The sequence below is a fragment of the Eupeodes corollae genome, chromosome 2 (assembly GCF_945859685.1).
Source record: "Eupeodes corollae chromosome 2, idEupCoro1.1, whole genome shotgun sequence".
NCBI lineage: Eukaryota > Metazoa > Arthropoda > Insecta > Diptera > Syrphidae > Eupeodes > Eupeodes corollae.
This window is the reverse complement of record NC_079148.1, coordinates 85,982,787-86,043,734: the sequence shown is the minus strand read 5'-3', so window position 1 is coordinate 86,043,734 and position 60,948 is coordinate 85,982,787. Positions and strand designations below refer to the sequence as shown.

At 32.5% G+C, this 60,948-nt stretch overlaps 1 protein-coding gene across 2 annotated transcripts; it reads right to left on the bottom strand.

Moving 5' to 3' along the window:
- Positions 1-1,677: 1,677 nt before the first annotated feature.
- Positions 1,678-26,117, bottom strand: LOC129944283 (zinc finger matrin-type protein CG9776). Of its 2 annotated transcripts, XM_056053623.1 has the most exons (10): positions 25,978-26,117; positions 25,587-25,893; positions 24,729-25,463; positions 16,277-16,464; positions 11,954-12,279; positions 6,482-6,656; positions 6,246-6,413; positions 5,998-6,191; positions 5,180-5,941; positions 1,678-3,029 (listed from the first exon to the last, which is right to left on the bottom strand). In XM_056053623.1, the coding sequence occupies exons 2-10, from the start codon at positions 25,708-25,710 to the stop codon at positions 1,814-1,816; spliced, it is 3,888 nt and encodes a 1,295-aa protein (XP_055909598.1). In that variant the 5' UTR covers positions 25,711-25,893; positions 25,978-26,117; the 3' UTR covers positions 1,678-1,813. The 2 variants fall into 2 exon arrangements, with proteins under 2 accessions (XP_055909598.1, XP_055909597.1); XM_056053622.1 differs by having other exon boundaries at positions 25,587-26,089.
- Positions 26,118-60,948: the final 34,831 nt, after the last annotated feature.

Sequence of the window (60,948 nt, the reverse complement as noted above, 5' to 3'; positions counted from 1 at the left end):
CTTTGTTATTTTAATAAATAACATGCTTCTTCTATGCTTTCGGTTTTTAAAAAGAGTCTAGGCTTCCTAGCTAACCTGAGGACTACCCATTTTCATATTTTAGAGAATCCAGCAAACCTCCTATCCCGTTGATGGTTCTCTAAGTCACCAACACGTGAATCCCAGTCCCCATTGCACGCTTCTGAATCTAGCGCGGATTGATCTCCTTTTGAAAAGTGGAAATTTTGCGTCTCAGAAACTCAACTCAACCTAAGATTCTTAACCAACATTTCCACCTAACCGCCTCCGTATCTACAACGATCATTATCCGATAGTAAGGTTTCCCTCCTTTTTGTTGCATATTTTAGGGATACCCGGTTTCGGGTAATTTGAAATTCTAGGGCTAGGAAACAAATGTTAAGGTGAGAAAACAACGTTAGATAATAAAAAAACAATTTTTGTTCGGTCTTATCCCTACTTTTTTGTATTTTGATTTTTGAGCCATAGGATTTGGGGTGGGTGCGAGGTTGGGTATATGCAAAGGGCTTTTTGCATTTTAACACTGAATTCAATGATATTTTCTTTAAATTTATGAATAATTTGAAAATAAAATATAAAAAAAATTAATGAAATTCCAAAAAAATCATGTATTGCAACACTAAAACCACGTTTGCGTGTTTTATGTAAAAAAAATGAACTTTAAAAATTAATTTATAAAAAGAAAACCGCGTGTGAAAATTCCTAGAATATAATATCTACACACCTAAGAATCGTGCACTAAAATCCTATCGTCAAATAAGCTACACTACAAAAAAGGTATTTAGTATTTTTTTATATATTTAATCTTTAAAATTTAATACGCAAGTTTTATGTTACATTTTATTTTTGGAATTTTGTTATTAACCAAAAACTTAATGGCAGAGATGCAAACAACCTATAAAAGAGTTTATCACTATTGAAATTGAAGCATTGAAAACATTTTTTTTTTTATTAAAATATGATAATGGTATCACTTCACTTCAATTTAGATGAGTGAAAATTATGACATGATTTGTCATTTAACCCTTTTTGAAACTTTAAAAAATATTTTTTCTTTTTCAAAAGTATGCATCAGAAAACTTCAAACTCAATAACAGCTTAAATTAAAAACAAATATTAATAGTTACCTGAAGCCAAAAAAATAGTTCAGTACTTCATAACTCGTCAGTTACAAAATATTATTTACAACAGTGTTATATAATTCAAGCCACTTACGAAATTTTGCAAATTGAAACTCAACCAAAACCACTATCCCCAAAACTATATCGTATATGTGTTGTGCCAAACAGACTTGTGTATGTATGAACAAACGCAATACAAAAAATTATGTCAAAAAAGCTAAGCAGTTGACGCAGCCATCGCCATCATCCCTCATATATGGACAATGGACATAGCTTTTTACTTCCCTTTTCCCATATTCTACAACAAAGAGATTATTTTGCCTGGTGAATAAATTTTCTTCCTTACTCTGCTAACTGCTTATGGGAATGAAAATAATATGTTCCTCTCGCTCCCGCTAATCTCTTCACTTCGCGATACCAACGCTTAATAATGCGGAATGCGGTCGCCCTAAAATGTTCTACCCATGAGAGTACTATGGTTTTTATAGACAAAGATACTATAGAATGCTATTTGTTCGAATCTCAAAATAAGCATGAATATTTATTTAGGAAATTATTATTCTTTATTTCTCTAAATAATGTGAACTGAAAAAAACATTGTTTGCGGCTTTAATTTAGTACACATTTATGTTCTGCATTCAGGAATTATTAAATAACACCTACATGGATTTTCTTTAAATACACATTGCTGCCATATCATCAGCGTCGATTCCAAGCATTGCTAAGTCGTCTAGTTCTTCTTGACGACGATTCTTTTCACTATCCGTTGGTGATAGTGGTTGATCTATTGATTCCACATTGGTTTCTTTTGTATTTACGTCTGTAAATGGAGGTAGTATAATAGAAGGTTCAGAGCATTTATTTTGAACATTATCTATCTCAGTTGATGTTTTGTCAGCAATCTCAGTACTTAATACCACTACCGGTGGTGGTGGAGGTGGTGGAATTGCGGATATACAAACCGCCATTGGTTCTTCAATAATATCTGGTGATGATTTTTCTACAGAGTTTTCATCACCGTTAAGTAACGAAGCTGCAACCGATGAAGTCGGTTTATTAAACTGCAAAGGTTCATTCATACTCATTTGTGATGCTTCATCCATTCCAACAAGAGAAGTTTCTTCAACAGTCATCATGTGAATGCCCTCTTTTAACAAATCTGATTGCTGCATTACTGGTTCATCTGTAATAATTTGTGTTTCACCAGCAGGTTTTCCTGAAGTTGAGTCATCAGGTTTCTTCTCCCCAGGAAAAATAATATTGAGAGCTTCCTCAAAATCTTTAGGAAGGGGTCCTTTTCGTGGTATAGGCGCATCACTTATTGGTTTCGGAACAAATTCACTTTCTGTTTCATCAATTCCAGGTGGCAGAATGTCTTTTTCTTCTTCAGCGTATTGTTGTGGCGGCGGTGGAGGTGGAGCCCCCATTAAACTTACAAACTGAACTGGGTCTGGCATTAAATCTTCATACTCACTCATAAGAGAAGGCTCGAACCCAGCATGAGCGTAGGAGTCTTGCATCATAGGCACTTGTCCCACTGTAGAACTAAACTCAATTGGTTGAACACTTTCATCTTCTTCTTTCTTTTCATTTTCCGAATATTCGGTGTTTTCAGAGTTTTGTGACTGTTTTTTGAAAACTGGCATACGACCAATAAATGGAAGTTTTTTACTAGGCGCTGCAGATTTTGATGATGATTTTTTGCGATCTTCTTTCTCTTCACCTATTTTTGATTTGCCTTTCTTTACATTATTTACATCAGCTATGGGTACACGTGGCCGGAACTCAGGTTGGCGGACAATTGCTTTTTCTATGCGATGACTGCTACCTGAACGCGATCTTGAACGTGATGATGATATGCGGCGGCGAGCTCGGCCATGAGATCGACTCCTATTAAGTAAGGTTAAGAAGATTTTATAATAAAAACATTTATTTAAAAGAAGTGTTAAGATATAGTGATCATGAATTTCAATTTTTTACAATATTTTGTACGACATTATAAGTACAGTGGACGTCCAATATAACGAATGCCCGATATAGCGAATTTGCGATATAACGAACGCTTTTGAAATTTACACTAACATCTCTAAATAACGAACGATGATAAAAATTTGCTATCCGATATAACGAACGCGTATATATATATTGCCTTAAAATGATTTTTTTTCTTGCCATTGTGATCTGTGCATATATTTTTATGTCAACACATAAGTTTATTCGCGTACATATGTATATGTGTGTGCGCCAAAGGTTCAAAACTATAACAAGCTTTCTGTTTTTCGTCTTCGCATCGCCTACTAAAAAATTTTTGTGAGAATTCTTATTTTTTGGTTTGTCTATCGCTATGCAGTTTTGAATTTTATGTACGGTCTTACACAATGTTAGCAGTTAAATAGTGTTTTTGTTGTTTAAAGTTTCGTATGGTTTTGTGTGCAAAATATTAAAATGAATACAAAATCTCAACGTACTCGGCTTTCATTAAAGGACAAAGTCAAAATTATTGATGAGTGCAACAAAGGCGTTTTACTTAAGGAAATTTCAATAAAATTCCGTGTGCCAAAGTTATTAATAAAATTATTAAATCAACCACTTACTTAAATTTTTTTGAATGGAAAAGTCGATCGATATAACGAACGCTCTCGATATAGAGAATGACCTCGAACATTATATCATTCGTTATACTGGACGTCCACTGTATCATTAAAATGTATTAAATAACATATATTTTTACTTGATAAAGTTTTACAATTTTAATAGATAATCGAAAGATTTGTGAAATTAGCCCATAAACTTTATTCTCCAATAACTTCAAAAGGAGCAAATTGTTCAATAAGCAGAAAAAAATTCGTAAGAATTTTAAAATAAAAGTATTATAGGTTCTCAGCAAGCGTACCCGAGCGGGTACCCCCGTAAGTAATTTCTGGTGAAGTTACGGAAAACGAATCTTTCTGTAGATTGTCTTGCATTACAAATCTTGATCAAAAACTGCCACAACTGATGGTTTATTATAAAGATAGCACAATACTTTATTCTTGTTCAAAAAATGTATTTTCAGTATGAAAAATTAGCTGTTTTTTACCATTTTTATGCTGTTAACAAATTGCGGCTCTATTGGTTTTCTCACAAATCACAAAAAAGATGATTTATTATGCACATAATATTTTGTATAGATTAGCTAGCCAACGACACAAAACATTCCATAATTTTCAAACCCTGATTAGCACTCATCCTCAGATTACTCATAATGCAAGCAAGAATTCATCCTAAAGGACTAGTTTATGGTTGGTTTGTGTGCAAAAAAAAAAACGTAAGAAAATTTTATTAACAAACGTATTCAGTGCCATCACCATTTCCATCGGAATCTTTTACCAGTCTCGAAAAAAACTATGCAAGGCGTAGTAAGAAACTCATACAATCTTACATTACAAACGGATTTCGTGATAAGGTTTTTTTAGAATTTGCAAAAAAAAATTTTTAAAAAATTGTTTAAACTAATGCAAGCTTTATACTGGTATAATTTTGTTCAGTATCTTTAGGATAAACTGATGACCATTCCTGGAAGTGGAATTTCAAACGATGTAAAGGTTAAGTATGTTAGGGTTATAGTTATATCGCTTATCATTTTTAAAGCCCTTTTTTTTGGATTCTATCTATCACCATTCTATGTGAGTTACATTCAAGCTTTGAACGAATGAAGGCTTTGTAAATTTCAGCTAGATCAGAAAGGATGACAAATTGTTTGCACCGTTCGTCGGTAAAATCCTAAGCACTTAGCAGCATGTCGAATATGTGACTATTCCAAAAGGGGTGATCTGTGATACACATACCAAGTACTGAGAGTGGATTAGTTTCTTAGATTCAAATGGCACTCATGGAATGAGTTTTTGAAGCATTAAATTTTACGCGGTTAGTATTTCCCACCGGACAAAACTGTCGAGATTGAAATTTAATGAGCTTAACATAAGCTGCATTTGAAGTCCAACATCCCAAGGTGGTATTGTAATGAAAAGAAGAACATTGTAAAAAGGAGATTAACTGACCTCTTTCTTGCCTGCGAACGACTTCTACGTCTTCTTCCGTATCCTCTTGGAGAAAATCTGCTACGACTGGAACTTCTTCGTCCTCGACTCCTACTTCGGCGAAGGCCACCTCCACGACTATGACTTCTTCTAATTCGTCTTCCACGACCTGCACTAGCACTACGGCTTCGCCTCGAAGGACGGCTTCTACTGCGACGGCGATGTCCGCTGACCACTTCGTTGTCTTTTCCCTTATTGTTCCTATCGTCCTCCCGTTTATTGGGACTACGTATACGTTCTCTATGTTCGTTGGAACTTTTCTTTTCATTTGCTTTTATAATTTGCACAACCGGCAGTTGGACAACTTCCTCTTTCTTCTTTTCAATTTCTGGAGGTTTATTTTTTAATTTGCCTTTTAACTGCTCAAGAAGTTTTTTCTCACTATCACTAATAACAGATTGGACAATATTCCATTGCGATATTAAGTCATCTTTTTTACTTTTTTCCGTCTCGGTTATAACTGCTTGAATAGGCTCACTTATTTTAGGAGGCGGTGGTGGTGCAAGTCCTTGAATTTCTAATTCATCTTTTTCTTTTTGAAGGTTTCGCATCTGTACTCGAATAGATGGCGCTGCAGTTCCTAAGCTAGGCTGCGATTCGAGTTGTTTCTTTTTAGCATTTTTAACTTCTGTTTCGGATGAAGAATCATTACTTGAAGAGGATGATACGGCCTTCTTTCGTTTTTTTGAGCGTTTCTTTTTTTTCTTGTCTTTTTTTTCAGAGCTATAATGGAAAATGTAATTTTTTTACTTCAATTTTAGATATAAGATACAACTTACTTCTTCTTCTTCCGTTTTTTTGAGCTTTTCTCTTTATCTTCTCCGTGTTTGGATTTAGTTTTTACTTCTTTAGCTTCTACATTAGTTGTGGTTATAAGCGGAGTGGGTGGCAATGCACTTTTCTTTTCAAGTAGTTGTCTTTGTCTTTCGGCCAGCCAATCAACTTCATAGTGGGGATTTTTGTCCAAAAAAGCCTGTAAATCAACATACTATAGTTATGCCAATAAATATTTAGTAAATCGGTATACGTTGTATTTATTTGAGTGAGTTTTTGATTTGAGATGAAGAGAAGCACAATGTAGGTCACCCATCCAAATTGAGCAAATTTTGCAATACCAGGAAGTTGCCGGTACAAAAAAAGTTAACCCACGAATTGGTGTACGCTTTATTGGAGCTCCTTCAAATGATGGATATTCCTATTACAAAATAAGAAAACAAAACGATATTAACTTCTTGTTGAAAAGATGTTTAGATAGAACTTTACGTCGGTAGTCATAGTGTTATGCCATGGCGTTTCCATGGTTTCTACCTTATCCGCATGATCTTTCGAATGTAAATGTGTCAGGTAATCTTTCGCTGTTTTTGGAAATGAATCACAAATTTTACACCAGTGCATTTCAGGATCGTAGAACACGTAGTTGATTTTTTTTTCATCCAACCTATAAAATAAAATGAAAATTATTATGTATTATATTATATTTTGTTACATTATTATTATTGTATCTTGTTAAGTATTGTGTACGTAATGTGTTGATAACCTTTTCGTTCAATTTCATGTCAAAAGAAAGATAATATTAGATTTACATTTAAAAGTAGACGAAAAAGGAAAATAGAACCACTTAATAAGTCTGCTTCAAAGCACAATTTTTCATTATCAATCTTGTGTTATTGAGAGAGGGTGCAATATGAGAATTGCTTAAGAAGATACTGCTCGGAATGCTTTTAAAAGTTACTAATGTACATTAGACCAAAAATACTTTCTATTTATTTCAGGTTGGATTCAATTAAAAAATATAGTTTTGATATAAAAATCGTAATCGGCATAATTATTACTATACATTGAAGTCTTTTGTTGAACCAAGGAGCATTTTAATATTTTTTGAAGTCAGTTTTAATGTACATATATATACATAAGTAACTCGTTTTCTATGTAATTGTTAGATTTAATAATTTGGTTTATTTTGCATTTAATTTGATCATAACATTAAAAATCAAGGCATAAAGATTGGGAAAATTGGGTTAAATTGCTTATTCACTGTTAACGAAAACAAGATCAAGAGACCGAGATTCATTTTATAACATATTTAAGCTCAAATTAAGTTTCAGGTATTTTCCTGGAACCCGTCGAAATAGCACAAAAAAAAAAAAAACATGTTCGAAAAATGGATTTGTTGCGTAGTCAGGAAGGTAAATCAGTGTGAAAAATAACATAGCAAATAGTTGCTCAAAAGAACTTAAGAAACATTAAGGACCTAAAGATAGGTCATGAAAAAAGAATAGCAAAAAAAGTCCTGAAGTATGTTAAAAACTTGTCTCTTCAATACCTTGACGCATTGAGGAAGCCATTTAATGGAAAGGATACGCAACAAAGTACCAAATATTAAGTGTCATACTGTGTAAGGTGTTAAATTATGGAGTTGCTTTAGTTTTTAATATTTATTTACTGTTTAATGGCTTAAATTGTTATTATGCTTTAAAATTAAAACCTGCTTAAATGTCATATAAAACGACGGCCGATCTTTTCACCGCAAAGACCTATCCATTGAGGTAAAGAGTGTTTTCTCTCATTTCCTTGATTAAATACTTTAATTTGTATTAATTCTGTTATCGCAATTCAAAATTAAAGATCGTTTCTCTAAACAAATTAAATTCAATCAGGATGAGCCCGAAGTATACTCGCTCTCTGTGGAACCGATTAGGTATTCTTGACGAATGTGTGCTATCCGATCTCCCTGATCCCATTCTCTTCCATACAAAAATAAAAACCTCAAGTAATAATTTCAGTGAATTCCCAGATCTTCTAGCAAAATCCATATATACAAATCCACGTTTTTGTACATATTACATCAAAAGACGAACAACATATTAGACATTTTTTGACAACAAAACAAACAAACGACACAATTAGCAGTATGAGAAAATCTCGCAACTAAGGCCGGTTCAATTTTGATTTTTTCGAAACCGAAATTGGGTGAATTTAGCAATACACATATTCTAAAAAGTCTCCGAACAGCAGCTTTTGTTTTGTTGATTCGAGATAATAATATTTAAAAACAGATTTTTGAAAATCACAATCACATTTTTTTGTATTAATTTGGTAAAAAGGTAAAGGTGGAAAATAACTTTTTTTTAGTATTACCACTTTAGTTTTTTTACATTTATTATTGTATTATTTCAAAAAAAAAAAAAACACTAAAATTAGGCTGCTGTACGGAGACTTTTTGGACTAAGTGTATGTTCCAAACTCGATACGTCGTAGACAATTTAAATTATTTGGGCACACAATGAAATAGGGAAACGTGCTGCTCCTTGTGAAATATTTAAGTTTCACCCTCACGATGATAAAAACTGCACTCCCATTCTCTGTGCCAATTATTCAGGACCTTACCTTGCCTTCTCAAAAACCTGTTTAAAGTAAAGAAACACTTGAAATTAAAACAAAAAATAAGTCGATCTTAGCTGAAGCTAGACGCATCTAAAAAAAAAGGAACCAAATTCGTTCCACCTACTTCTCTTTTAACGAACAAAATATAACAGCCAAAGGAAATCCAACACAACAAATAAACCTCATCAAATCAAAACTCAAAAATAACTCAAAATACATATAATCAAGATCCTATTAAAATTACAAATGAGGATTACTCTTCTTTGACTCAAATACACAATCCAAAAAAAAGCTTAAACGCTAACATTGATAGCATAATGATCTCATAAGGCTCACTCAAGAGCGCATCTGCAAAACATTCCGTGCGACGGCGACGACAACTTCAATTCAGCAACAACAACTACATCAATTCTGTTTCCAATTCTGCCTCTTTAACCCAAACAGATTTGTCTATGAATATTGATAATGAATATAAAACCTCTTAAAAAGAACATTGAGCACCCAACAGCCGGCGCTTCTACCGATGAAGGAAGCCCTCACCAGGATGGGGGGGGGGCTCCCATCACCTATGAGGCCGCGGGAATTCTTTAACATGAGGTGTAAATTTGGCTTCTGTCTACACATTAAATCTTGCAGCTACTAAGACAGACTCCGCATAAATTCATCAGCATTTGCAGTTGAAATCGATCTGAAATTTAAGTTAACTATCGTTTCACAATACATTCCAATGGAACAAATATTCGAATATAAACCTCAATAATCTTAATAGGTGATTTTAATGCTTGGGGTCCCTCTTGGGGTTCTCCCACTATAAATATCAGTAGAAAAGTAGTCGAAAACTCCATAGCTAATACTGGGGTTATAATTCCAAATCACGAACGTCCCACGCAATTTTCCACACTTGGGAAATTTTCTCATGTCGATCTTAATCTCGTATCTCTACACCTCAGCCCAAACATTTCTTGAAAGGTCTCCGATGACTTGTTTGGTAGCGACCATTTAAACTTTCTAGAAAGTCATCTTCTGACCTCATATGTTGCTGTAAGGAAAACGCCCAGTTCCGAAAAGCACCCAAGATCGATAAAGGTCCTTGTTTTAGTAAATTTACTTCTGAAGTTAACAATGTGGGTCGATATCAAATGCCTTCCTGTCCCATAGAAATAAATAAATATTTTGCGAGTGTTGGGAAAAATCCTAAGTTGATTCTATTTTTCAACCAAATGACTTAAGGGAAAAGTATGAATCACTTAACGTAACGTATAGTCTCACACGTTTCACCTTCAGCAAAATCTATCGAATGTTCTATAAATATGTTAGAAATTGAAAGCAACATCTGTTCTGCAAAAGTGTTAAACTCCAGGGCTTGAAAGAATCTCGTATATAATGCTTAAAAACTTTCCATTTGATCTCAAATCAGATTTGTTGTCATTATACAACAGTATATCTGATAAAGGGATAATCCCCCAAACATGGAAAGTTATAACTATCGTTCCCATACCAAAACCAAACAAAGAATACTCTAAACTATCAGGATACCGACCAATGCTCCTTTTCCCTTCTACCTCAAAGAGTTTAGAAAAAAATTATTTTAAACGTATATTTTAATTCCTAGAAAAAAACAACATAAAGAACCAAAAACAATTAGCTTTCAAAAGAAACGCGATTAATTCTGACATTTACTAAGCTAGCGCTTACATAGTCAAGAAACACACTCAACGGATTCAGAATTTTTAGAGTGCGCCAACGACTAGATATCAATTTAAACAAATCTTATACATTTAAGAAAATAATTTACAACTGATTTAGAGATAATTTAAAAGATATAACTTGGGTTTGACAGGTCTGACATAAGATCACTAGGAATGAAAGGGAGTATTTTCTCAGCAGATCATTTATATTAGTTGAAAGGCCTTTTTGTTAGTTCTAGTCACCACATATAGAATCGTGTTATAATAAAAGTATGCTAGGTACCAACACAAGGCTGTTTACACGTGCGGACTTCTAAGGCGCTTGTTATTCTTAAAACCGAGACAAATCTCAAAATATAATTAACTCCCTTTGTTACTACCCATGAGTGCTCCTGCAAATTACTTAAGACTATTGGTTAGTATTGTACGTGATTATTCATATTAATTGATTATGATTGGCGTATTGGCGACCTTCAGTCTAAAGCCGAATTGGAACGGCTTATTTAAGAAAGCACTTTTCATGACAACAATTACTCTTGGAGGATTTGGCAATTCCTCGCAACCTGTAAAAAGAAGACATCTGGGATGACAATCCAACGCACTAACTATCACGCCATGGGTACTACGATATTCTCAACTATTGCTCAAAATAAAGAAAGAGCAAATTTCCAAGCAGAAAGGATGAACAGCGTTTGAAAGCGTTTCCGATCTGCGGCTCACTGCATTCAAATATGGTTACAACAGACGTCTATGCTTTTTGGTGTTTTTGATTGAAATATGTTCCTTTCGACTCCCAGATTAAGAATGGCAGTCGTCTAGGTGGCCGTATTTATAAGACAGACGTCGCTGAAATGTGTTTTTTGTATGGTGTTTGAGCTTTTGGGAAATTACTATAGATGTGTCACATTTAAAAGTCTTCGGCTTTTGAGTGAGTTCGAATATGTATATGAAAGTCGCAAAGTAAACCAGATTTTCTAACACAAATGTTCGATACCATATATAGCTTTTGGTTATCAGAGTATAAATATATAAAAGAAATATATGCCTGTATCCGACTGAACAGCTAAGGATCGCGAATTATTATTAAGTTTTTATAAATATTATGTTGATGGAAACTACTTCTAACTAGCATATGCTTCAACCACATCATAACCAATAAGTCGGGGATGCTTTATATCATTATATTAATTGTTTAAAATAATTCATTGAAATATATATACTATATATGCAAAATAAAAAGGTAAACTTCTAAAAATTAAATTGTAACCTTTGCATTATTAATTAAATTGTAGAGGTAGTTTATTGAAATGCATTGTGGCCAAAAAATAACGGATTTTTAGTGACCTTCGGTTTTTAGAGGTCTATCGAGACAGTATTGAAAGGCATTGAGTCACAGTCGTCAAGATATACTTTTGATGCATATTTTCTTGGAAACGCTAACAATACGTGCTATTAATCGATTATTTTACCTTTACTACGACTACATGTAACTTTAATATCAATTGGTTTGCTTTCAAGCCAAAAGTTTGCCATCAGCTTTCGGTCCAGTAGATTAAAGATTGTCGAAACTTTTAAGCTTCATTATTATAAACGTAATATTTGTTTTTGAGGTAAAATAATCCTCAAACTTAAAATATACTATTCATTTATTTTTTGTACTTACTTCTTAGGTTCCTCTTTTACTTTCTTATCTTTTGGAACAGTTTTTCCATCTCTTTTGTGTTTCATACTCTCGATAGCCTTGCTCTTCAAACGTTCCGGTGAACTATTGTCCTCAGATTCCGAGCTGGATGAAGAGGAAGATGATGACGACGAATTAGAAGAATTAGAGCTATCATCTGATGATGACGAAGATGAAGACCGTTTTTTCTTTGAGTGTTTTTTTGGCGATTCAAGTGCATCTTCCTTAGAAAGATTCTCTTCTCCGATTATTCCAGTCAACATATCAATTACATTTTCAATTGTGCTTAATTTCTTCTGGATTTGACTCTAAATAAATGGGAAAGAAAATTGTAATTAGCAAAAGTAATAAATAGAAATATTTTATTTTTAAATTGTATTTATTTTGTTCGCTTGGACAGAGGTGATTTGGTTGGGCAACAACGTTTGTGTAAGAAGGTGATCCTTTTAAGGCTGCTTGACTGCTAGTCTACCAATGTCATCATTGTAACCAGAACCCGAAGAGATAGTCGTCTTTTCCATGTGATGGTTATTACAAACATTACAATTTACAATAATATTTTCAATACTACAGACTATAATACATTGTATGGTAGCTAAAAGCGATAAAAATCGTCAATTAAATAAGTAGCAACATAGAAATATCACTCTTTGCGTACTTTTTTAATTGGCAATGTACAGAAAAGTATTTCTAGCTTAAAAATATGTGGACGATTGCAGCAACTAACACCATTTCTTGCTCCTCATCATAGCGCACCTTCTTCTGTAGGCGGTCACATAGTCAAATGTTTTCATGTGAACGCACTCGGATAAGACACAAATATTTAAATTTGAATCCTGAGAATACATTCGGCATTGAAGGATATTGGTTTGTGAACAGGCTTAGCAATATTATTTTCTTTTTTTAATTTTTTTTTTATTTTTTTGGTCTTAATAGACCACATTTAATTGGGTAGGCTGTGAAAAATATTTAATATATATTTATGTTTGCTTAGGTCCTAAAATTCTATAAATATTTTCGAATATTGATACAAAGGAATAATGTTGAAGAATTATAATTTACATTTTTTAGGGAAATTAAAAAATAATACTGTTGCAGATGTCAAATTACTAAAACTGAAAAAAAACTAAAATAATCCGTTTTCAATATAAACTCCATTCCGTAACCAAAATCAATAAAGGGTACCAGCCGCAAAAAAAACTCAAATTCAGTTTTCTTTGGCAAGACTTAGAAACAATCAGTCTGTGAAAAAACAACATTTTCAATGTTGTTATTATTTTTCATGTTTGTAATAAAATTTAATATTATTATTATAATAATATCTGCCTATAACTATGTTGTTAGATAATATTCATTATACTTTATAGCTGAAAACTGTAATATATCCAATTTTATTTAGATTTCGAAAGCTTGTCATTTAAAATTTCATAAATACACTTATTTTTTCTAAACGAAAAATGTATTATATTTCTTGGTTTAAATTTACACTGGCACTCATTCCAATAGACCCGAAGTCTTCACTGATACATCATCGTACTTTTTTTTTTCACTACAATTTAAATTCAAACTTTTGATGAGCGCACGCACTTTATGTTCTCTATCCCTCAAACGGTTGAGCGTGTGAACATTTGTCATTGCAGCTACTGAAAGGGATATAATCACGCCAAAACTATTCACACAATGTTTAAACAACCTAAATGAAGATAGGTATAAACAAATTTAAAACTTACTGTCTCTCATTACGAAGTGATCCCTTTATTTTACTGTCATTCCGTAATTTTAATAGGTTGAAAGAGATAGAAGGTCTGATTTATCTCTTTATTGTCTCCATGACTATTTTCATTTTTTTTCTGAGATTTCATTTTCACTTTTTAACAAATTTGCAAATCAATGACAGACGATACCTATTTAGCTATGGTGCAAACGCTTTCGTTTTGGCGATGTCACTTTGACGATTATCTTCTTACGTGAAGTGAGACTATCATCAAAACTCTATCGTTTGACGATAAATTGAAATTAAAGTTGAAACGCTACTTGACATGGATGGAATCGCTCCTATTAGAGTAATTTCAGTTCCTTTTTAAATAATTTTTTAAATGTTCCCTTTAAAGTGGTGAGTTTTTAAATATATTGGAACGTTCTTTAATAACACCAATTTATAAATCAGGCAATATAAAGAAAGTTTCTTACTACCCTATTTGTAAGATAACTACAATTGAAATTTGTTTTGGAAATTTAATTTATGAAAGATTAGCTAAAATTAAAAAAAGCAATATTTCTCCATGCCCATGAGAGGTTGCTTAGGAACCGATGGTTTTTTAGAACAAATTATGAACCATTTAAGTGTTTAAGAGTAACTATTAGCGTTGACGATATGGTGGATTTTAATCTGAGAAGATTTTCATTTAAAAATAATTTGCTTTACTTTCTGGTGACAATGAGTAATATAATTGTAATTTTGTTTTTATTTTTATACTATATTGTCATCAAGTAATCGCTGATGAATTGTAACTTTGTTTGATAAAATAAACAAAACTTGATGTTCAAACTAAATTGGCCAAGCGTCAAAGGACATTTAAAACCATTTATTCTAAAATTACTAAAATTAATTTTTAACAATGTAATTGCCAAAAAAAATAGAGTAGCACCCGTTGTGGAGCACATAGAAATAAAGGGCAATGAATAAACAAATAATATTGTATAATACTCAGAATGGACCTTATTCGGAACAACGAAAATGATCGGTTCTTTGCGAGTTAAATCTTTTCTGCCGAATAAATTTAAAAGTATAAGACCCAAACCTTAGTAATGGTTTAATTTCAGTTGCAAAGAGGGTATCAAGGAAACCCAGAAAAGGTTAAAACAAGTCAGGAAGACCTGTAACACCCATATTCGAAGAAGCAAAGGCAGATCACCGCGAGTTCCGCTTTTCTCGATAGTGCCATAGCACCCCAGTTTTGGATCGCATTAACAAGGCACCAATTTCTTTTCGTACTCGTACAATGGCGAGTCCTTAAAGATCTCAACATTTATACATTCTTCGGTACGAATGGCATCCCCGCTTTTATTCTTCTTATTGTTTTTCCAAGCTAGCAAAACTCATGCTTTAAGTTTTGAATCTACCCCATTCTTTCTTTTTTATTTAACTGTAATACTCGCTCTAGTAGAAAAGCCTATAAATTTACTCCTTAATATTGTGAAGTTTTTTTTTTTTAATAAGTGCACACTCAGTGGGATGTTTGATACGATACCCTTATTATTCCAATACACAGTGTGAGCATCAGGAAAGGGAGAGTCTGAGGGTTTCTAAAAAAACAATTCTTACCTATTTAGATAACTCTTCTTAATTGAATAATTATTTAAATTGAACAAAATATTTAATATCTAAATAAATATTTTATAATTCCATTTTTAATTGTTTTTTTTAGAACTAAAACTAAGAGTTATAGTTTGAAAAACTCATTCATAGACCAAATTTTTAAACCCAAATAAAAATATTGGAGTATAAATCAAAGTTATAATCGACGCTCACCATCTTTTTATCAATGCGATCGCGCGATCATGTTTGTTGTTTAATATTGTCACAGAACAACAGGGCATTCAATTTATTAAGACACTATTGGCCGCTTCCAGTGTGATGATTGGAAAACGGCACTGAATAATGAACGTTTAGCAGAAAGATCTAAGTGAAAGAAAAATTCTTCGTTGAATATCCAGGCCCTGTGTGGGAGAAGAGCGAAGTGAGGGAGTGGACAGCAATAAGCTACCCAAGGGATTCTTCGAATCTCACCCACTTTCAAAAAGTCAAACTTAAAGGATATCCTGAATCTATTCATATGGGTCGCAGTGTAATTAATACTTTTTTCTATTATTAGTTTAAATTGACAAGGAAGATTGACTTGATAACTTGCGCAACCGGAGAAAGACGTCGCCTTTATCTGCTTCAATTCTTGAACAAGCTTGATCTTGTGTAGGTATAAATCAACTTCCATACGCAAAATAGGTCATAATGCGGTCTGAGTTTTATTTTTGACCCTTCACATAAAATAATAATAATATATAGGTAGCTCAATTTAAAAAAAATTTAAAATATTTTAATTCTAAACAATTTAAAATGTTAATCATGAACAGACAAAGTTTCATGATATTGGACCTAATACCCTTTAACTTGTTTTGATCTTTTGATTAAATATGTACTTATTGATCTTTTGTGTTTATTTTTAAATAGCAACTTATGAAGTCCGAAAAATTCTTCAACAATATAACTTTTTCTTTAAATCTTGGTAAAAGTTTTCATAAATTTACCTGCAACCGTTCGTTTTCATCCAGGAAACCTTTTGTAGTTGGACTATGGGATCCAGTTCCTCCAATCAAATCTTTCCGCTGGTCTTTAAGAACTTTTAACTCCTTTTTTAGGGCTGTAGTTTTTTTCAAATAGCTTGAACGCTGCTTCTTTAATTCATCACGTTGATTTTCAGCTTCTTGTGCAACAGCTGTAATAAGAAAATCGTAGTTGTAACCCAATTAATACATATTTGAAGCGAAAACGCCATTTTACTAAATCAAATGTTCATAGAAAAAATTTAAGAAAAATTTAAATGTGTAGGGTTTTAAATATTTTAATACATTAAGCGAATTTTTAAATTTCTGATTCGATATACAGACGGATAAATATGCAACAAGTTGGACCGATTCACAAAATTATGATGACAATCTTCAAAATCTAAATTTTTGGAAAGTTGTGAGCAACTAAAAACAAAATTTAGGAAAAGTTGTGATCAATTAAAAATAAAACTTTAAAATATCTTGAAGCAATTAAACAATTTTAGCATAGCCGAAAATTTTCTGATAACATTTATGTACTATGTTTCAATAACATATTTTTTTTATAATTTACAGGGGTTATTAGTACCCTTTATATGTTTATATTTAAACACAGTGCGTGCATTAGGTAAATAGGGAAGGATTTAAAAGGAGATGGTCTTAAGGTTCTGAACATTAAAATGGGAGGGAAAAACAGAGTTGGCTAAAGCATTCCACATTCTCGATGTGCGATTTAAGAAAAAATCTCTATACTTGACAGTACGCCCATTAATTTGTATTTTTAACACATAATTTGAGATGATTCCGTGAGACAACTAGAACCATTATTTATTATTTCTTTTAATGAGTACCATAGTTTCCTGTAAGGGTCTTAATATCTGCCCATATTTTCTTGTTGCATTAGGGTTAAGATTGGAAGTGCATTTTTGAAAGCTTTCAAATTTGGAGGCTTCAGTTTTTTTTTTCGAAATACTGGGTTTGCATTACGATGTTGATAAGGTTTGTGTTGAAAAGAAAGAATCCCTCAAAATGTATAAACTAGAATTGAGAATAGCCAAAAGATCCTCACGGAGATCTTTCTGTAGCTCAAAAGAAGAATCCTCGGAGGCATCAGGGATAAAGAAGATTCTCTCGACAAATCCAACCATGTCTAGTTGTCTTAAAAACTCAGATGGTACATGGACTAACTCTTAGGAAGAAACGCTAAACCTGCTACTACCCACTTCCCGGATAGCTCCAAATCCGTTAATACAACAAACCGGCCAGGGTCGGGTATTAACTTAACTTGTCCTCAAGGTCTGGTTACAAAAGAAAAATTGACATGGGCTCTGAATAGTTTCAAACCTTATAAATCTCCAGGTCCAGATCAAATCGTACCAGCTGAGCTACAACTTACCATTAATATAACTTTGCCCATCATTGAGATGATCTTCAAAAGTTGTATAAATCTAGTCTATATACCTCAGCGATGGATATATGTAAAGGTAGTTTTCATTCCCAAGGCGGGCAAATGGTCGCTGGTCTACCCTAAAGACCTAAGACTTATTATCCTATTATCATTCATTCTCAAAACTCTGGAACGATTGATTGATATCCATATACGTAATAGCATTGATAAGAGACTATCGATGTCTCAACATGCTTACTACAAAGGGAATCGGTAGAAAAAACCTTGCACACTCTGGTAAGAACTATCGAATACTCCCTAGAGCAAAAGAAATATACTATGGTGGCCTTCCTGGATATTGAGGGCGCTTTCAACAACTTTGACACATCCGCTATCACTTCTGCTATGATAATCCTAATAGTCGAATACTCAATATTTGAGTTGATTAATCTAATGCTAAAAAGCAGGATCATCTAAGTTGGGGGATTTTTGTACAAAAAGGTCTGTCAGTAGAGGCACTCCGCAAGGTGGTGTTCTGTCCTCTCTCCTGTGGAACATAGTGTTTAACGAATTACTAATATCCCTTGATATTACCCGTGGCATGATGGTTAGTGCGTTGGACTGTCATGCATGGGGTCTTGGGTTCAATACCTGCCTATGCCACCTTAATTTAAAAAAATAATTTTCGCGGGTACTGCCTCTTGCGAGGAATTGACAAATCCTTCAAGAGTAATTCTTGTCATTAAAAAGTGCTTTCTCAAATTAGCCGTTCGGATTCGGCCTAAAATTGTAGGTCCCTTCCATTCCTGACAACATTACTCGCACACAGGAATGGTTGAGAGTTGTAAGTCACTAGGCCCTGGTTCCCAACGGAATGTTGAGCCTCCCAATTTAATTTAATTTTAATTTAATATCCCTTGAGAGGGAAGGCTACAGTGGTTGCATATGCCGATGATGTTGCTATCGCCGTCACAGGGGAACATCCTAATACACTGAGAGACCTCCTCCAAACGCACTCAATATGCTCACTAGATGGGCTGATCACTGCGGACTTAGTATTAATTCTCAAACAACAGACCTCGTCCTCTTCACACGGAAATACAACATCCTAGTAATTGTACCTCCTTCAATAAAAGGTGTACCACTAATTTTTACTAATGAAGCCAAATATCTTGGTCTGATATTGGACAGAAAATTAATTTGAAAATCTAATATTCAGGAAAGAGTTAAAAAAGGTACAGCAGCTCAGCAAGAAAGCCATAGGAAGCAAAAGGGGTTTTCAACCTCGCATAACCTACTGGCTATACACATCGGTCATCGGACCAATACTTATGTACGGGGTTGAAGTATGGTGGACTGCACTGGAGAAAGTCACATACTACGAAAAACTCAGCAGAGTCCAAAGCACTGCATGTCTCTGCATAAGCGGGGCATTGAGAACCACACACTCAGCAGCATTAGACACTCTCCTCCATCTGACACCCCTCGACATCTTCAGTAAACAAGTGGCAGCGAGTACAGCTATAAAACTCAGCGACTCATCTCAATGGGCCAACAACAATGTGGGACACTCCATCATTTTGAACCTCTTTGGTTCTATACCAAAGTACATAGACTATACTACTCCTAAACCCCTATTCCATCCAGAAATGAATGGGAAGACAAAAAATCTCCTGGATAACAAAAGTATTCATTTTTAAACAGATGGATCCAACACAAATAAGGGAGTTGGTAGTGGTGTGTATTCAGAAAAGCTTAATAAAAGCATCTCATTCCGTCGTTCTCTCCTGGCTAAGAGAAAACATGATATCAACTTCTGATATTCGCATCTTCTCTGACAGTCAGGCTGCTATTACATCTCTTGACGGTGTCTCAACCAAATCTCAAACGGCCCTCGATTGTCGATCTTCTCTTATGGAGATGGCGCAGCAATTTGACATTCCCCTATGTTGGGTGCCGGGCCACAGAGACATCTCGGGAAATTGTAAAGCCGATGAAGTCGCTAAAAATTGAACCGTCATTTCTATTTCACCTGAAAGGGAGGAGATAGGTATACCGATAGCTACATGTAAACTCATGCTAAAAGAAACAGCTTTTGCGATAGCAAACTCTAGGTGGCACAATTTACCAACATGCGCAGCCACAAACACATATGGCCTTCACTGGACCCAAAGCGCTCTAGAGACTTTTTATCTCAAAGCAGACTTCATATTATCTCTCTAACAGGTGTCCTTACGGGACACTGTCTTATATGCAGATACGCAATACGACTTGGAGTAGCCTCAAATGACTTCTGCAGGAGCTGTATGGACGAAAAAGAAGAGGAAATAATCTCTCACCTTCTTTGCACTTGCCCTGCTCTTTCACTGAGACGCAAACTTCAACTGGGAGACTACTCTTTTGATAATCGCAGTCAACTAGCTAAAAAGTATATCAAATATATCCTTCGCTTTATAAAAAGCTCAAAATGGTTCGACTAATAAGAAGTAATTCTCTAGATTCTTGTGGTATCACAATGGGCCTTTTCTTTTGATATTAGTGTGTGGATTCTAAATCCGCAGCCACGTTAACCTAACCTAATGTTTGTGTTATTAGGATATTTTTAGAAAAAAATTTAAACAGATTTTGTTTGTTTTCATGCAAGGAGGCGATTTCGGAATTCAATTATGAGGCTATATTTTTTATTAATTTGTTTGTTTGTTGTTTGTGGAAGAAACAAGTTGGCTGGAAATCGAAAGCCTTTGGTTTAAACAGGTTACGCACGTTTCGTGTTTTGTTTCACTGTCAAACATCTTCAGTTTGGCTTATAGTTTTACCATGATTCGTTTTACAAACGAACATTGCAAATTATTTAATTTTATTATCAAAATGCGTGCGCTGTTAAGAAAGTTCATCAAGTTCAAATTGTGTTTAACAACGAAGCTCATTTTTGGCTCAATGGGTACGTAAATAAGCAGAATTATCGATTTGGGAGTGAATATCAGCCAGAAGCATTGCAATTGGGGAGATATGAAGGTGAGATTTACGTGCGTAAAGAAATGGGTATTGCTTCATTCTTTAGCAGATAAAGAAATATGCTTAAAACAATTAAGCCCTTATAAAGATACAAAGGATGGCATAAATAGATATAACACAAGGTTAGGTTAGGTTGGAGTGGCTGTCCAGATGTCACTGACGCACGTAGACCTCAAGGGTCCATTGTGATACTACTAATGAGGTTACTCATGGGAGAGTAATGAACTTAAACAAACCATTTCGTACTTTTAATAAAGTTAGAGAGACGTTTTGTGTCAATCGTTGCCAGTTCACTGGTATTATCAAAGAAGGGATTACCGATAAAGTTATTCCTTCTAATGGAGAGTGCTGGACATGTACATAGAAGGTGTTGGACTGTTTCCTCTTCCTCCTCGTCCATGCAGCTTCTACAGGTGTAGATCCCTAGCCTCAGAGCATGTCCTGTTATTACTCCAATTGTAAAGCTTATACTTTGTCTGCTCAGTGATATCAAGCCTTTTGACCGTTCTAGTCTATACTTGGCCATATTTGATTGGTTGCTAGGCAGGTGGTACTCTGTGACCATCTAGCATTTGTTGATTCTAGAGCATATTGCTTGAGAAGATATTTGCATGTAGCAAGTGGTGTTCCTATGTTATGTTTTTGTCTAACATTAGGGAGAAGTGTTCCGTTTTTGGCGAGCTAATCGGCTTTGCAATTTCCCGGAATGTCTCTGTGGCCCGGCACCCAAACTGTTCCGTCATCTCATTCAGAGATGATCGACAATCGTGGACTATTTGAGAGTTTGAGGAGACAGACGCGAGAGATTTAAGAGCGGCTTGGCTGTCCGAGAAGATTCGTATATCCTTGCAAGATATAACTTTTTCTTTGAGCCAGGATAGTGCTTCTTTAATCGCCACTACTTCTGCCTGGAATACACTACATTGATTGGGAAGTCTATATGATAGACTGAGATTCAGTTGTTCCGAGTAGATACCACTTCCAACTCCGTGATCGGTCTTTGAACCGTCTGTATAGAAATGTACCGCATCGTCTTCCAGGGGTCTCTCTTCTTCCAAGAAGGATCTTGAAGGGATGGACACATGGAAGCTTTTACCGAATCCCTTTTTTGGTGTGGTATAGTCTAAGCGATCTGGGATAGATCTGAAACTGTCTAGAATAGTAGTATGTCCAGTATTGTTACTGTTCCATTGAGAGGTGGCTCTAAGCCTCACACATGAGTTGGCTGCCACCATTTTGGAGAAGATGTCAAGAGGTGTTAGGTTTAAAGGCACTTCTAGTGCTGAGGTTGGTGTTGAGCGAAGTGCTCCTGTGATGCACATACCTGCTGACCGCTGGACTTTGATGAGCTTATTTAGATTTACCATCTTGTCCAGTGCGGTCCACCATACGACAGCTCCATAAATAAGTATCGGTCTGATTACCGAAGTGTATAGCGAGTGGGTTATTTTTGGGGAGAAGACCCATTTTGACCCTATGGCCTTTTTACAAGTAAAAAGCTACAGTAGCCTTTTTTTACTCTTTCATCAATATTTACCTTCCAATTTAGTTTTTTGTCTAAAATGAGGCCTAAATATTTAGCTTTGTCGGAAAAGCTTAATTGTATTCCTCTAATCTTGGGTGGGCTAATCTGAGGAATTTTATATCTTCCCGAAAAGAGTATTAATTCTGTTTTATGTGGATTGACGTCCAATCCAAAAATTAAAAATGAACCTCACACAAAAAATCGGTTTTGATTTTGGAAACGCTTTCTCTCTCCAACTCTTTCAGACTTCCTATTCATATATGTATCACATATTCCTCAATAGCCTAGCAGCATTAAAATCGATTTGTGTTTCTGTTTACAAAGTCAAATGTTCAGACAAGTAAAAAAGGGGTGGAATGCAACTGGCTAATTTCACAGAACATTGTTTGTAAAAATATCGATAAAACAACCAAAGGCATGAAACATTGCGGCGATGTTCTAGCGATGTAAATGTTTCGATTACAGTTCTATCGCCTATAATTTTTAAAGCCCTTTTTTGAATTCTATTTAAGAGATTTAAACTTTTTTTAGGGGCACCTGCGAAATACATTCAAGCTTTGGACGGATGTAGGCTTTGTAAATTACAGCCAAACAGCACCTGGTAGCATTTTTGGCAATATCAAAAATGTGATTATTACATAAAACGTGAGAGACTATCATACACTTTCGTTGAAGTTGCACAAGGACAAGGATATGAATCTAGAAACGAATATGAAAATCTGAGGTTACCGTCGTCGGCGAAACAGTTTAATGGATTAGAAGTGGCAGACAAAAGATCATTTATGAATATAAGCAAGAGTTAAAAATTACTACACAAACTAAAAAAAAAATCTAATCTGAGGAATTTTATATCTTCCCGAAAAGAGTATTAATTCTGTTTTATGTGGATTGACGTCCAATCCAAAAATTAAAAATGAACCTCACACAAAAAATCGGTTTTGATTTTGGAAACGCTTTCTCTCTCCAACTCTTTCAGACTTCCTATTCATATATGTATCACATATTCCTCAATAGCCTAGCAGCATTAAAATCGATTTGTGTTTCTGTTTACAAAGTCAAATGTTCAGACAAGTAAAAAAGGGGTGGAATGCAACTGGCTAATTTCACAGAACATTGTTTGTAAAAATATCGATAAAACAACCAAAGGCATGAAACATTGCGGCGATGTTCTAGCGATGTAAATGTTTCGATTACAGTTCTATCGCCTATAATTTTTAAAGCCCTTTTTTGAATTCTATTTAAGAGATTTAAACTTTTTTTAGGGGCACCTGCGAAATACATTCAAGCTTTGGACGGATGTAGGCTTTGTAAATTACAGCCAAACAGCACCTGGTAGCATTTTTGGCAATATCAAAAATGTGATTATTACATAAAACGTGAGAGACTATCATACACTTTCGTTGAAGTTGCACAAGGACAAGGATATGAATCTAGAAACGAATATGAAAATCTGAGGTTACCGTCGTCGGCGAAACAGTTTAATGGATTAGAAGTGGCAGACAAAAGATCATTTATGAATATAAGCAAGAGTTAAAAATTACTACACAAACTAAAAAAAAAATCTAATCTGAGGAATTTTATATCTTCCCGAAAAGAGTATTAATTCTGTTTTATGTGGATTGACGTCCAATCCAAAAATTAAAAATGAACCTCACACAAAAAATCGGTTTTGATTTTGGAAACGCTTTCTCTCTCCAACTCTTTCAGACTTCCTATTCATATATGTATCACATATTCCTCAATAGCCTAGCAGCATTAAAATCGATTTGTGTTTCTGTTTACAAAGTCAAATGTTCAGACAAGTAAAAAAGGGGTGGAATGCAACTGGCTAATTTCACAGAACATTGTTTGTAAAAATATCGATAAAACAACCAAAGGCATGAAACATTGCGGCGATGTTCTAGCGATGTAAATGTTTCGATTACAGTTCTATCGCCTATAATTTTTAAAGCCCTTTTTTGAATTCTATTTAAGAGATTTAAACTTTTTTTAGGGGCACCTGCGAAATACATTCAAGCTTTGGACGGATGTAGGCTTTGTAAATTACAGCCAAACAGCACCTGGTAGCATTTTTGGCAATATCAAAAATGTGATTATTACATAAAACGTGAGAGACTATCATACACTTTCGTTGAAGTTGCACAAGGACAAGGATATGAATCTAGAAACGAATATGAAAATCTGAGGTTACCGTCGTCGGCGAAACAGTTTAATGGATTAGAAGTGGCAGACAAAAGATCATTTATGAATATAAGCAAGAGTTAAAAATTACTACACAAACTAAAAAAAAAATCAGTTGCATTTTCAAAAACGAAACAATTTAGCTTTTGAATATAAGGTGTTTTTTCTTTGTAAATATTGATCAAATCAAATACTATTCAAATACCTATCTACTATTTCTTGAAACTAATATAAGGTCAATAATATGCAATTAATGGATCATAAATAAAGACAATAGCGATATGAAAACAAAAATTAAATGAGTTATTTAAAACAAAAAGTTATACCGTCATGTGTTGCATTAACTTCCTTCTTTTTATCGACCACTCCAATAGTCGGTGGTTGTGGTTGTGGTTGGGTACCAGGCGGTTGAACTGGAGCTGATTGTTGCACTACCACGCCAGACGGCTGTTGTTGCATTATTGATTGCATAGGTTCAGGTTGTGGCACCCAGTTTTGTTGTTGATAACTTTCTGGTGGAACACCCCATGCAGGTGGCGGTGGATACCCGGTTGCGAAAGTTGTTTGCGGTGGTGCACTTACAAAATCACCTGGACCATAGGGTTGTTGTGGTGGGCCATACTGACTATATGCAGCGTAAGCATCGGTATACATCCCGGGACCGGCAACATTATATTGAGTTCCAGATGGGGGAATTGGTGGTGAGCTTGGCTTTTTTTTAGGTGACCATCGACGCCTAGTTATTGGACTGTTACTACGACTACGACTGCGACTGTCACGTCTTCCTCTAAATCGGTCACGTCCATTACGACGATGATCCATGCGATCTCTGGATCGATTCCGCAGAGGAGAGCGACGCATACGTCCACGTTCGATAAATCTTCTACGTTCTGGACTGTAATCGTTGCGGCTACGACCAAAACGACGACGAGGAGATGGTGTCCTTCGCCCGCGAGGTGAACGCGGCGACCCCCTGGATGGTGATTTTCGTTTAGAGGACGGTGGACTTCCAGAAGGCGAACGGCGTCGTGATTTCGATGACTCCTTAACATCGCTTTTTTCTATTTAGGTATTGAAAATAATTAAGGTTAAAAACTAAGATAAAAATTACAGAAACGTGCATGCATTATGTATTTAAAAAAATAAATTGAAATAAATTATGGAAATTTAAAGTGATACGTTACCTTTTTTCTTTGTTTCATCATAATCTTCATCGTTCTCGGCTCCAGGTGGTCCAGGTGGCAAACCTTTCGTGTCACCAACTAACCGACGATCTGCAGGCTGTTTGAGAATCATTTCGTCCTCCATGTTTAATTTGGCTATAGACCGCCTATTAAAATTTATATACCAATTTTTGGCTCGCTAATGTTTCCAATTTATTATGAACACAATTTGTGAGTTGAATAAGAATATACCCTTAATGAATTTCAGTTTTAAGGGTATTTGAACTAGTGCTGCTGTTTCAATAACTCATACATTACATACTTCGCACTCAAATAAAAAATGAAAAAAAAACATGTTGTAATGGAAAGACTGAATCAAAATATGAATTCTATTAATTGTTTTGTAACTAACTTTATTTTAGTTAACTTTTGCGAAGAATATGAAGAATACTTATCGTATATGTACGTAGTTATTAGCAAAAGTTTTAGAAACCGGAGAGCGCTGAAAAAATTAAAGACACTTAATAGAAAAAGAAAGATGCCGAACGTCGGTTTGCCAACAAGCTGCATAGCTCTCTACACACACACACCTGAAGCTGATATCAATTCACGCACACAAACTGCACACATTGAAAGCTGCTATTAATTCGCAGGGAATTAATCAATTCAATCAATTTTAGAGGCAGAAAATACTTAAGCACTATTCACATAAGCACGACGAAGGAATGAACGAATATCCGTCGATTTTGACATTTCTTTCACATAAGAGTTTTTAATTCGTCGGGAATGAAGTTTGACTTTGACAATTGTTTTTTTTTGTGTTTATCATTATTGTGTTTTGTTTTAAAAACAAACGGCTCAACTTTCCATTACCGCAGCATGAATTTCGACTCGCGGTTTTTTTTATTGAGTATGTGCAAATAAATAATAACTATAGCAATTTTAGAGCGAGGAAACATTTATTTCTATTTTTAATTAATTTTTAAAGTTTACTTTTTTATATACAAAACACTCAAAAATGGTTGATTTTGACATTTCTTTCCTGTTTTTTGTTCAGTGTTGTTATACTTGTTTTTTTTTTCTTGGTAATTTTTTTTATTTTAGTGCTCAAATGAAAAAGTACTTTGCATATACCCAAACTCGCACCCACCCCAAATCCTATAGTGACCCCAAGCAGGGGGGCAGCATGCCCCCCTTACATACCTAGCTGTTAGTACGCCGTGCTATCAATTGAAAAAAAAACTTGTTTTAGGCTCAAAAAATGCAATACAAAAAATGTAGGGTTAAGTCCGAAAAAGAAAATATTTTTTTTTATGACTTAAAGTTGTTTCCTCGCCCTAACATTTAAAACATGTTCTATTGAGACCCCTACCTAACTGTACAAAAAAAATCAGAGGGAAATTCGTGCTGCGGTAATGGAAAGTCGCCCCAAACAAACGATTGAGAAAATACTGTCGAAGCTATATTTGTTTAAAAAAAGTTATTGGTGTCCTTGTTAATGAACAAAAGAAGATAATGATTTCATATGCATCCATTTAATGCAAATCGAACACCATTCATCACCGAAACAAAATTGCTTTTTCAGGTTAATTATTTACGGTCGATTATTTTATTCGTTGCGAGTGTGGATAATGTGGAACGCGAATAAAGTTTGACAGTTTGTATAACTAAAATTTTTTTCGCGACGAATAAATTTGTTTTCTTAAATTTAGTAGTATATGATAATGAAAAGTAAAATTATGCATCATAAACCAAAAAGAAACTATACTGCTTTCGTTTTGTTAAGAATTTGTGTGGAAATATGTCTTCAAACGTATATGAACTCACATTTTGTAATTCATTCGTCGTTCGTTGGTGGCGCTCATGTGAATACTGCCTTATTCTAATTTTAAATTAATTTCAAAAGTTCACTTTTTCATATAAAACACCAAAAAAATGGTTGATTTTGATTATTCTTCACTGTTTTTGTTTCAGTTTTGGCATACTTGATTTTTTATTTGAGGATTTCATTGTTTTTTTTTAAGAAAATTTCATTGACTTCACGGCAGTTGCTTTTGAACTTTATTTGGAACAAAATAAAATAAAAAATGAATTCTAGTGTTCAAATGCATCTGGAGTTTTAGTGGGACATCACGGTACGGGGCTGGGTATTCCTAGGGTTATTAGGGTCCCCGTTGTTTCCGCTCCTTAATATTTTAAACATGTTTTTGTTGATAACCCTAACTACCTTTAGCAAAAAATCAAAATTAAATTCGTGCTGCGGTAAAAAAAAGACCAACGACCGACGAATGAACGAATATTCGAAGATTTTGACATTTCTTTCACATGAGAGTTTTTAATTCGTCGTGAATGAATTTTGACTTTGACAATTGTTTTTTTTTTTAACAAACGGTTGACAAAATGCGGTCGAAGCTATATTTGTAAAAAAAATTGAAGGAGAATATGTTTCCTTAATAAGACTCCTGTAAAAATATCCAGAAAAGTTCTTTACATATTTTAGGTTGTCAAAGGGAACATTTCACTACATTTTGAGTTTGGTACTGTAAATATGTATTTATACCATCCTAAGTTGTATACATACATATATCTTACATTCATACATTTCTTATCTACCTATACTTGTTTAATTTTCACTTGCTGCTTAGTATTTTTATTAAATCAATGTCAGAGTAAAAAATAGAGAGTAAGAAAATCATTGAACAAATTAATATAAAAACAAATATCTGTGAGACGAAACAGTCTTGTTTAAATAAATAAAAAACTTTTAAACCAAGTCATACCTTCAACGTTTTATTTAATTTTCCAAAATTTTGAAGAATTAGCCAAGATATTATGTCATCAACAATGAAGAAGCAAGAATTGGTAGCTTGGTTAACCGAGCGAAACATACAATCTGCAGCAGATGCAGAAATTGCTAACCTAAGTGAGCTTTATGAAGAAAATTATTCCGAAGACCATTTCATTGAAGCAGAAAATATTGAAGACAATAAATTCTGATTTGTCACAACAGATTCAAGAAATTCAGATGATTGAAAAGAACATAGACACACCATATAAGGACCGGAATCTTTCGTACGTTTTACCCTCCAACACTCATTTGCTTACATTGTTGTATTTGTAATTTTGACATTACGTCCATTTTGAAATGTGAAATCCAACAACAATTCGATGCGGTGCATTAACTTGTTTTGACAGTTTTTTTTTATTAAGTTGCTGTGGTGAGAATTTTAGATTTGATTTTAGCTGTCAAATGACGCATTTGTTAATTTGTTTAAAAATGCAAAATCCAAATGAAGATTCCGAATGGAATGATGTCTTCCTTGCAAAAGGTATCCTTCCACCCATGCTCGAGAATGCCATTGATAAGCTAACTGGTGGTAAGAAGCAGACAAATATCAAAGACATGAACATGGACGAATCTGAAGATTCCCAAGGCGAAAGTGTTCGCGAGGAATATCGTCACAAAAGAATGGCATAGACGCGAGCATTCGCAGACAAGGCTCTTTTCGATTCAGTGTGGGAAATTTTAGGACAAGATTACGTCAACGAAGTGATCAAAGCTGGAGAAGGTATCTGAGTTGTGTTGCATTTGTACACAAATGGTGTGCCGCTCATGCACCACCATATGCAACAGTTGGCCATAAAATTCCCACAAATTAAGTTCCTGCGGTCAATATGCGGACTTTTCATATTGCATTCAAAATTAAAAAAAAAAACAATGTTTTACATTTTTGCTAATATATTTCAGGTTTTCTTTACATAATACAACAAATGAATTGAAAAGTGTATTATACGTAGTACACACTTTTAAATATAGTAAAGTTAAAAATTAACAATTTCTTGACACTTCTTCTTACAAAAGTTTCTTTTACATTTAAATAAGCTGGATTTAAGAAAATATAATTTATCCTGGGTAAACCTTAATCCATATTCGATTATTGCTATCAAAATAAGAATACGTAATTACTTAAGGTTGGAAACAATAATTCAATTAAAATATATTTTTTTGGTTATTTTCTCAAGAACAAGAAGACATAAAATCATCTAGTTTTCAGTTTGGGACCAAAAACAAATATGAACAATGAATTCTAAAAACAATAATAGATAATCTTAGTTTTAAAAATTACACTTCAAACCTTTTTTTACCTTTTTTTGCCCAAATCTTGAGCTTAAAACAATTTTTTCCAAAAACTATGCAAATTAGCACGTCTGTTCTATTAGTAATTAGAAAATATGAACCAAATTATAATAATAAGCAATAAGCACGAACCTCTCGATCATAAAATATGATATTAAATATTATGTTACATTTCAATACAATCACGTAGGAACATGTTGTTTTCTTAATAAGTGATTCATGTATAAGAAACCATAAGGTCTTTGTTTAACAATATTTAATGACAGTTAACAGCAAAAATGTTTTTCGATTTTAGTCTTAAGTTGGCATCTGAGATGTAATGTAATATCTCAACGAACTATTCTAATTTACATATTTTTGACTTGATTTAAGAAAAAGCTAATAGACAAGAGTGTTGGCTTTAAAAAAATGTATAAAACTTAGTTGTAAGTATTACAATTATTTTTTTTTTTTCATTTAACTTACATATTTTTTTAAAATGTCCCTACCTCCTAAATGGGGGGAAACAGGACCCCTCCCATAGTAAAAATGCTTGTTTTTAACTGTTGTATACAAATCCGTCATCAAACTTTGTCGCATGAGTTATCGTACTCTTCCCAAAAAATGCAAAAGTTATGTCGCCGTAGCCACTCATCACTATTCCTTATTTTCGTGGTGAATTGACTTTAGAGGGTGGTGAATTGATGTTAGCAGTGGTGAATTGATGTTAGACCTAAGGGTGCGTGTAAGTTAACGTTTCAGCTTGTAGGCAAACCAGAATGACAGATTAGTTTCCGGTCTATGGTGTGTCTATGGAAAAGAAACTTAAGCTTATTGAATTGCGTCGTGAACGAGCTCGACAAGAAGAAAATTTTGCAAGTTCGTCGTCGCCTTCGTATCAACCTTCTTTTAAAGACATTTAATATTCCTTACCATTGTTTTCTGGTGATAGTACTTACGATGCTAAGATATGGATCAGCACTTTTGAGCGAGAGTGTGCTCGATCACGGTGTTCAAATTAAAAAGCATTCAACGATTGATGAAGCCTGACTCCGCTGCCAAAATATTCTTACAAATTGACGAATCAAGTACCTATTCTGATTTCCCTAGCAATTTTGGACACACTTATTCAGTTCCCGAAATTATTGATAAGATGCGAAGTACTCCATTTGTGTCTTCAAACACATCCATTATGGGCTACATTTTAAAAATGCAAGAGCTTGCATCACGTGGTGATATTGACCAGAAACAAATTATTCAATTTATCATTGATGGGTTCCAAGATCGTTCCGCTAGTAATGCCACATTGTGCTCAGCACGCACAACCGATGAATTAAAAAAATTGGCACACCGTTATGCTCAACTACGAGGATAAAATTCAGCAGTTAAAAGACCGAAAAATTCCGCATCATATTCAGCGCAAGTTGCCCAGCATCAAAATGAATCGAAATCTATGAGGCATGAGACATTTTTCCACTTCTTGTCCACATCCCAAACGTCAAAAAGGATCATTTTTCAGATGTGGTTCAACAGTTCATATTCTGAAGGATTGCCCGAAGTTACTCCCCAAAAATGCACGCACTATTGCATTGATCAAAGAATTCTGATCCGGCTCTAATCAAGACCATTCTGATGTGGATGCCTTATCCTATGTCAAGATTTGTAAAGAAGTAAATTCTGTAATTGTTGTTTTTCCTACTAGTGATTCTGTTCCGCTTTGCAACACATATCTTTCTCTTTTTGATACCGGTAGTCCGATAAGTTTAATTAAGCTTACCGAGATTCCGATCGGATTGCATTGCAATAATCTGAGACCGACTGGACACTACGGAGTAGGTAGTTTATCTGTTAGTACATATGGAGTTTTTTACGTTTAAATAGGAATTAATGATATTTATAAAAAAAATATGTTGTTCCGGGCTTTTGTATTTCTTATCCAGTTCTGTTGGGTCGGAATTTTTTACAATCGTTTCAAATCAAACTTTGTTTTATTCCTTATACTGTACTGAAACCGAAAATTGAAAATAATGTAAATTCAGATTCAAATAAAATAAAAATTAATGAGGAAGTGTTACATTGTGTGTACAAATCATTAGCTAAACATTATCCTGAAACTCCTGTCCATTGTTCATTATGCAGTCTGCTTCCGCATACGATTATTGCTTCATGTGATAAGCTTAAGCACGTTGAAAATCATCAATTACCTTATGTGTTTGCTATAGATATATTGGAAGAAGCGGAACTTCAGTTCCGAAAATATAGCAAGAATACAAGAGAATGTTCGTTCCGAATATTTAGATCTTGACAGTATTCCAGCTTTTAAGCACGCTTACCTCTAATATGACGATTAGTTATCCATCGCGGATGCTATCTTTTTCTGACAAGAAAATTGTTGATAAACAAGTGCAAGATTTACTAGGAAAAGGAATAATAAGACCTAGTGAATCTACATATTTACGCTTTCCCCTTAGTTTAAGTCCAAAAAAAGATGATGACAAAAGGCTATGCGTTGTTTATCGACCATTAAATGAGATTCTTGTGCGAGATAGTTTTCCTATTCCATTAATAGACAATTGTTTGGGAAAATTGGATGGAAAGAAATATTTTACCATTTTGGATCTAAGAAATGGTTTCCATAATATCTCGATTGACGATGATTCAATACAATTTACCGCGTTTGTAACTCCTGATAGACATTATGAATATACGAGATTGCCTTTTGGTTTTAAAAAATTTACAACTTATTTTAAGAGGTTTATTTATTTTACGTCAGTTTATTGATGAAGGTTCCGTAGTAGTATATTTTGATGACATTATGTTAGCCACTGCGACTATTGAAGAACATATTGTACTTCTCAAAAGAGTTTTAAGGCGGTTGGCTGAGTTCCGACTAGAGATTAAAACGAGTAAATGCAAATTGTGTTATGAAGAAATTGAATATTTAGGTTTTATCGTAAACGGTACAGAACAATATGGTTGCGAAATATATTTTTTCAAGGAGCCACAGCCGACCACCATTGAAAACCGAAACCTAAAAAAGAATAATTCTTTTATGTTAAGTATTCACTCACATATTGCAATTCATTCGTCGTTCGTTAATCACGCTCATGTGAATACTGCTTTAGAGTTCAGGAATAGCAAAAATATGTCGCTTAAGTCCTTTGAAGACGATTAAGAAATTGTAAGGCGCCAACAGTTGAACCTTAACATCACGCTTTTTGAATGCTTATTAGTACACTCTCGAGCAGATAGACAAAACTTATCGAGAGAAACCAAACTTCCTCGTCTCCTTCCCTTTGAAACCTCTTACTCTCATTTGTTATAGCGTGTTGAATTCGTATCAGTGTATACATGTTTTCACCTCGGAGAGCAGAGAGAATGGAGACGTTTGATATTTCTTTCTCTTTTTGGTTTTGACAAATTAATTCTAGCAAACAATTTTTGTTTGTCAATAAATTACGGTACACGTTATAACTGTAGATCGTGGTGGATTTGTTTTCCTTTTCTCTTTCTTTGAGTTACAGATTAACAACCAAAACGAGAAAAGATGTGTTCAGAAACAGTGTATCAAGGTTAAGGTTTTTTAGACTAGACATTATTTGTTATGAACAAGTACATGTTTTTTATAAATGTATGTTATGTTTATTTTTATAGTAATACCTTAACTAATAACTTAACTGCTGTTTTATCTATAATATACTGCATTGAATTATTTTACATCGAATTAATTATAATAGGCAGAAAAAATAAAGGTCTACGGTTTAGCGGGATTATTTATATAAAAAATCCATATCTTCTGCAATTGCAGTATCAATCGATATTTTCTGGAACTTAGTGTTAACGTAACATTTATTTGTCATGATTACTTTTTCAGCTTTTTTATACACAAAAAAAAACCAATTATGAAATTTAGCTGCGATAATAATTTTCTATTTTTATAGTTATTAAGGTTTATCCCTTAACTTAGATTTGCATTTATTTATGAATAGACTAAAAAGTTTACCAAACATCAACGCATAAGCCACAATATGCACTTTTAGAAAAAATGTTCCTGCAACTCTCGCATCGACAAAACTAAGTCGATTAACTCTGAAAATTAAAGCAAATCCTGATTTTTTTTGCATTTTTCAATGGTCTGAGCGAAAATTAAACGCATAAACGCAGCTAATAATAAAAAAAATAATAGTTGTAGTGGTTTCAGAGTTTTTTGTTTCTAGGTGCTAATTCTCATTGGACTGTTGCACCGCCTAATTTATTTTACTTACTTAATGATTAAAACTGGCTTCAAATAACTAACTAATATTTCTCTAAATGCGTAATTTAGAATTGTTTCTAAATATTGATTGTTCTGGCACCTAACAAGAGTAATTAATTTCACTTCATATTCGAATGATATTACTCCCAAACGAACAGAATGAGAGTACCAAAAAATTGTTCATTCACAATTTTGAATTTTCCTTGAACACCTCTGAACAGCTGACTTCATCCGCCATTTTCCAAAGGTGATCGAGATTTTTCATGTGTGATGTATGCACATCTTCTTGCATAAGTATTTGGACTTAATACATATGAAAGTTTATGTCCAAATCGCAGCTTGTAGGCAAAAAGAGAGCAAACGTCAAAGTTGGTTCTCTCGTTTAGTTATTTTCTCTCTGCTCTCGAGTCCAATTTCAGTCGTACTGTAGAGATCAGATATTCTTTCTTTAGTCCTAAAACCAAACTCAGTTTTTTCTTAGTCCTTAATATTCAGGAATTCAAGACAAATGTGCACCGATATCTCCTTTCAAACACTCTTTCCATTACCTAATGCTCACATTGCTTATTTTCATTATAAAGCTAGTTATATACCCTTGGTTGCGCGCTTATTATACAAAAAAATACATCATACATAATACATCATACATAATACATCATACATCATACATTATACATCATACATCATACATCATACATCATACATTATACATCATACATTATACATCATACATCATACATCATACATCATACATCATACATCATACATCATACATCATACATCATACATCATACATCATACATCATACATCATACATCATCCATCATCCATCATCCATCATACATCATACATCATACATCATACATCATACATCATACATCATACATCATACATCATACATCATACATCATACATCATACATCATACATCATACATCATACATCATACATCATACATCATACATCATACATCATACATCATACATCATACATCATACATCATACATCATACATCATACATCATACATCATACATCATACATCATACATCATACATCATACATCATACATCATACATCATACATCATACATCATACATCATACATCATACATCATACATCATACATCATACATCATACATCATACATCATACATCATACATCATACATCATACATCATACATCATACATCATACATCATACATCATACATCATACATCATACATCATACATCATACATCATACATCATACATCATACATCATACATCATACATCATACATCATACATCATACATCATACATCATACATCATACATCATACATCATACATCATACATCATACATCATACATCATACATCATACATCATACATCATACATCATACATCATACATCATACATCATACATCATACATCATACATCATACATCATTTACATAGGTTGTGTACTAAAATTTAATATAACGAGTATGCATACAGGGTGGCCAACTAGACAGGAATATTTGTTGTGATTTAATAAAATCTCTCACACATGCATATGTGTTTTATTTAACATTATAAATTTGGCGTTATGATAAATCTTAACAATTTTTAATTTGAAACTAAATTGATACCAACTCAATCAAGCGCTTTTTAAATATATATACATATGTACATACATAAGTGCCATAATCTTGTTTTCTTCAAACAACCTTCAGCGGCTATCGTTATGGAAGATATTTATAATTTATGTTACCTATTAATTTATTTTCACTTTAAATCTTCTGTATCTTTTGAAGTTCATCTTTTCGAAAATATATAACATTTGAAGGGGTTATTTTTAAATGAAATTGCATTCATTGCGCAAATACTCTTTTGATTTTTAAAGCCAAATACAATGTTGCAGACATAAATGTTGACAATAATATAATTCTATATCCATTTTTGTGTGTTCCAAGTACCTTCATGATATAACACAATCAGAAATATGAGGGTGGATAAACTGAGTCGGTCACAGAGTAAGATTCACCATTGCCAAAACAGCAATGAAAACAATTGAGATACCTAAGTACTTGGAAAATAAAATGCATGCCTGATTAGAAAGCATCAACTAATATAAAATTTATCGACTAATTAAAACGACAAATAGATATTAACTATAACCCGAAACAGATAACTCAGCGACATTGGAATCCTTGACGAAGGCAATATCCCATCAATCAATTACTAAGCAGTGCACTTCTATACGAGAACACTTACCCAGAATCAGCCTACTAAAAAATGCTACACACAACATCGGGAATCAATTTTGAACAAAACGAAATCATCTACATTCCCTGCAAAAGACAAGTCCAATAACATCTTACAATTCCAAGTTTTCATAATTTGTCTAATTAATCTAAAATCAAAAGCTGATTAACTAAATAAAATGAAGGTTGGTGTTTTTTTTTTAAATGTTTCATGATTTATTATGGGATGCTTAAGGTATCTGATAAAAAGGAGAGACAATTGTTGACCGTGAATTTTTATCTTGTGTTTATTTACATAGGTAAATATTCATCTTCCCCTAAAATATTCATCTTTTTAATGCTAAGTGTATTCGTATAAAATTATTTAAGTTTTCACATTACAAGACTTTTTAAAACTGAAATGTTGGCAGAGAATTTCCTTATCAAGTTTATTTACAGATTTATTTCTTTTGAATGAAGTTTCGTCAACTAAAAGAAAAAGAGTACACAATTGAACAAAATGTTGTTTTAACATAACAAATTTGTTGCAAACGAAAAAGAACAAAGTACTTATATGCAGACATTTTGTATTGCTTGTTTTTTTTAACAGTTTGTCTCCCCTGGAAGTTGTACAGTCTCTATGTACGAGTAGTTCGATTTCAAGAGTTCTCCATTCCATTTATCAAAACTGTTAGTTCCCCTTGTTAAGGTTCGTTGGTTCATTATTTGTTCTAAAAAAGGAGAAAGCGTTAGAAAGAGAGAGTTATATTAAACTTGAGCTTTGTTCATTTGGAGAAAATGAATTGTTTAAAAAGCCAACATTGTGATTGCTATGGCATACACTTCTTGCTTCTTTTGCTCTCTTTCTCCGAAATAATGTCGGTATATGTGGTATGTCAATGTTTAAAAATGACGAATTTTGTATCCAGATGTGGTAAACTTATAGTGAATGAAAATCAAAACACGATTTAGATTGATTCAAATTAAAAAAGGCAACTCAAAATAAAGCGATTAGGAACACGTCCGGTACTATTTTGATTGATATATTTCCTGTTTATATACTTTTATCAACTTTTGTTGAGCTTAAGATCTGCGTAATCCGATTCCTCCGAGAATTTTGGAATACATTTAATTTTTTGTATTCAATTACTAACCAAAACTCAGCAGTTGACCATTATGTTAAAAAATTCGGTTGTAGTTACATAACTTGTAACAAAGTGACTTTTCTACAAATAATTTTATTCATGCAATAAAACTCTCACATACTACCTAATCTATCTTGAAACGTTGGGCTTTGGGCATCGCAAAAGTTTGCGGTACCAAATTTCATACATTCTACGGAAACAGATAAGTACCCAACATTCGAATAAAAGCCTGTAAAAATAATAGCTGAAACACAAATACGCTATGACAATGAAGCTTCGACCTCACGTTTCATTTGACAATCGTAAGGAAATAACGTAATGTTACGTAATATGACTCCAAACGGAAGCTCTAGTTCAAATTTGCTGAACATTTGCTTTGTCTGACAGCTCAACAGTTGCAAAAAAAAACAAAATATATTTGCTTTTGGAGGGATAACTATTGTTTATTTGAAAAGGTTAACATGTAAGGTATTGAAATATATGTCTATAAAATAACTATACAATTTTTTCATGAAAAAGTTTTATAATTTTAGAACAGAAAATGAGTTTCGAAGAACTACTCACAGATTGAAGAACTCGGTAGGGTGAGCTCCCGGACCCACCAAAGTCTCTCAGTCTGCGCTTCTTCTTGCTCCATAAGCTGAACATACCCACGGTAGGCTGTGTAAGCTACTTCCGCGATAAATTAATTTGTTTTGATTTCCAATAACATATCTTTTACTCCACGACAAATCAAAACAAACTTTTGAGAAAAAATAACAGCTGCTAATGACAGAAGTGTCATTTTACAAATGTCATTGAAAGCAACCTCTAAGCAGGCCCAACGTAACGCAGACGAAGGTTGTTTGTGTTTCAGCCATAAATGGAAGGGTAAGCGCAAAAAAAGGGATAAACCAGGCGAAGTATTCTGGTACACATTAAAGCCAAACAACAGCGAGGCACACCGACGAGCCAAAAAGTTTGAAGATTTCTCTCTTTATACTTCTAATGGACTATGGAAGAAAGAATAAGACTGAATCGAACATGATCGTCGAACATGGCAACTATTCATACTATTCTATATTTGTTTTTTAGAGCAAAAAATTGTGCGAGGTTATTTATTAACTTCCATAGAAAGTTATTGTAATGGGTCCGATTTGTCAAATTGAAAATTTTGACATTTCTCGAGGTTTCAAAGTCCCTACCCAAAATAAAAGATTTTTAGAAAGATGTCTGTGCGTACGTGTGAACGTACGTCCGTATGTCCGTACGTCCGTACGTTCACGACGTCAGAAGGGATATTGACTTCAAATAAATTTTATTATACAGATAATAAGGCAGAAAGGGCTCTCAAAGAAAATTGAGTGGGTGGTTTTCTTTTACCATAGCAGTGTAAAAAAAAACTAACAATTTTGGTAACCCTAAATATACCATGAACCAATATTGTTACGTAATACCAATTAAGTATATATTTTGAAAAAAAAAACAATTAACATTTTTTTTATAAATCAAAAAAACTAAAAAAAATTTGTCACCTCGACAATTTTTCGAAAACAAAATGAATTTATCTCCAAAACAATTTTGTGCAACGAAAAATAACGTTTTTAACATCTGATAAGATTTTGAGAAAAATCGAATTGACAGTTTTCTAATAAAAATTAAAAACCTAAGGAATCATTACTCAAAGTTGGTAAAATTGAATTTCGACCCAAATATTTATTTTAACTTATAAGAAATATTGTTTTCAACATTCAGTAAAATTTTGAAAAAAATCGAATTAACAGTTTTTTTCCAAAAAATAAAAACATAAACAAAAAAATTAATAAAAGCTGGTTGATTTTCAACTTAAATATCTTTTCAAAACCTTGAGCTATTGGCTTTGAACTAATTTTTCTTTTTAAAAAAATATTGTTGTCAACATTCAGTAAAATTATGAGAAAAATCGAATTGACAGTTTTTTTCCAAAAAATAAAAACTTAAAGAAAATTTAACAAAAGTTGGTAAAAATTGATTTGCGACTCAAAAATCTTTTCAAAAAATTGAGATTTTGGCTTCCAACTAATTTTTACTTATAAGAAATATTGTTTTCAACATTCTGAAAAATTTTGAGAAAAATCTAACTAACAGTTTTTTTTTTACGAAAAATCAAAACGTAAACAAAAACAATACTAAAACTTGGTAAAAATTTACTTTCGACTCAAAAATAGCTTTTCAAAAATTAAAATATTTCCTCTAAACTTTATTTATTCCACATAAAATATTGTTTTCGATATTCAGTAGTTTTTTATTTTAAATCCAAGAGTCCGTTTTTTCATAAAAAATAGTACACAAATATGGTAAAAATGAATGTTCGGTTCTTGAGATCTCTGAAATTAATTTCATTAATTCAATTTGTTAAAATTTAAGAAAACTAGATTTTCAAACTAAACTATTTTCTTATATAAAAAATATTGCTGGTAATTTAAAATTTTTAAGAATAATTCAAATGACAACTATTTTAATCTAACACGAAAGCCTACAAACTTGTAAGACAAATAAACAGACGGGGGAAGTTATCAGTGTGGGTCACATCCCAGCCTCTTTTTATGTGAAAATGGGGTATGCTTGACCCTGCTCCACAAGAGTATAGCGAGCAACGCATGTTCGTCGGTTAGCGCAGCTTTTAGCGGTTATACTGATTTTTGATTCACATGTATGAGGAAAAGGAAATGGCAAAGGCCTTGATAGGAAGTAGTTTTTGTTTGGAAGCTCCTTTTAGACTGAAAGGAAAGTGACTTTAGAAGGTACATTTAAATGTCTATTGTTTTGTTAGTTAATATTGATTGTTTAATGATCAATATGTTTTCATGTACATACGGGTATATTTTATTGTAATTACTATTAATATAATTTTATACCAATTCAAACATGGCAGAGGCTAGTCGTAAGAAATTGTTTTATTTGATTTCCTTGGAACAGCTCAAATTAAAACAAGCATTTTAGTTGTAATAGAAAAGAAATACAAAAAAAAATTAACTTATTCATAGCTTTCGAAAGAAAAACAAATATTTAGTCAAAAAATCAGTTTGAAGTGTGATTCTTCAAAGTCCATATATTTTTTCAATCAGAATTCGTTATTCGTATTAATTAAAAAAAAAACGGAAAACTATAACACTTTAAATTGATAACTACCAGAGAGGGGAAAAAAAAAACAAAAAATCAATTTCAATTCTTTTGCAACTAAAAAAATTAAAAGTTGTTTAATTCTATTTTTTAAATGTATTTAATAAAAAAAAACAATTTTACTTCGAAGTCATGAAATTGCATAACTCTATGACCAGCTTAGAATTAGGTTTTAGGCTTAAACAGAGCCTTCTTTGTTTAGAAATAGATACTTTATTTTCATAATCTTGGTCTAACAATAGCAACTTTTATTTTGGTAGGAATTAAAATGGAATGGACCATAATTGAAAAATTATTAGAGAAACCTTTTTCAATAATATGGTTTTTTAGAAGCTATTAATGGTTAATTATGGGCGACCTACCGATTTAAAATCAACACACAAGAATAGAAACAGAGAGTATACTCGAACATTTAACGAAAATCAATAATGAATATACATACAATATTACCAATAGCTATTTGGTAGCGAGAATAACAATAAATTGTTTTGTTGGTCTTGTTTGCTATTTTCTGGGTATCTCTTACGCATGGAGTTACTCGGATGTGGACAGTATGATTACTCTAACCGCATAAAAAACATAAGCTGAGTGCCTCTCATTTGCAATATGTAATTAAATAAACAACCTTTGAAAAGACGAAACTTTAAGTTTTCGATATAACATTTAAAAAAATCGTGCGGTGTTTAAACGTCTGTCAAATGTAACATGCTTTCTTGGAAAGCAGGAATTATCGTTTAGAGGCCACAATGAATCAAGTTTATTCATAGTTCAAGACATCTCACTAGCTCAATATGATCACAACCGTTTTTTTTTTGTTCCAAATCAAAATTCCGCTCAAACAAGTCAACAACTTCCTCTGATTATATATTATCAAAATTTAAGAGGTCTTCATTCTAACCTACTCAGTCTTGAGACAATCACAATCCCTTTTTTTTGATCTTGAGAACTCTAAGTTACTTTGTGGATGTTGAGGTGTGAAAAACGGCTACCATGACGTTTTGCTCCGCAGCATGAGCCACTCGTTGATGCACCTTTAGCTCAAGATTTCTTATCTAAGACTGGCTCTAATGACAAGCCGCATCTCATCGCATCTCCGAATTTGTCTTAAAGGTCCTATAAGTTGTTCACTAAGTGGTTTAACCAAATTGGACATGAAGACGCTACCGTTGATTCCATCTCGGGAGTTCCTCCGCTACCAACCGTCTGGTCAAGTTTCCGTTGGGGTAAGAACCCAATCTCCAGTTGATGTAATAAACACCCGATGTTCACCGCGGGGGAGATGACGGCAGGAGTTGATAGACAGAGGTGGGTTTTGAGGAAAACCTGCGAGCGCTTGTGTAATCTTAGGTGCACATGGTTGAGTTGGTTGAGTTTATATTTTTTTTATAAAGACATTTCTGTTTTTTAAGAAATATAAACAACATTACTAGTGCACAGAAATGGTTGAGAGTCGTGAGTCACTAGGCTCTAGTTCTCAACAGACTGTTGTGCCACCTAAATTATTTTTTTAAACCGATTTTCCGAAATCTGAACTTGTTTGCTTCAATTCCTCAAGAATTCTCTATCGCATTATTCAAAAAGTAAGAAAAGAAATGCAAGGCTAATTTGATTGATAGGTGAGAATGAACAGTGAATTGAATTTAAATTTCATTCTTCTGCGTTGTCAACCTACTAAGAAAACTCTCTTAGAGATTTATACATTTATTAAGAGAATAAATGTATATTTTGTTACAGCGTAGAAACAATTAAAGCTCATCTTTTGCTTATTGCCAATACTTGTACTTATTAATTTTAAGAATGAACAATTTGACACAACTGATTTTTTATTTCAAACATTTTCATAGACCATTTAAAATTTCAAAAAACTAATTCTATCTGGAAAATCTAACACTATTCTACCAGAACGAATCGAAAGCAATTTGAATTCCAAGCAATTTGTTCCTAACAATCACATGAACCTACAAACATTTGTACGAATGACTGTGTTATTTAGCATACCAAATTCATTAGAAAACATATGTACATATATGTACATTCACATAGTATACGATTGCTTATATGTACAATTGTACATATATATTTAGACAACAAAACATAACAAAAATGTAGGACGGATATTGAAACTACTATTTCATCTGACTGCGGGTACCAATTCGATTTGTTGTCGGCTTTTGTGAAGGCACAGCTTGACCAATTCAATTTTGGCCAATAGCTTTAAATTGATTAGCGTATAGAGCGAAGGAAAGATGTTTAAAAGTTGCAGACCCTATTTTCTATGTATGTTTTGGCGACTACCAGTATCCTAATTTATACCGAAAATTGGCTTTTTGACCTTTTTCCAAACAATACAATCATCCGCACTACGCACATCCAGATGATATGAATATTTTCTAGTAATTGAAATTGATTTTATAGATTTTAAAATTTGTTTTATTTTCATCTACAACACCTCTCAAAGTACGATAGCAATCAAGTGTTCAATGGAAATTAGGACAAGAAACAAATCCATGTGGAGTGGGACGTATCTGTTCTGAACTTTAAACAAAAAGGGACCTATGCATTTGTTTTTTTTTTTTGAAAACGGAAACATTAATTATCTAAAAATAATAATCTCTCAAATACTTATATTTATTATTATTCAACTTAGTGAGTTAGTTAGAAGCTGAACAACAACAACAACATCAACAACAACAACGAAATCATATCGCCAATTATATCCGGGCTTAAGGTTGTAGAGGGGCAAAAAGTGTTTTTTCTTTCTAAACTATCACCGTCAACTAATGCCCTTGATATCAAAAATTATCTTAAAGAAAAAGTGGGATCATTGTTCTTTAATGTTGAAAAAATTATTCACAGAAACTACACTAAATATTCGTCTTTTAAAATACGTGTTCCGGATTCAGTTTTCCATGTACTAAACTCGCCTTCGTTCTGGCCAATTGGTGTAATAATACACGAATTTGTTCATAAACAGAATAGTCAAGGAATACCCCAGAACCCTTTTCGTCAAATTCGGACAAAGTTGAATCAACATCTGAGCAGCTTAAACAAATATTAGTCTACTACCAAAATGTAAATGGACTTCGGACAAAAACTAATATGGTCTATAAAAATGTAAACAACCTTCCCCACGATGTCATTATACTAACAGAAACTTGGCTGAACTTTTCTATTCTTGACTCGGAGCTTTTTGATGCATCTTATCAAATTTTCAGACGTGATCGACATGATGAAGAAGACTCTAATGTTGTCGGAGGAGGAATTCTTTTTGCGATCAAGACCTCACTTACGTGTTACCTGATAGATGACTTTCGAGCCACAGGTGTCGAAGCTCTATGTATCAAAATCAAGTTGAAATCTGGCCATTTATTTATTATCTCTGCGTATATTCCTCCAAGTTCAAACAATGAGGCTTATGAAAAGATTAATGACTGCATAGAAAATATTTATGTACTTATGGAACCCGAAGATGAAATTTTGATCGTAGGTGACTTTAATCTACCAAACCTTAACTGGACAAAAATTGATGACGACAACTTCCATGTTCCAATAAATGCGTCCAGCCTTAATGAACTAACATGTATAGATGGTATGTCATCGTGTGGTTTAAGTCAATTCAATGGAATGAGAAATCGTTTTGGAAAAATTCTTGACTTAGTGTTTTTCGTCGATACAATTAACAACGAAATTGCTGTTTTACCTGCTACTGTAAAACTAATAGACGAAGATCGACATCATCCTGCATTAGATATTTCACTAGGTTTAAACATGTCTTCTCCTTACAATAACAATAATAACAACAAACTTGAATTTGACTTTTCTAAATGTAATTTTGTAGATCTTTTTGATATGTTAATAACTGTAAATTGGAATCAATTATTTTGTAATTGTAATATTGAGGATATGTGTAATAATTTTTATAGAACTCTTTTTAACTGCTTTTACGAAACTATTCCTTTAAAAAGATCACGTTTTGCTTCAAATGCAACACCATGGTTTGATACGCGTATTAAAAACTTAAAAAATAAAAGGAACAAAGCTTGGGTAAAATATAACATAACTAGAACTGACGATGATTACAGAACTTTCTTAATTCTAAAACAACTCTTTTCTGATTATTCTAACATTCTATATGACGATTACATTTGTAAAATAGAACATGGTATTAAATCTAATCCAGATAGTTTCTGGAATTTCGTTAATAATAAAAGGAAAACATGTGGCTATCCGAATTCGATGTCAAATAATTCGTCAACTAGTCATGATCCAAAGATTATTGCAAACATGTTTGCTAATCAATTCAAAGTAGCATTTGAAGAATCAGACTTTAATAATTCCTCTTCTTTTTCTTCTTCTTCTGACAGCTTTACTCATTTAAACGCAATTAATTTTGAAATAAGTGAAGACACAGTTGCTCAACATATTTTAAAACTCGATGAGTGCTTTACTCCAGGCCTTGATGGTGTTCCATCTTATATATTAAAAAAATGTGCTTCTTATTTGTCATATCCGTTATGTGTTCTCTTCAATGCATCCTTAAAAAGTTCAATTTTTCCTGTTATCTGGAAAAGTTCATTTATTATTCCCATACACAAAAAAGGCCCAAAGAATGAAATAATGAACTATAGGCCCATTGCGAAACTATCTGTGATACCTAAACTGTTTGAGTCAATTGTGAGTAATGTTCTTTCTTTTCATTGTAGTTCTCTTATTTGTGATAGCCAGCATGGCTTTGTCAAAAAGAGATCGACTGTAACTAATTTATTTAACTTCGTGTCCTTTTGTCTAGATGTATTTGAAAAACGCGGGCAAGTTGATTGCGTATTTACTGACTTTAGTAAAGCCTTTGACAAGTTATGTCACAATACACTAATTCTAAAATTATACCATCTAGGATTTAACAACAATTTTATAAATTGGATTTCTTCATACTTAAAAAATCGTCGTTATTCTGTTTTGTTTCGTAATGAAAGTTCAATTCAATTTGTTGTCAATTCTGGTGTCCCTCAGGGCAGCCACCTAGGTCCTATTTTATTTGTTTTATTTATTAACGACTTGGTTTCAAACTTAAAAAACTCGTCTGTCCTTATTTATGCTGATGACATTAAGCTTTTCAAAAGTATAAAATCCTCCTCTGACTGTTTATTATTACAAGAAGACTTAACAATATTTAGGGAATGGTGCAATAAAAACCGACTTGTTTTAAATGTTGACAAATGTAAAACTATGAGTTTTACACGTAAAAAAATTCCGTTTTTGTACGACTATATGTTTGATTCTTGTCCGGTATGTAAAGTTTTTATGTTTTCTGACTTAGGTATTATTCTAGATCCCAAATTATCATTTAATGATCATTTAAGTTATATAATTAAGAAAGCCAATAGGGTTCTTGGATTCATTAAAATATTCGGTCGTGATTTTCGGGATCCTTATGTTCTTAAACTTCTATTTATTTCGTTTGTTAGACCAATTTTAGAATACGGCTGTGTGGTATGGTCACCTTATTACTCAATACATGTTTCAAGAATTGAAGCGATCCAAAAAAGGTTTCTGCGTTTCTGTCTTCGGTCTCTTCCATGGGCAAGGGAAAATCTATTTCCTCCTTATTCTCAAAGACTAGCTTTGATCAGCCTCCCTTCTTTGACTAACCACAGAAAGTATTTACAATTTTGTTTTATTGTTGGGATTATTAATGGTTCGATATCATTACCATCAGTTCTAAGTAAATTAAATTTCAGTTTCAGTCGTGCAAGTTTAAGGCGACAGCAACCTATTATTCAAATATTTAGCAGATCAAACTATGGTGTATGTAGCCCTCTCAATCAGTTAATAACAATTTATAACGAATTTCATTTTTGTTTAGAATCTGTAAATGTTAATATAAAATGTAAACAATTTAAACTTATGTTTTTCAACAATATTGTATAATATATATAAATTATGATATTAGATATTATTAGATTATAAGAATTTTTTTAAATATTGTTAACGTTAGATTTTAACGAATTAAATAAATAAGATATATCTGATAATCTTTGAAAAGTTCGTTTACATTTAACATATACATTTTCATCAAAAATAACTTGGCATTGCTTGGCGAACTTAATCTATGGCCAAACTGTTGATATGCCTTCATTTAAACATGATATTAAAGAAGAAAACCGATCGTAATTAGTCCGATAGTTTGAGATATGTGTAAAATCTTAATGCACAGGTATCTCTAGGGACTTTAAAAGTTTAAAAATAAAATGGAAAAAATAACTTCCCATCCGATCTGTGGATTTTCTTTGTTTATAAGTTTGTAGGGTTGGGTTAAGAAAGTTGTTGAATTATTCTTAAAAAATTTAAAATTACCAACAATATTTTTCATATAAGGAAATAGTTTAGTTTGAAATTCTAGCTTAGTCAAATAGATTTTTAGTCGAAAACAATTGTTTAATAATTTTAGTAGCATTTCTTAAATTTTTACAAATTGGATGAATGAAATCAATTATAGAGATATCAAGAACCGAACATTAATTTTTATCAAATTTGCGTACTATTTCTTGTAGATTTTATTTTTTTAATGAAAAAAGGAATGTTGGATTAAAAAAAAAAACTACTGAATATCGAAAACAATATTTTCTATGAATTATAAACAGTTCTATTTTTTTTTAATTTTTGAAAAGCTTTTTGATTCGAAAGTAAATTCTTACCAAGTTTTAATATGTTTTTTTAGGTTTTTATTTTTTGTAAAAAAACTGTCAATTAGATTTTTCTCAAAATTTTACTAAATGTTGACAACAATATTTAAAAAAAAATAAAAGTACATAGTTTAAAGCCAATATCTCAATGTTTTGAAAAGATATTTGAGTCGAAATTCAATTTTTACCAACTTTGAGTGATGTTTTTCTTAGGTTTTTATATTTTATTAAAAATATTTTCAATCTGATTTTTCTTAAAATTTTACTAGATGTTAAAAACGTTATTTTTCGTTGCAAAGAATTGTTTTGAATATTAAAGCATTTTTATTCAAATTTTACGACTAAAAAAAATGTATAACAAAATTTATTTCAAGTCGATATCTCTTCTGGTTCCTTGGCTATGAACGACGAAAAAAAACGACGACGAAGAAAAACGTCGCAAACTTAGGGCTCAAATTCACGACACAAAATAACTGCGCAAACTGGGATTTGAGTGTTGTGAATGGGGTTGTTTGAGCGGTTTGTGCAGTTAACTGTGTAAAAATTAAAACAATTTTAATATTTTTACTCAAGTCTTAAATTTGTGCAGTTATTTGTGTCGTGAATTTGCGGCCTAAGTTTGCGACGTTTTTCATCGTCGTCGTTTTTTTTCGTCGTCCATAGCCAAGGAACCAGAAGAGATATCGACTTCAAATAAATTTTGTTATACATATTTTTGGGTCGTAAAATTTGAATAAAAATGCAAATGTATAAAAATTTTATTTACGCCAGTGTACAATGTTTTTTTTTTTATAATGGCTGATAAAGAAAAGTTCTGGAGCGAGTTCCTCGAACTTAATAAAGAACATCCGGCTCTATGGAAAACTGAGAACTGCGCAGTTCACTTGTATCGTGTTTTGCACAAACCGACTTGAGTAAAATTTCAGTTTGCGCAGTTATTTTGTGTCGTGAATTGGGGGCTTTACGGGCGCACGAACGTTCGTACACACGCACGAACAGACATCTTTCTAAAAATCTTTTATTTCGACTCTAGGGGCCTTGGAACATCGAGAAATGTCAACATTTTCAATTACCCATTACAATAACTTCCTATGAAAAGTGCATTAACCAGTTTTTTTCAATTCCTAAATATTTTAAATTTTCAGATATCTGCCCTTTTCGAAACTGCATATTCAATTAGTCCGATATTATTTAAGCTTTCTCTGACAGTAAACTGAACTCGTCTTTCGACATACACCAGAATTCTGACAAGATTTTTTAGTTGCAAAAAGTTCTTTTATCGAAGAATCTGATGTCAGGTCAATCAAGCACTCAGACTGCAGCGATGTGAGGGAAGGTGGTTTTTCCAACGCGGCAGAGTACTGGTTTATTACCCACATATTTTCCTTAATGTTCAGGTGGAATACATCTGGAAAATAGTTGATTTAGCTATCCAGCAAACCTACTAGGTGGATATGAAACAAATTTTGAAATATCATCAGGAATGTCCAAATCTATTTCTTCTTTAAATTCTTTGAGCATTGGGAAGCTGTCTAGGTTTCGATTTTTTATAGATTCAGCCCAAAGCTGGTTTTTATTTTTAAATGTTTCTATTTTGTCACTGGCATCGAAAACAGAAATTGCCTTTCTTTAAAGTAATACACTCAAAGCATTTATTTTTTAAAATATATCTGACAGATACGCCAATTTGAATAACCAACGCTCATTACACAAAATGTCCCCAAAATAAAGTTGTAGTAAATAAGGAAGTGTTTTTTCGCGAAAAAGCCACCTAACTTCCAGGTGAAGAAGTAAAGACGCATGTTTACTACCCATGTCATCACACAATACTTTGTATCCTTTTTTTGTGATTATGCTGATTTTGTTGTTTTAAATATGAATTTCAAATACGACTAGTGCGATCTAAATTACAAGATCAGAAGCCCAAAATTAACTAGTTAATAGCCCGTCTTGTAATTTTTATACTTTCCAAATATTTCCGCGGAGCACTTGGATATTCTCAGCGAAGCACACTTTGGGAAACCCGGTTCTAACCAATAAATAGGAGATCACATTCACGACACAAAGAATAAAGGCCCAACTACAATAGGCATAAGCTAGCATATGCGCGCATAAGTAAACGTGCGAATACAAAGAATCTCAATACGAGTGAACATAATAGAGTCTAGCTCTGTTTCGAGTTGGGCCTTAAGTATGCAGTGATAAATAGTGACGTGTAAAAAAATGTCAGGTTTTAAGTTGACGAAGGATATTATTATTAAGGCCCAACTTTAATAGGCATAAGCAAATATAAGCTTATGTCAAAAACCCAACGATAATTCACTTAAGGTAGCGAAATTACTGCATAGCCATAATGCAATTTTGTTCACGTATCTAAATGTCAGATTTTACTTATGCGGCGAGCGACTGGGATCGCTCTTGCTTAAGTGTGCTTAAGTTAACGAAACTGAGAAAAATTGAACGAAACGGAGCTAAAGTGCTTTCTCAAAACTAGCCGTTCGGATTCGGCCTAAAATTGTAGGTCCCTTCCATTCCTGACAACAGTACTTGCACACAGGAATGGTTGAAAGTTGTAAGTCACTAGGCCCTGGTTCACAACGGACTGTTGCGCCACACCATTTGATTTTGAATCACAGATATTTGCTATTAAATGATTACTGCATACAATTTATTTTCATTATCGTGAAATAAAATATCCGCTTTTCACAAATTAAGAGCAAGCCAAATTTAAAAAGAAGAGCAGGGGTACGACCAACACTTATAACTTCCCATCCCTTCTGTCGATTTGTCTTGCTTAAAAGTGTGTAGGTTTTCGTGTTGTGTTAAAAAAGTTCTTAGTTGAATTATTCTTAAAAAAATAAAAATAGTACCACCCGATAGCATGTTGCATATAATGGAATACTTTGATTTCAAAATTATTTTTTTGTTATCGAGATTTTTAGTCGAAATCTAATTTTTACCAATTTTAGTAGCATTTAAAAAGAAAAATTATTTCCTAATAAACAAATACAAATTGGTTGAAGAAAATAAATTTGAAGTCAATATCTTCTATTGTTCACGAGATATGGAACACATCAATTTTTACCAATTTTGCGTACTATTTTCTGTAAATTTTATTTTTTTTATATAAAAACTGACGGTTGGATTTTAATAAAAAAAATACTGAACGTCGAAAACAATATTTTCTGTGTAAGTTTGAAGCCAATATTCTTAATTTTTGTAAAGATATTTGAGTTGAAAGTAAAGTTTACTAAGTTTTAGTATTGTTTTTTTTTGCTTTCTAGTTAATATATTAAAGTCTTGAAAAGATATTTGAGTCGAAAATCAATTTTTACTAATTTCTATTAGTTTTTATTATTTTTTTGTAAAATTCAAAATTTTCAGTTGTAAAATACTTGTTTTGGAGTTAAAATCGGTTTTTGTTTTTAAATTTTCCGAGGTAAATAATACATTTTTTCAGTTGTTTTGATTTATAAAAAAAACGGTAATTGGAATTTTTTTCTAAAAATATATTTGTTTGGTATCACATTACAATATATAATATAAAATGTAATTCAAGTCTCTATAGTTATTGGTTCGTGAGATAATTAGGGTTAACCAAAATTTTCACCTTTTATTGCTATAGTAAAAAAAAACTCACGCAATTTTCATGAGAGCCCTTTCTGCCTTATTATTTGTAAAACAAAATATCTTTGAAGTCGATATCTCTTCTGGTTCTTGAGCTATGGACTACGAAAAAAACGCCGCAATCGTACGGACGTAGGAACGTACGTACACACGCACGCACAGAAATCTTTCTAAAAATCTTTTATTTCGACTCTAGGGACCTTGAAACGTCGAGAAATGTCAAAATTTTCAATTCGACAGATCGGACCCATTACAATTACTTCCTATGGGAAGTTAGAAATATTCATAATAATATTTTGTCTGAGATGAATAATTTGAAGTCAATATCTGCCTTTGTTCTACTAATACTTTAGTCGAAAACGATTTCTTATCAGTATTTTCGGGTTTTCGCATTTTGTTACAAAAGCTGTCAGTTGAATTTGTCAAGGAAAATTAACTAAACACTTAAAATCTATTTTTGTTAACGAAACAAATGTTTGCCATTTTAAGTAGCATTTCTTGAAAATTTGAAATTCTTATGTAAACAAATATAGATTGTTTTATTTTATGAAAAAATATAATATTACCTTAACAACAAAATTTAGCACAGAATGATATAATTTTGAGGTCCATGCCTTCAAATATTCAAGATATATCAAGAATAGAATATCTATTTATACCAATTTTGCGTGTTATTTTCTGAAGATTTTAATTTGTATGAACAAAAATTACTGTTGGATTTTTATAAAATTTTGACTGAAGGTCGAAAACATTATTTTCTAAAAGATGAAATTAGTTTGGAGCCAATATTTATAATCAATTTTGAGACGAATCCATTTTTACCAAGTTTTAATAATGTTCTATTTTAGGTTTTTTTTTTAATTTTTTGTAAACAAAAACTGTCAATTTGATCTTACCCAAAATTTTACTGAAAGTTGAAAACTATATTTCGGATAAGATGAAACTACATTGAAGCCAACATTCTTAATTTTTGAAAAGATAGAGTGGTATTCTCCCGTTTCTTATTTGTTATCATTTCCAATGCCCGCTTAAATTTTACTCTTCGCAGTTTAGGAAACTTTTAAATAAAAAAGCAAACAAAAATTTGCATTGGAATCGATTTGTTATATAATAAAAACTTAGTTCTTTGTTAAATGGATGTAAAATTATGCGATAATTTGGTAACAAAAGCTTTTTAAAATATTTTTCTCTAAGACTAGGGTTTTCCTAGTAGTGCAATCCAAAGTTAGTTTCAGCTCTGCTAGCACACAGCAAAATAAAAAAAATAAGTGTATTTTGTGTAAGAACCTTGTTGACATGTTGACGTGCCTAAAATATGTTCAAATACGTCATCATATTTAGTTTAAAAGCAGTTAGAGTAAAAAGTCAAAACTTTTTTCGGGTAAACATTTCAAGTAAGCCTCTTTGTATTAATAACAGAATTCCAACTTGATTTTACGAAATTGATGTGTATTTACATATATGGTCGCACGTTTTTCTCCTTTTTTTAAAGGTCATTTGAATATCCTGAAAATCAGTTCTGATATCAGTATGTCACTTTAGTCAATCAAAAATCATAAAGAGAACAAAACACATTAGATGCCTTTGTTAATCATCAGAAATATATGAGAAGAACTCATTTTCAACCAAAATTTTTTATAAGGCTATGTTTGTATCATCAAAAATTCAAGGTTGAGGAAAAATTGCAAATAAGAAGGACTCACCCTTTTCCGAAAAGCACATTACAGTTTTTTGTCAAACAACTTTTGTACCTATTAAAAATATAAAGGTTGAACCAAATGATAAGACAAGAATTTCAGATATAGAAAAAAAAATTGTTAATGTTGTAAATTCTTTAGAATATTCTTTTTTATTGAATAATTTTTTAGAAAATTTTCCACTACTCCCATGGTAGAAATCCACAAACACCCTTTATTATTTCCAGGCGCCGACGCCGGCCGTCGCGGTCGGTATTTTCCTCTTCAACCTTATTTACCCAAGAGTTTCAAAGAATGTACTTAGTTTTTAATAGAAAACGGAGTATCAAGCATTATAATTTGGATCAAGGAAGTAGCGTCTTTCAACACAACATTCCACAGACTAAACAACAAATGGTGGCTCAATTTCATGGCTTATTAAATGTCATGTCACAATCATTACCTTTTTTCACATTTCCTATCTGAAACCCAATGATGCATTAATTTATTGAGTATTCACGCGAAAGCAAAATGCCTACGCATATAAATATCTTTCTAATGGTTCCTGGTTCGGATTTAAACTTTTCCTTGAATATTAAAAAGGTAATTGGCTCCAGGAAAGGGAAAATTCGCTTTCTTTTCCTTGATAAAATTAGATGGGTTAAGGTACATCTTCTTACTTAAGTTAAGACGTGCGTAAAAATTATATATATTTATGTACACATATACAAACATTCATACAGGGTGTCCTTTAATATATGATGCAAACTGATTATGTTGAAAATGAAAGATCAGTCAGAGACTTCGGAACAGACATAGGCAAAAAAAGGCTACAATGCGAATCACAATGGTAACTGGCCGGCTTATTGATTCACATTACAAAATATATTTTATATAAGTTGTCATTTGAAGACCTTCCATGCAATCAAACTATGAAGTTTGAACTGCTTGTTTTACATATTCAGAGTATAAAATGATGTTACTAATATTTTGGTGATGATTTGAGTAATATGTGTTTTATTTAAAAGAAAAATAATTAATAGAACGGTTCAATAAAATATTTGTGGTAAAATTCTTACATTTTTATAGCTTAAAAAACACAGAAAATTTTTTAAATCAACAACAAGTTATACGAGTACACATTTTTGTTACGACAATATTTATAAGGTTGAAGTGCAATATTTTGTTTGATGTAAACATTAAAGTATTCGTTCATTTTTAACGAAAAGGTTACGCCCATACATTTTTCCAGAAAAATATTTTTGACCCGATTTAATTTTAATCATATTCAGTTTGAACCGTTCATTATGGGACATCCTATATACAAAAAAAGATTACGCCTGATGGAGTTTATACACTTTTTATACTTTATCAACCATCACGATTTAAGGAGGCCTTGAAAATTAAAATATAACTTCTTAAAGGATAAGGTAAAATGGAAAACATAACCTCATCATGTTTTTATAGATACTGTCAGCTCTACATGTACCTATTATACAATACATTTAATAATTTAATAACATATGTAGATAATATGTACTCAAGTATACATACTTCGAGCAGTAAATTAGATATAACTTAACATAAATAAATTCCAAGTTGGTATATACAATTTATAAACAATATTACAGAAAGAGAACACCTTTTATCTAAAATTGTTTTATGAATTAAATTTTTGTATTTTAATAGTGGTCATATTATTTTGATTCTGCAACCCTTAGTACAATTACTTTTTTAATACGATACAAGGCGACAGAGGCAGTCCTCTTTTATTTACATCTGCTGTAGGCAACCTTTGGCGATTTTAAATATGTGCTCACTCCACACGAGTTGGTTTGTTATGCAAATACCTAGAACTAAAAGCTGTTCAATCTTTTCAATGCCACAAATTGAGAGAATGGCGAATATAGAGGGGGGGAGTCGTGGGGGTCATGACCCCCCTATGGAAGATAATTTGTTATTATTTTTGTAGGAATTGCCTTCAATTCAAAACTAATCGCATTGAGTTAATGGATATGACCCCTATTATATTTTGAATTATTTATTTATTTTTTGTATATGAAAACAAAATTTGTATTTTACTTTCTAAACTTTGTTCCAACCAAGGACCAAGAACAAAATATAAATCTGACATTCAGCCCTATTCCAAAAACTTAGAAAAGATTTGTTAGCAATTTAACGACATTCACCAAAAAGTGTTTGTTGCCAAAAACATTTAATTTTTTTGTAACTTAAGTAATGCTTCATATTACTTTCATAAAATGTATTTCCTAGAAAAAGAGCAAATATTGAGGTTTTTAAGAAGAAACCTTGAATAAGAGATCTTCAATTTTATATAAGTTGCCTTTAAATTCATGAAACTAGCCTTTAATTCCATCTTATTTTTTTTATTCACATAAATAGTAAACATTGAAGTGATTTAAGTGACATAGAAACTATGAATATGGCAAGTATTGCATTCGTAAAAAAATTCGGTTCAAACATGACATAACGATCGAAGAAAAGTAAAAAAAAATGAGTCCGTCCATTCAATCCGTCTGTCTGTCTGTCTGGCCCCTAAGGCCTAAATTACTGTGCCGATTGAAAGTTAGTCGATTAGCTTAAGGCGTATTTTTTTGTTGCATTTTTTTATATTAAAAATAACAGTAGTCCCCATACAAATTTTGTTGGTGTAAATTCGAAAATTGTTTTTTTTTCAGAAATTAATTTCTTAATTCGGCTTCTTTCTACAAGAAAAACATATTTTAGTATTGCTCCAGAGGGGTACCCTTCATAAAGCCGTTATTTTCTCAAGAACTTAATCAACATTTCAATAATCTTTACTTTTGATGCAAGCTCTTTTCGGTATTCAAGTTTTCAAATTGATGGTCGAAAATGTCATGATTTTTTTTTAATGGCATATACATTTTTGAGAAAAAAATATTTTGCAAGTATTGCAGCCGGGCAATATATTTCATTCAAAATTGATTTTCTTTTAAATAAAACTTTTAAGATCGCAACAAATTAAAGAAATCTACATTTTGAAAAAGAGAAAAGAATATATTCTTTTTGGAAGAAAGCAAAATTTCAAAGCAATAAAAACCCTCTAAACTATTGTGTTTTGCTCATAAATATGACATATTTAGAAAACTTTTAGAATCTTGGAATGTTTTCAAATGAAGAAAGTCTACTAAATTAAAAAGTTAGACTATACCTTACTTGACAATAGCGTTATAAAATAATTTAATAAATAAAGTTGTCACTTTAGCCCTTGAAATGTGTACATTTTAAGTTAAGATGTACAATATGTTATTTAAATTGTGTTAACCTCCTTTAAAGAACTTCCTCCTTTGAAGAAAGTCTATGAAATCCTTAAAATTATTCTGCTTACTCTTAGTTGAGAAATTTCATGTAAGTAGCAAAATAATTAATTATTGTTGTACGGACTGGTACAGTAGAAAACATCACACAGCCTGTGTGACATTGGAAAATATACCTACCGAGCGAAAAATCTTAATACTGAAGCTGTTAAGACTTGGAAACACACAATATCTGTGTGTCTCCAAGACCCTTTCATAAGAATCGTCGTCATCTACTTTAAATGGGTCTATTTGAGTTAAGTAAAGCTTTCGTTTTCAAAATCTTGATGGATGCTGTGTGGGAGTATAGTTGTCAAGGATGGAGGGGACCTACAGTTTTAAACCGAGTCGGAACGGCTGATTTGAGAAAGCATGACAAGAATTACTCTTGGAGAATTTGTCAATTCCTCGCAAGAGGCAGTACCCGTGAAACAAAAACATTAGATGACATAGGCAGGGATCGAACCCAAGACCTCTGACATGACAGTCCAACGCACTTTTTTTTAAAATTAGTTTTTATTACTCCAAGTATTAACCAATTTTAAAGCTAGACAAAAATGCATAAGACAAGACTGGCATAATTAATTAACCATAACTTACAATTAACTAACTGGTCAGACACTCTAAGTTAAACTATAACACTTAATACGAATGCCTTTAGTTTAGTATAGACAAAATCATAACCCAAAGGACTATGGCCCATAAAGTCACGGCACCTGGCAGTCACCGCGTAAAACATCAATTGGAAATATTTTTTTTCGATTTGACATTTAACGCATTACTTATTGGAAAAAAGCAAAAAGTAGTTTTACCTAATAATTTTCTATCATCGGGCTCAATATTATGAATTATGATTATACATATATATCAATATTTGATTATATAAACCAAGGCTAGCCCGATATAAATCAGCGCCCTGCGCAATCTAAGAATTCATTTGCGAACAGCAACATGGTTCGGTGAAAAAAGATCAACTGTTACAAAATATGAAGTTGACTGTGTATATACTGACTTTTCTAAAGCTTTTGACCAACTTAGCCAAGTTCGTACGTCCGTACGTTCGCGACGATTTTTGTCGTCCATAGCTCAAGAACCAGAAGAAATGTCGACTTCAAATAAATTTTGTTATAAAGATAATAATGCAGATAGATAGGTGGTTATTTGTACCATAGTAGTTTAAAAAAAAGGTGAACATTTTGATTAACCTAAAATATCTCGCGAACCAATAACGCTAGAAACTTAAATTCAATTTTTTATTATGTATGTTATAACAAACAAATATATTTTTGGGAATAAATCCAATTAACGGTTATTTTATAAATCAAAAAATAAAACTGAAAAAAAAAACATTTGTCACCTGGGAAATTTTACGAATAAAAAACTACAAACTAATTTTGTGCAACAAAGAATAGCGTTTTTAATATTTGGTAAAATGTTGAGAAAAATCAAATTGACAGTTTTTTAACAAAAAATAATAACCCACAAAAAAATTTATAAAAGTTAGTAAAAAAAATAAAAAGTTGGAATTTTGAAAAAGGGGGCTAGAATTTTTTTAAATTTTGCCCATATCTTTTATCTTCTGAACAATGTTCAGAACAACTAAAACAACCTGGAACAATGATCTAAGACCCCCATTTCTGGTGTTTTTGAAAAAAAAACCTTGGAACAATGCGGAACAAACCGAGAACAACCTAAAACAACATTCCAAAATATGAAAATCGAAAAGGGGCTAACTTAATGTTCAATTAATATAAATAACATCAAATGTTTGGGTCTTCAGTTGTGTTGAAACATTCGCAAAAATGTTGCCTTATATTTTTAATGTTGTTGCATACATTTCTTTATGTTGACAATCTTAAAGAAGTGAATAGCCTAGTATACAAATATTCTGTGTTATAACTTGCATTTTTTTTGTCGGCTGAATACCTTCTATAACTTGCAGGATAGTTGCCTTAACAGTAAACATATTTACTGTTAAGGCAACATTATGGTACAGTCTTATGTTGCATAGCTGTCTTTTACACCTGTTCTGTTCTCAAAAGTTTCAAGAAGGAGCTCTTTCTCAACAGGATAATCATCAGTTGCAGTGGACCTGTCTTGTACCCAATTTGTTACTTAGATGATCATATAATAAGACATGAACAAGATATAAAGCTAAATAAAAGTAGCTTCTTAGCAAACACTTATAATTGAGGGAGTATTGGCAAGCTCCAACAGAAGTGCTGATTTAATTTCAAAGCTAAAACCTTTTCCATCACTTTTAAACATTTTAATTTTAAATATCTATCAAAAATAATACGTTTTATATTATCCACTTATAAATATTATTCTTCCTACATCTAGCAGCACCGCTGCGCTGTTACCGGCTTAACCTGTTTTAAAAGTTGAGTTGAACTCTTCTCCTTTTCAAAGTTTATATACCTTCAGAGTTTTCGAGTCTGTACTCCTAAGTGGGTGGTAGTTTTAACCCTAACCGAACAAACAAAATGTAACACATTAATACACCTCTAAACAATAGCCTAAAGGGACCCTTTACGTGCTTCGTCTTTTCAATGGAAAATGATGATGATTTGATAAAAATCAAATAAACGAAAGAAAGCTTTAAGTCCGAAAGAGTCACTACCCGTATCACTTTAGCTTAACTAGATGGTTACGTATCTATATAATGTATATAAAAACAGTAAAAGGAATTTTAGCAGAAAAGATGTATAAGATATGTTTTACGAATGTGCCATCGTTAATGATGACATCGCCCTTAACATGAGTCTTAAATGGAATATTATGCACATAGATAATGTATTTATGTACCTACATGTAATATTTTTGTATTTTAAGGTATTTGGTCTTTATGTATGGTTTTTATCATTTTTTTTGACCATTAAGTTAATTAGTGCTTACTCGCATATTGTTATACTCATATCCATATTAAATAGAAAAAGCAACTTTTTTTTCGTATTTTTGTTTATATTGCTGCCCCTAAAGGTTTTTTCTATATCAGCTATTGTACTTTACATGCATATGTATGTACTTACACGAGGCATAAGAGCATAGGTTTTACACTATAGGTAGGCACCTACTATTTACTTGTGATGTGGTAGGATGGGATAATGGATTTTTACTTTGGCCTGACTAATTGTCTTATAGCTATGCTTGTGGTTTTGCAACAGACGATTGAATTGATTGTTCGGTTGGTTTTGTGAACTTGGCTTCTTTTTTATGAGATAGAAGTGCCAATAAGCTTACATAGCGAAGATATACTTTGGTATGTCGAGCTTAGCTTTTAGGGAAAAGAATGAATACCATATGTTAAATGAATAATAGGACATGGTCGCTAAATTTATGGGGATGTTAAGAAAGCTTTATTATGCATAACCGATGCCTCTGTAGTTGGCGCAACTTAGAGGGTCTCCTTTGTATTGGATAAACTATTCCGAGATTCAAGAAATTGGGCATGTCTGCTTTGAATTATTCGGCAGCAATAACGTCAGCTCCAGCACCTTTTATTCAATTATATAGCTATCTTCACTTCGTGGAGATCAGGTAGGTTGAATTGTTGTTCTATATCGCCTAGGTTGAGAGGTGCATTCTCTCTTACAGCGCAGTTCGATTCGTCATCGCCGTAATATAATTTAGAGCAGTTCTACTACTATGTTCCCCTGATCGTCTTTATACTGCCTTCAGTTTGCGGCTGGTACCCTTGGAAAGTTTTTTTTACTTTTCGGTATAATTTATGAACCGCATTTGTTGTTATAACATCCCTCAATCTCCTCCATCGTTCCCTTTTTACTTGCGACATATAGGAACTATATGGCAAGTTTTGCATTCGTGCAAAATTTCGAACTTGAGATTTTAATCAAACATGATATTACGATGGTAGAGAAATCGAAAAAAGTGGGTCCCTCGATTCCGTCCGGTTGGTTTTGTCTGTCTGTCCACGCTCCTACAGCCTAAACCATTGGGTCGATTGAGGTCAAACTTGGAAGTTAAGGTTTTGAGCAGATTCGCGTTAGACATTTTTTTCTTTTTTTTTTTTAAGATCAAAACTAGCAGTGGCACCCATACAATTTTGTTGGTCAAAAACGAAAGTTTGAATTGTCTCAAAAACAAACCGATATATTTTTCTTAAATTTTTTCTAAAATTTTATTTTTTAACTTGGCTTCTTTTAAAAAGAAAAACATATTTTCGTATTGCTCAGGAATGGCACCGCTCATAGAACCGTTATTTTGTTTTTAATTTTCTCAGCAACTTATAAACTGATTTCAATAATTTTTTTTCTGAATAAGCTCTTATATTGCCTTAAAAATATTTGATTATCAAAAGTGCAATTTTTTATTGCTTGGATTTTGAAAAAAATATTGACATTTTTTTTTTTAAATTCTATATCTCAAAAACGGGTCAATATTTTTTTACAAAATTCAAATGTAAAGCGTATATTTTTATTTTCTAAACAACTGCATACCAAAAACATTTTTAGAACAAAATTGAAAAATTTTATACATACAAAATTAATTTAAAAAAAAAAACCGGCATAACGATTTTCAAAAAATTAATTTGAAAAATCAACGGTTTTTTGATTTATAAAATGGCATTTAAATTTTTGAAGACAAACTTATTTGTTAGATAAAATTTTGAATATTAATTTTTTTTAAAATTATTTTTACTGTATTTAAAGTAAATTTTTTTGACAAAATTTTAATTACATTCCTATCTTTTATCCAAATTAATGCATTTATGTATTTTTATAATTATAACAATTGTAACTTATAATTATAACTATTGTATTATAACTTTAAGATCTTTAAGAATAAAGTTGTTTAAAACATATTTTACTTGCCTTTATAAAAGAATAAATACTTAGTACTAGTTAAAGAAACGTACAACCTCTACAACAACTGCTTACGGGTCACTTCATAACTAAAATCCAAAACGCACAAGCGCCTGACTGTAACCAACACATGAATAGAAATTTCTTGTACTTCAACGAAAAAATAAACTGAACTCCATGTGATTGGATTGTAGTAAGTACCTTTTGCCTACCAATAACATTCTTTCATTATCATCATAAACATGTCATTATCTATCCATCTGCATAGAGTTAGCATGCCAAGTGAACTATTCTATGTTCGTTTTAGACACCTACCTAACTACATAACCAATAGGTGATCGCTTTACAATTTAAACGTACATATTCTTCCT

Bases quoted from the DNA above. Each gene is read 5' to 3' on its own strand.
- LOC129944283 (XM_056053623.1), bottom strand. From the start codon at position 25,710: ATGGAGGACGAAATGATTCTCAAACAGCCTGCAGATCGTCGGTTAGTT. The intron at 25,464-25,586 runs GTAACGTATCAC...ATACCTAAATAG, and splicing joins TGATGAAACAAAGAAAAAAG to AAAAAAGCGATGTTAAGGAG. The intron at 6,657-11,953 runs GTAAGTACAAAA...TTTATTTTATAG, and splicing joins GTAAAAGAGGAACCTAAGAA to GTTGGATGAAAAAAAAATCA.